The sequence below is a fragment of the Gopherus evgoodei genome, chromosome 4 (assembly GCF_007399415.2).
Source record: "Gopherus evgoodei ecotype Sinaloan lineage chromosome 4, rGopEvg1_v1.p, whole genome shotgun sequence".
NCBI classification, from domain to species: domain Eukaryota; kingdom Metazoa; phylum Chordata; order Testudines; family Testudinidae; genus Gopherus; species Gopherus evgoodei.
In genome coordinates, this window is record NC_044325.1 from 122,899,979 (window position 1) to 122,970,565 (window position 70,587).

A 70,587-nucleotide genomic window follows, 5' to 3' on the forward strand; every position below is an offset into this window, starting at 1 on the left:
ATATTTATACACAGAAGTAAACAAAGTGATTAACAAAAGATAATGGTCATGCATAATCAATCAAGATTTTACAGGAAAAGCAAGTTTAACAAGTAAATGCATAGAGATAAAGGCTAATGGCTACTTGAGAAAGGGGGTGTCATGAGTAGTTTGCAGGTCAGTGCTTTGTTCGATAAAGGGTTCAGAAAGGATTATGCAGAGACGGCCAGTCTGGGTGTGTTTTGGCTCCCCAAAGTTCACCAAAAGTTTAGACCCAACAATAGAATAAACTGCAGGTTCAAATCAAGTCTCTGGAGTGCATCCCCAGCTGGGATGAGTCATTCAGTCCTTTGTACAGAGCTTCAGTTTATAGCAAAATCCCTCCAGAGGTATGAAGCAGGATTGAAGACAAGATGAAGGTGAGGCATCAGCCTTTTATAGTCTCTTGCCATCTGGTCTTTGCTTTCTTTGTCCCAAGGACACTCTCTCCAGCACATGGCATATAAAAACCTTAGAGTTCTGTCCATAGGCAGGTCGCTGTGTACCTTGCTGAGTCACAAGGTGTATCTGCCTTCTCTTAATGGATCGATTGTATAGCTGACGGTCCTTAATGGGCCATCAAGCAGGCTAGGCAGAGCTGACACCACCTTGTCTGGGGTGTTCTCTGGAAGCATAGCACAAGTTTGAAATACAGACAGTGTAGAGCCAATATTCATCAACTACAAAAATGATTCACATATACAGATAGCATAATTATAATCAGCCAATCATAACCTGTCCATAGACCTCTTACATAACAACCTTTATACAATATTGGCTGTAAATATAGAACAGTGGTTGCAACAGTGATCTATACAGTTACAAAATCGGAGGGCCCAGATAATCTTCATCCAAGAATATTAAAGGAACTGGCTCATGAAATTGCAAGCCCATTAGCAAGAATTTTTAATGAATCGGTAAACTCGGGGGTTGTACCATACGACTGGAGAATTGCTAACGTAGTTCCTATCTTTAAGAAAGGGAAAAAATGTGATCCGAGTAACTATAGGCCTGTTAGTTTGACATCTGTAGTATGTAAGGTCTTGGAAAAAATTTTGAAGGAGAAAGTAGTTAAGGACATTGAGGTCAATGGTAATTGGGACAAGTTACAACATGGTTTTACTAAAGGTAGATGATGCCAAACCAACCTGATCTCCTTCTTTGAGAAGGTGACAGATTATTTAGACAAAGGAAATGCAGTAGATCTAATTTACCTCAATTTCAGTAAGGCATTTGACACGGTTCCACATGGGGAATTATTAGTTAAATTGGAAAGGATTGGGATCAATATGAAAATTGAAAGGTGGATAAGGAACTGGTTAAAGGGGAGACTCCAACGGGTTGTACTGAAGGGTGAACTGTCAGGCTGGAAGGAGGTTACTAGTGGAGTTCCTCAAGGATCAGTTTTGGGACCAATCTTATTTAACCTTTTTATTACTGACCTTGGCACAAAAAGCGGGGTGGTGCTAATAAAGTGCTAATAAAGTTTGCGGATGACACAAAGCTGGGGGGTATTGCTAACACAGAGAAGGACTGGGATATCATACAGGAAGATCTGGATGACCTTGTAAACTGGAGTAATAGTAATAGGATGAAATTTAATAGTGAAAAGTGCAAGGTCATGCACTTAGGGATTAATGGTAAAAATTTTAGATATACATTGGGGACACATCAGTTGGAAGCAACAGAGGAGGAGAAGGACCTTGGAGTATTGATTGATCACAGTATGACTATGAGCCACCAATGTGATATGGCCGTTAAAAAAGCTAATACAGTTTTAGGATGCATCAGTCAAGGTATTTCCAGCAAAGATAAGGAGGTGTTAGTACCATTATATAAGGCACTGGTGAGACCTCCTCTGGAATACTGTGTGCAGTTCTGGTCTCCCATGTTTAAGAAGGATGAATTCAAACTGGAACACTGTTCAGAGACGGGCTACTAGGATGATCCGAGGAATGGAAAACCTGCCTTATGAAAGGAGACTCAAAGAGGTTGGCTTGTTTAGCCTAGCCAAAAGAAGGCTGCGGGGGGGGATATGCTTGCTCTTTACAAATATATCAGAGAGATTAATATTAGGGAGGGAGAGGAATTATTTAAGCTTAGTACCAATGTAGACACAAGAACAAATGGGTATAAATTGGACACTAGGAAGTTTAGACTTGAAATTAGACAAAGGTTTCTAACCATTAGAGGAGTGAAGTTCTGGAACAGCCTTCCAATGGGTGTAGTGGGGGCAAAAGACATATCTGGCTTTAAGACTAAGCTTGATAAGTTTATGGAAGGGATGGTATGATGGGATAGCTTAATTTTGGCAATTGATCTTTGATTATCAGCAGATAAGTATGCCCAGTGGTCTGTGATGGGATGTTGGATGGGATGGGATCTGAGTTACTGCAGAGAATTCTTTCCTGAGTGCTGGCTGGTGAGTCTTGCCCACCTGCTCAGGGTTTAGCTGATCGCCATATTTGGGCTCGGGAAGGAATTTTCCTCCGGGGCAGATTGGCAGAGGCCCTGGAGGTTTTTCGCCTTCCTCTGCAGCGTGGGGCATGGGTCACTTGCTGGTGGATTCTCTGCAACTTGAGGTCTTCAAACCAAAATTTGAAGACTTCAGTAACTCGGACATAGGTTAGGGGTTTGTTATAGAAGTGGATGGATAGGGTGCATGGCCTGCTTTATGCAGGAGGTCAGACTAGATGATCATATTGGTCCCTTCTGACCCTAAAGTCTATGAGTCTAACGTCACAGGAGGTGACATGGCATCAGTGAGACTGATACTGGAATACTGCATCCAGTTTTGGTGTCCTCATTTGAAAAAGATGTTGTGAAACTGGAGCTGGGACAGCAAAGAGCCACCAAATAAATGTTCTGAGGGCTGGAGAAAAATGCCTTCTAGTTACCTATTGAAAGAGCTCAACCTGTTTAGCTTATCAAAAGAAGATTGAAAGGTGACTTCACTGAAGTGTTGAAGTGCCTTAATGAAGAGAAAATATTGGGTATTAAAAGGCTCTTTAATCTAGCAGAGAAAGGCATAACAAGAGCCGGTGTCTGGAAGGTGAAAAGAGACAAATTCATATTACAAATAAATCACAAATATTCAACAACGAGGATGTTTCACCACAAGAACAAGCTACCAAGGAAAGTGGTGGATTCTCCATCTCCTGATGTCATTTAATGAAGAAAAGATGCCTTTCTGGAATGTGTTTGCCCAAAAAGAAGCTATTGTGTCATACTGGGGACCTATGATATGCAGGGGGTCAGATTAGATGCTCTAATGGTCTCTTCTGGCCATAAAGTTGACTAATTTCTGAAAAACTGAGTGTAGCATTGAGAGCAGCATCTGATGTTTTACTGTCTAGCTGGTTTGCTTCCTAGAATGAACACTCCTTGAGTGGGGTGATCCACAGGGAGTAGCTCAAACCTCCAAAGAGCCTGGCCAGCAGCAAGACTTTAGCATAGCAAGGGAGGGGTGTGACAGTGACATCACAAAGGCCTTTTGCAGGACCTCAGACTATTGGTCAAAGGTCTTGGGGAGATGGTGACCTCACAGAGACATGCTGACATCAGCTGGGCAGGACAGGGGAGACGGGCTAGGGAAACCTCAGAGACCCCTGTGGCTTTGCTTCAGCAAGTCTCCTTCTCGAAGTCTTTCTTTGAGGACTGTGAGAGTATTCGGGTTCACGTATGTGAACGCGAGGAGTAACCTCTTTCCAGTTTTCTCCTTTCCGTTTACTGATTTTACTAGAAAACAGGCATCCCTGTTTAGAAGGTAAGAGCGTCCTTGAGGTTTGAAACCTGTTCAGTCTGATCCATCTGATGACAGTTGAATTCCAGGTGTGGAAAACACGAGCTTAAGGAGGCAGAATTTTATTCCGCACCTAGAATTTTGTCCTTAGAATCACTGGAGACATTAGTGTTTGTCCTTTTTGTTTCACCTTTTCCTCCATCCCTTCCTCCTTTCTCTTATTCTCTTGCTTCTTTTGTCCTTTCTCCTGTTCCCCTCCCAACACCAGGAGAGATGTGTGTGTGTGTGTGTGTGTGTGTTTGTGTGTGTGTGTTATGGGGGAATGCTCTGCAGCTCCCATTGTGGGAGGTCCACCCAAAAATGTGAGGCTGAAATAGTGCTCAGGCAGTGATCCCCACCAGTGACCTGGGCCATCCTTTGGGCTCTCTGGTGAGAACCCTCAGCCTCCCATCTTCAGAGTCTACCTTGATTGGCTAAGCAGGGAGTTATTGACAGGGAGGAGACTCAGGTCCCTATTGTTCTCTTTTAAGGCCAAGTAAATAAGTCATAACCAGTCATATGTTTGACAAATTTTGCTGCTTCTCTGCATTAATGGTCTCTGAGCAGTTCATGATTCTCTCTAACATTCCAGTTCTCCTAAAATACTTGCTGAATAATTACTGTGCACTGTTATTCATCTGGAGCTCATTTGAGAGCACTTTATTTAGGTCATTCAATGTATGATATTCAAGATCCAATTGTTAGTTTGAAAATCAGGGCTCTTGGGTCCTCTTCCCAACTCTGCCACTGACTGGCTGTGTGACCTAAGACAAGTCAATTCTCCTTTCTCAGCCTTAGCTTCTCCCTCTTTCAAGTAGGGATAATAATGATCTGCTCCTACCTACCTCACAGTGGGTGGAGGATGGGGATCCATTGGAGAGTGTCACTAGGAGTAGTGCATAATATGAGGTGTCCTATCATGTTTACTTGGATCAAATTATGACATAATAGAATAGCTGAAATATTCTATTTTATTTGTATATTTTAATTTTGAAATTGTTAAGAGCAGCAACTACTTAGCTCAGACTGATCTTCGAGAGCTAAGTTTCTCCTCTTTGTGTGTGATGAGACAATTTAACACACTGTGACAAACAGGCGATGCTTTTGTTTTGCAACAAAATAGATTTTCCAAGAACTTTCATCCCACTTGTCATGAGTTCAATAAACAAACTGGTTTAGTCTGAATGGGATTTTTTGACAGAAACAGTTTCAATGAAATTTCCCCACCATCTCGATTCCTGGGCTCTATCCCTACCTCTGGGGGGGTTTGTTGTCTGTTAGAACAGGAGTCAGAACTGGTGGCTTCTCTTTCTAGCTCTGCCACCGCCTTGCTGTGTAGGCCCTTGGGTAGGTCACTTCCCTTCTCTGTACCTCAGGCTCCTCCCCATCTGTCCAATGGGAACAAGGACAATTCTCAAACTCTGGGCAGTCGTGGGTCTGAGTGAGATAAGGGGTGTTAAAGCCCTCTGTGAAGGAGAAAGGGGAGTTTCACTGTGTTTAGCACCAAGGAATTCTAAAGTTTGCTAAAATGTCTAGTCTGCGGAAACAAGAAATGGTCAGGGCCAAATTTTTTAACCATTGCCTTTTTAAAAGCCCATTCAGGGATGTGAGTCCCTGTCTTTTAGGTACCTGGGGTTCTTTGCCAGCAGGAGAGAAGAGGTTCCTGCCTCCATTTTTGTAGCCTTAACAAATCAGGTCCTGTGCCCCAGTTCTTGTCTGAGATCCCTGAAAAAGAACATCTTCCCATCCATTAACAAGACATGGCCTATCTTTAAAAGGGGAACAAAGAGAACCCTGGGACTTGCAGACTAGCTAGCCACACTTCCATAGCTGGAAAGATACTGGAATACGTTATTAAACAATCAGTTTTTCAGCACCTACCGGATAATTTGGTTCTTAGGAGTAGTGAGCATGGATTTGTCAAGAACAAATCATTCCAAAGCAATCCTATTTTCTTCTTTGGCAGGGTTGTGCCGGGCCTAGTAGTAAACAGTAGATGTGATCTATCTTGGTGTAGCTAAGGCTTTTGACACAGTCCCATAGGACATTCTCACAAGCAAACTAAGGAAATGTGGTCTAGATGCAATTAGTGTAATTTGGGTGCAGAGCTGATTGAAAGCCCGTACTCCAAGAGCCCTTATACATGTTTGGCTGCCCAATAGAGAAGGTGTTCAGCAGGGATCAGTCTGGGGTCCGGTACTATTCAATATTTTCATTAATGATTTGGAAAATGGTGTGGAGAGTATGCTTCTAAAATTTGCAGATGACACCAAGCACTTTGGAGCACAGGATTGGAATTCAAAACGCCTTTAACAAATTGGAGAATTGGTCTTCTTGAGCCAAACTCCATGGCTGGACCCCTCTCTATAGACTGGGCTGAAGTGAAACCCCAGAGCCAAACACTCCTCGTCTTGGGCAGTGTGCTCCGACCTTTAATGGTCAGATGCTGCTTAGCACTGTCAGAGCAGCTTTTGCTGGGGGATTCTCCCAGCACTTTCCAATAGTGGGAAAGTATTAAATCCCCATTTGACTGCTGGGGACAGAGCCACAGAGGAGGGAGCAACTTGCCCAAAGTCCCACAGGAAAAGGAAAATAACCAGCAATGGAACCCTTAGGAAACCCAGCAATGGAACTCAGGAATCCTGACTCCCAATCTCCTGGTCCAGTCATTGCAGTGGAGCACACTCCCTCTCAAAGGCAGGAGGAGCGGTTGTAATTGCCAGCTGTGGGAGGGAGTATGCACCAGTGGTTAGCAAAGGGGCCTGGAAAGAAGGACTGCTGGGTCCCATCCATAGCTCTGACACTTGATGTGATCCTAAGCCAGTAACTTCCCCTCTCCAGGCCTGTTTCTCATCAGTAGGGTTGCAGCCCAGAGTGGTTGGGAGGCTCCAGGAAGGTGTGTAAAGTGCTGGGATATCAGGATCTGGAGGCGCTGTCACCCCCGCATTAGGGCAGTGTCCTGCACCCCCTGCTGCTGGCCGAGTTTCTCCATCCCATGGCAATGAGACAGATACTTGTTTTCACAGCCAGTTGATCGCCCAGTGTCATCACCCTGCCTGCTGGCTGGGCATAGTAACTCCTCAGGTCACCACCCTCTGCAGCCTGCCTTCGGTTTGGAGAGTGAGGAGAAGGGCGAGGGACGACACTGAACATCCTCCATCCATCGCTCCATCTCCAGAGCAAGTGAGTGGTATTAGGGTTCCTCTGTGGCATTCCCTGTCTGTCTGGGGAGAGGCAGAAAGAGGGGGAGAGAATCTTTCCCAAAGGAGATTGGATTTGCAAATAGCCCCCAGGAGCCCCTCACTCTCACACCAGGGAGGGGCTTCTTCAGAGCCGTCTCCAGTGTGTTTGGAAAGCAATGGGGCTCCCAGCCCTTCCCTTGTGGGAAACTGTTCCCCAGGCTGAGAGTCTCTGAGCTGGGCCAGACCCTGTGAGCTGCTGAGCATGGAAATCAATGGGAAACGAGGGGGCCCTGGCCTTGCTATGCCTAGGGACTTTGAAGTGGAGAATGGTTTCTCAGGAGAAGTCTGGACTCCTGGGTTCTGTTCCTTCTCTAGCCTCTGTGTGTGTGTGTGGGGTGGGGGGGGCTGAGGTAGCAGGAGGAAGCTGCTTGTCCAAAGCGACCGATGGTCTTTGTGACCGACCCCAGTACTCGAAAAGGATGAGACTCCCCGGTTATTGCAGCACCAGGGATGATAAGGGGGAACGTTGAGGGAGAGTAGATCATGCAATGAACTCCTGCCAGTGTGTGTAGCTTGCACTCCCTGTACTCCTGTGGGGGTCCTTGTTACTCCATTGGGCGGGGGGTAGGGGAGGGAGGCACCTCCCAGGGAGTCCAGGGCAGTGCGCAGGGTCTCTTTGCTATGGGCTCCTGAAGGAGTTAGGGGCTGAAGGCATCACTAAGAGAGGGGAGTGTGGGGCCCGATCTGCCCTAGGTCCCGGAGGTAAAAAGAGGGCACATTGCCCCACCATGCCTCTGTCCTTCTCCCGAGTGGCAGCAGGAGTCACCCTGTCCCCTTCTCTACCTGTTGCAGGGACCTCCAGGGACTCAGAGGACGAGGAGGAGGAATGGGTGGATGTGGTCACAGAGGCGGCTGCTCTCAAAAACATCCGAGAGCAGCTCCAGGGCCAAGAAAAGGTACAAATGTTCCCCAGCTGTTCTGGAACCGAGATTGTCCTGCCCCTTTCCAGCACCCTGACCCCCAGCAAAGGGTCTTGGCCCTCATGAACCACTACCCCTAATGGGGACCTTTCTCCTCCATGATCTGGGACCCCCAAGATGGGGGTGTTTGTCACACATCAGCCAGGTTCTTCTCCTCCCACAGGCACTGTCCCAGTTCCTGACCCTGCTTGTGTATGAGTCGTGCGTGATTGGGACAATGGGCAGGTCCCCACTATCCCTCATTCAGGCCTAAGTCCTGCAGCTGGTGTGGCTGGGCAGGGAGGTCCCTGGCTAACTGGCTCTCTCTCTCCTAACCCCACTCCTTGTGGGTGCAGGATGAGGCCCAGCAGCTCATGTTCCTGCAGGCCATCCACCCCGCATGTCTTGCTGCACAGCAGAGAGGGCAGGACACATTGGAGCCACACTGCTGCAAGGTGGCTGTTGTGGAGAGGATTGTGGTGAGCGAGACACGGCGTCCGGCAGCTGGAGGGTGGACAGAGACATAGGAGGGGCAGAGATCTCCACGGGCTGATGGCTGGGGGTTGGCTGGTGCTGGAGGGGCAGCTAAGGGCAGGGATTGTTGGGGCTGAAAACTGGGGAGAAGAGATGGGAGAAATAGTGGGCAGGAATCGGAGGAGCGAGAGGCAGGTGCGGGGATCCTGCTGGCTGTATGGGGTGCTGGCTGTGTAATCTCCTCATTGGAAAGTGTCAGTGAGGCCCAAATCTCACATACTCCTTTGTCTCCTTTTGGCTCTCACAGGAGCTCATTGAGGAGCTTCCTGATGACTCTCCATCCGGCGCCATCCTGACCAACTACCTGATTGCTGTGGCCAACCTCAAGTACCGAGACCCTCTTGCCCAGTTCCCCTAACCTCGGTACTGCTCAGGCCCATGTCTGGGAGTCACTTCCCCTCCCACTCCCAGGTCACCTACCAAGGGTGGCTCTTCTGGCAGAGGTGGCAGGAAGGTTCACTCCCTCTCCTGGCTGCTCTGTTCTTTTCACTCCAGTAACATTGCAATGGCTTTGAGGAGAGGCTGACTCCCAGGATCAGATATAGGAGGGTCATCAGGGTCCAGGGAACAGGTGCCATTCCTGCCCTGCCACTGTCTGTCTGGAAAACCTTGGCCTTGTCATTCCCTGGCTTGGTGCCTCAGTTTCCATTCTCACCAGCCTCTGCCTATTTCCTTGCAGTTTCACATCCGTGTTGGCGCCAGTCCCACCCCTGCACTGCACAATCTAATACCAGCTCCTCTCTCTTGCCAGTACCATGACACCTGCCTTTGAGCCAGAGCTGGAGACCCACCTCTTTCGTGCTGCCCTGCATGCAGTCTTCACCCTGGGCACAGAGATGAACACCACCCAAGTCCAGGTAGTTCATGCTAAATCATGGAATGAAGAGCCAGCTGTCATCCTGCCACAAATCCTTGCTAATTGCCTGCAGTGGGATGTGAATAAGAGAGGCCAGGATATGTGTTTGGGAGTCTCACAGTGCTTCCCAGAGACCCCCTCTTCCCATCCTGTGGCAAGTGTAGCCCCAGTTTCCCTAACTCTGACCCGTGACTCTCCCTTGCTTTGCAGGATATGCATAGAGTCTTGCCAGACATCCTGGATGCCGTACTGGGGAACCTGCTGGCAGAGTCCCCAGACGCCAACAGGCTCCACTACATCTTGGAGGTGAGCTTGATGAGAAGTGTGGGGGCAATTTTACCTTAACACTTAATCCATTTTCCAGTCTATCCTCCTACCCAGGCCCCCAGTGGGCCATCGTTGGTCAGGGCAGTCAGTGCAATGCAGTGTCAGGCCCTTCCTCCTTGAAGGACAGAGGAAGGAGCTGGGACTTCAAGCTAGAGTTGTGCCTGGTTCTGTTGAGCACTAATCATGGGGCCCCTGGCTGGCTTTGGGAGTGAGAGTCTGAACCCCTCCTGTGAGATCCAAAAGATGGTCCTCAGAGAACAGTCACAGGCTCATTCCTAGAGAAATAGGAGGACCCCGAGAATCAGCCCTTGTCTCTGATGGGCTCCAAGATTCCTGGGGGGATTGTGCTCAGACTCAGTCCCTCCACCCAACCAAGGACTTGAGATCCAGTGAGGGGTGAGGGGTCTGTCTCCTTCCTGGTGAGCTGTTCAGGAATCAGGAGTTCAGGGAGGATGGGACCAGCCCCCACACCGAGCATTGTCCCAATCTAGAGAGACAATGACAAGTTGTGACCTGCATGATACAAACATCGTTTTGGGGGCAACAATCCTCTTCTAAAGCTCTGCGACCAATGAATCAGATATTCCACCTCACATACAATGTCTTGGCCGCCTGGGGATGGGGAGGGGCTCATTAGCACAACACACGACCCTGCCCATTGATTCTGAGCTGCCTCCTTTCCCCACAGCACATTAACTACTGGATCATGTCCAGGGTGTTGCAAAAGAGAGCCAGGGCCATTAGGAGCAGCACGGCCCTGCTCAGATCCACCATCACTCTCCCTGAGTTCGACATAACTGGCCTCTGATTCCAGCGTCCTGACTCCAGGCGTAGGTGGGCTGGCTCCAACAGGCTGTTGGATCTGCTGCTGCAGGGACTGTGGGTTAGGAGTGTTCCTCTTGGAGAGGCAGAGTCAGAGCAGAGAATGAGCCTGGCTTGAGTCAAATTCTTTTTGTCCTGGTTAAATGGCAACTCTCACTTTTAAGGGGACCATGCTCCAGCCTCCAGGTTCATGCCTTCCTGTCACCCTGGAGCAGCTGGGGAAGCAAATCCTCATGGAGGGCCCTGCCTGCATCCCTGTGCTCCAGGCTCCCTTGGGGGCAGAGAAAATTAAGGATCAAGCTCTAGCTCCTATCCTCTAGCATCTCCTGCAGAGGGGCTGAGGGGAAAGAGAGTCCTGGCCCAGGCAGGGACTGGGAGTTGACAGGAAAATGCTTATGGATTCCCCTCTCCCCCTCCTTTCCATTAGAACTCAGCTGAATTCCCCAGGATGGGTCACCATGTGGCACAGCTGGCTCTGTTCATTGGTGACCCAGCCAAGGACCTCAGCCAGCAGGCCAGGGAGGGGGTTTACTGGCTCTACCAGCTGCTGCTGCACCACAGGGGTAAGGAACCCAGCTGGGAAATGGCACCTGATAGACAAGTGAGACTGGGACCCCAGCCAATTTCTCTCAGACTGACCCTGGCTGGAGGATGAGTCTCTCTCTATCTCTTTCTGTGTTCTACACCCCTCCCCTGCAATTCTGTTGGGTCAGGCACACAGCGAGGACTCTGCCCACTGTGCAACCACCAATGGGTGGGAAGGACACAAGCACTGCAACCAGAATGACAAATGTGTGTGTGTCTCTCTTTCCCAGGCCTGACCATCCATGAGGCCGAAGACCTGTGGTGCCTGGACTGGCACCAGGACAGCAGGCTCTTGAGTTACAAGAACACAGCCAGAGTGGGGGAGGTAAGGACACTCTGCCAGGGCATGACACAGCTCTGGCAGTGCGGGTGGCTGCCTCCTGGAGTCATTAGACGGTGTTGCTGTTCTAGTCCAGAATTTGAAGCCTGGTTCTGGGCAATCTGCTGAAGCATCACATCTGGTTGGTTTTAGGTCTTCAGAAAGTTCTTCTTGGAGGGACAGAGAAGATTCTTCCTCTGGACAGCAGTGCTGGCCATCCACAACCCCCTGCTGCGTCAGGCGAGGTATTTCCAGCAAGGATAAGGAGGTGTTAGTACCGTTATATAAGGCGCTGGTGAGACCCCATCTGGAATATTGTGTGCAGTTCTGGTGTCCCATGTTCAAGAAGGATGAATTCAAACTGGAACAGGTCCAGAGACGGGCTACTAGGATGATCCGAGGAATGGAAAACCTGCCTTATGAAAGGAGACTCAAAGAGCTTGGCTTGTTTAGCCTGGCCAAAAGAAGGCTGCGGGGGGATATGCTTGCTCTATATAAATATATCAGGGGGGTTAACGTTAGGGAGGGAGAGGAATTATTTAAGTTTAGTACTAATGTAGGCACGAGGACGAATGGGTACAAACTGGATATAAGGAAGTTTAGACTTGAAATTAGACGAAGGTTTTTAACCATTAGGGGAGTGAATTTCTGGAACAGCCTTCCGAGGGAAGTAGTAGGGGCAAAAGACTTTTCTGGCTTTAAGACTAAGCTTGATAAGTATATGGAGGGGATGTTATGATAGGATAGTTTAATTTGGGCAATTGATCTTGGATTATCACCAGATAAGTCTGCTCAATGGTCTGCAGGGAGATGTTGGATGGGATGGGAACTGAGTTACTGCAGAGAATTCCTTCTTGGGTGCTGGCTAGTGAGTCTTGCCCACATGCTCAGGGTTTAGCTGATCGCCATATTTGGGGTCGGGAAGGAATTTTCCTCCAGGGCGGATTGGCAGGGGCCCTGGAGGTTTTTCGCTTTCCCCTGCTGCGTGGGGCATGGGTCACTTGCTGGTGGATTCTCTGCAGCTTGAGGTCTTCAAACCAATTTTGAGGATTTCAATAACTCAGTCCTGGGTTAGGGGTTGTTATAAAGGTGGATGGGTAGGGTTCTGTGGCCTGCCTTGTGCAGGAGGTCAGACTAGATGATCATATTGGTCCCTTCTGACCTATGAGTCTATGAGTCAGCCAGGCTGGACTGCTCCTCACCTACTCCCTCCTGGGGGAAGCCCAGCAGCTGATGGGGGACACGATAGGCAGCTGCATTAGACTCAGGAGGTTGGGGCGGGGACCAGGCCTCATTCCCATCCTATGGCCATTCACTGGCCTGGCAGCAAAGTGACTGGTGGGGAAGGAGAGTGAGAGCAGGTGCTACTGGGAAGGGAGAAAGATTCACCACCATGAGCAGGAGGGAGCCAGCTTCTCCCGAGAGCAGCTCCAACCCAGCTCTTTAGCAAGGCTAATTAATGACAAGCATTGCCTCATCACAGATTTACGTTCTTGGGAAGGGCAGCAGAGTCCTCTAAGTGCCCTCCGTGAGCTTCTCCTGTCACCCGAGCCACCACCCAGAGTTGCTCCCATCACTGGCAGCCTGGGAGGCCAAGAACTGATGTGTGATGGCGACTGTCCAGGCAGTTCTGAGGCACATGGGCAGGGGAAGCTTGTCCTGCTGCTGGCAGGGTTGGACTCACTCTAGAAAGAACTAGAGGATTCATTTACGAGGCCTGCAGCTTCAGCATTAGTGGCTGGGATGACTTGGGGAGAGGTCTCAATCTCTCCACATCCCCCTTCACTCCTGCCAGAATCCCTCCTGCCCCACCTGCTAGAGCCCCCTCTCTGCCCAACCTGGGTGGGGGTGGAAGAGAGGGATCTGAGAACTTGAGCTGTGGATTGCAGGTAGAACAGCTGTCAGGGGCACTGAGGGGAAGGTGGCAGGAGCTCACCCTACAAGGAGAGAGGTTGGCACTGGAGGTCACTAGAAAAGACAAGAAGACTTCATTCTGGGGATCAGGAGCGGGAATCCATCCCTCACAGGTGGGCAGGTGCTGGGTGGAAATTCTGCTGGTTCCAGGTGCCTTTAATCCCCCTGATTCCGCAGGGGCATCTGAGTTTCTGACAGTCCTCATTCCCTTGCAGCAGGAGGAAGTCACGGCCAATGTGATGCGCCAGCTCCATATCAACCAGCACTTGTGCCAGGTACCCGAGGTGCTGCAAGGGCTTTGCCTCTGAGGCCACCAGCAACTCCTGCTCCCTGCTGCAGGTACTGCTCTGGCTCCCTGTAAATGGGAAGCTAGTGGAAGGGGAAATGGAGCCCCCGGCACTCACAGAAACTCTCTCCCCTCTATGTGGAGCAGGGTCCTTCCCTCTGCCCCCCAAATTCCTTCAACTGGGGCAGGAGCTCTTTCTTTCACACCCATTCCCTTGCCCCCTTTCCTAGGTCTACCCCCTCCCATTCCCCCTGCACCCAGGCAGAGCTCTCCCTGCCCCATATGGTGCAGAAGGGCCATTGTGTCAGGGCACAACTCCAGCCCCACTGAAGCTCAGAAAGCTCCACTTTTGAGTAGATGGGGGTGGGACAGAGGCTCAGGACTAGCTTCACCTCCTCCCTTTATTCTCCCCTTGGGCCTTCTATAGGGTCTCTGGATGTGAAAGGAGTAGGAGACTCCTTCCCAGCTGTCTTCCAGGCCCTAGGATCTGGCACAGCCTCCCAGGCAGGTTTATCGTGTAGCTGAGTCACATCAGGGAGCAGTGGGGACAGGTTACCTCGTCCCATCAAAGCAAGCAACGCTGGCTCTCAAAGAGGCTTAGATGGAAGACCCCACTCCCTCATGGAGGTAAGAGCCATTTACTCCTTGGGGCGTGTGGGACTCTTGGGGGAGAAATGGCATCCCCTATGCATAGCCTGGCTGGGAGCTTCCCCAGTCCCTGGCTCCCAGCTCTGGGACAGAGATGTCTCCATCATGGTATCACCCTGGTTTTGTTCCTAGGAAGGGGCTTCCCAGAGGCGTCCTCGAACCTGGACTCCTGAGAGCATTTCCGGCAGGAGGCTCCATCCCCACAGGCATGCAGAAAACATCAGGTAGTCTCATTCACATGGCATCTCCAGTCTCCAGCTCCACTTCCCGCAGCAGGGCAAATGAAGCCATCAGCTCCCAGAATCCCAACTCTTTGACTTCCTTCCGCTCAGCAGTGAGGTTTCTCCAGCCCCCTTACCACACCTGTCAGCCTCTGAGTGATGAAGGGCCTGAATATCAGAGTCACCAGAATGAGCAAACTCCAGTTCCAGGCAGTGGGGCATGTGTGTACTCAGCCCCTCTGGAAATCAGGTCTGAAATGGGGAGCAAGGACCCCCTTCCAGTAACAGTAGGAGTGGGCAGAGCAGGCCTGTAACAGGGTGCTTTCCCCTGGGCTGCACAGCTTGGGGCCTAGCCAAGCTGATTACAGAATGAGCCCTAACTGAGAGGCACCATGACCCTCCCCCTGAAGAGCCAAACTTCAGTGGTGACACAGGCCAGCTGGGGTATCAACAGAAATGAGAACGAGGTAGTTCAGAGCAGCAAGGAAACTTGAGAAGAGAGGTAGGAAGTGCCCAGGGAAATCTGCAGGAAAGAGAAAGGAGCAGACCTAGCTGTTGGCTGCTACTGATGTCAGGGTGGGACTGGGTTCCCCTACTGGGGGGAGTACGCACACCTGGACAGAGTTACCAAGCCCAGAAAGGGGGCTGCAGGCTGAGCAAGAGCCCCAGCAATGGCAGAAGGACTTCTTTCTGTGGAAAGATCTCTTTGGACTTCTAGCATGAGACAAGCTGGGCCCCAGAAGGGTGGACTAAAGGTGATGACCTGGCCGCAGGGCTGAGTTACCAGGCAGAAAAACTGCCATGATGCTGGAGCGACCATGGATGGGGGACGCTAGCCCAGCGAGAGGGCTATGATGCCATACCTGGCCATCAGGGGGGCATGTAAAGATGAGTAGATTTGTTTATGATTGGCCTAGTCAGGAGGATTGAATTCTGCCTGTGATCCATGAGGACTGATGGAAGTCTTGGTTGCTGAAGGAAGGTCTGTCCTCCCATGCAGGTGTATCGAGGGACCAAGCCAGTCACTGGATTTCCCATTTCAGTTCCAGGGACTGGTTAAGCAGCCAAAGCAGGTCTAGGGGTTTCACCAGAAGCTCCTAGAAACCCAACAGAAGCAGAAGAAAGCGCAAGCGGAGCTAGAGATGCAGCAGCAGCAGCAATATCTGTGAGAGATCTTGCAAAGGGAATGCCCACGGATAAAAAGAGCAGACACAGAGAGCATGCCTGGGCTGTGTTGATAAGGTTAGCCCAGGAGAGCAGGGCATGAGAAAGTGTACAAGCATAACCTAATGCCAAGATGGGGATAAAAGTTCTTTGTTTTGGGTGCAGAGAAGCAGGCCACATCAGAAGACACAGCCTGCTTAGTAAATTGCTGAGTGGCAAAAGGAGGGGCCAGGGCCTCAAGAAGTTACAAAGAAAGGAAAAGGTGTCCTCTGACACAAACCCACATGAGGCAGGCAAAGTGGAGGTGGCAGGGATGGCCGTGGACTTTGCAGACCCTTGACCAACACACCCTGTCGGGTGCTGCAGGGAGGTGAAGGACTAAATGGTTGGCCCAGAGATGAAGCAGACTGAAGTAGGGACAAACACAAAGGTGGAGCAGTCCATGGTGGGCTCTCCGACCCTGATGGAAAAGGTTTTGGCGGATGCAGCAGCAGTAGCAAAAAGGCTACAGAAAAAGCTAAAGGCTTCAGAACAGGCTGCGCAAGCAGCTGTTAATGAGAATGAGTGGCTGCAGGAAGAGCATGGGGATACTGCAGAAGAGGAGGATGGCCTCTGAGTTCTGGTGAGCGAGCTGGCAGTGGAGCTGGAGACACTGTGGGTACAGGTTGTACAAGTGCTCAGCCGGTGACAGCAATGAGATAAAGTTTGGACAAGAATAGAACTTGCCCCTCATGTGGGCCAGTTTCTAAGGAGGGGTGTATATGACAGGGAGGCTTGGCCTGTTGGCAATAAAGCCTGAAGTTAGGCCAAATGGATTACAGAGTGAGCTCCACCTGAGGGGAAAGCCAGGGGAAACTGCAGCAAAGGTACAGGAGCAGGACTAGCTGTTCAGTACAGGCCTGCTGGTTCTCCCGTGGTCTCTAAGGAAGGGGACGTACAAGGCCATAGAAAGGGCTATCAAGTCCAGCAAGGGAAGGCCGAGCCAAAGTCAGGCTGAGGAAAAGCCCCCAAGGGATGGAGGACCTTGTTTTGGTTAAAGACATTTTTGGACTTTTCGTTTGGGATGAGCATGACCCAGGAAGGAGTGGACTAAAAGACGATTACTTGGCTGAAGGGCTGAGTTCCCAGGCCAAAAACTGCCAGAGTTCCCTAGCAACTCTCAGTGGGGGTGCTAGCCCAGCAAGAAAGCTGTGAGCCCAGGCCTTGCCAGGAAGGGGCACCTATCGGTGAGTGAACTCTGTTACAAGCCTGCTTCCATTATGGAAACAGCCTGGTATTGGAGAGTGATGGGGATGGCTTATAGGAGAGGATGGCTGGAGTGGTCCTACAGAAGGAGCAGCAGGGTCCAGTAATGAGAGCAAGTGAAATGAGTGAGAGAATGAGGGTGGGGGAAAGCGAGCAACGTAGGGAAGGGGGATGGAGTGAGTAGGGGTGGGGCCTCGGAGAAGGGGTGGGACAGAGCTGTGGGGCAGGGGGCGGAGCTGTGGAGCAGGGCAGGGGAAGGGGAAAGGGTGTTCAGTTTTCTGCAGTTAGAAAGTTGGGAATCCTACTGCTCTCCCAAGGTAGGGAGTGGGATGGGGAGGTCTCTATTTTAGCAGAGAAAAGAGAGCTGTGCTTCTCCCCTGAGCCTTACTGCCCCTTGCTCCAGTCCCCATCTGAACCTTTCCTTGAGTTTACATTCATGGGAGTTCACACAGTCTTCCACCCTCTCCTAATCCCCCAGGAGTTTTGCTTTCAGTTTCAGTTCCCAGAAGGGTGCGAGAGAGGAAGGATGGTCTTGTGGGTGAGGCACTGGATAGTGAATCAGGAAATCAGAGTTCTGTCTCAGACACAGACTCCATATTTGACCCAGGGCAAGTCACTTAATCTCTTTGTGCCTCAGTTCCCAATCTGTAAAATGGGGATAATAATCCTTCATAGATTCTAAGGCCAAATGGAACCATCACATCATCTAGTCTGACTTCTTGTGTAACACAGGCCATTAAATTTCACCCAGTTACCTCTGCAGTGAGCCCAATAACTAGTGTCGAGGTGCCAGAGTAAGCTGTACTTTTGACCTCTTTCCATGGGCAACATTCCAAGTGGCAGACCCAGCAGCTGCAGGTCTCTCAGAGTGGAATCCTGTTATTTGCCCCACTTTTAGACTGGGTTTCCCAGTTACAGCACCCCTGTTTACCAGCTGGGTTTCTTTAGCAGGCCCAGCTGGGTTTGGCCCTGCTTTTAACTACCCTACAGGAGCTGGGAACAGTATGGAAATACTGTGACTCCCAGCAGCTTGTTCAAGACACAGTATTATTAATGTATCCATGGGAACATCATAATCAGAGAGAAAAAGATTTAAAACAACACAGCACCTGCACACAGGTTGTCTTACTTAGAACTGAGCATTGGGCACTGCTTTGGAGGACAGGGTCATAATTCAAAATGATCTGGACAAATTGGAGAAATGGTCTGAGGTAAACCGGATGAAATTTAATAAGACAAATGCAAAGTGCTCCACTTAGGAAGGAACAATCAGTTTCACACATACAGAATGGGAAGAGACTATCTAGGAAGGAGTATGGCAGAAAGGGATCTAGGGGTTATAGTGGACCACAAGCTAAATATAAGTCAACAGTGTGATGCTGTTGCAAAAAAAGCAAACGTGATTCTGGGATGCATTAACAGGTGTGTTGTGAGGAAGACATGAGAAGTCATTCTTCCTCTCTACTCTGCGCTGGTCAGGCCTCAGCTGGAGTATTATGTCCAGTTCTGGGCACCACATTTCAAGAAAGATGTGGAGAAATTGGAGAGGGTCCAGAGAAGAGCAACAAGAATGATTAAAGGTCTTGAGAACATGACCTATGAAGGAAGGCTGAAAGAATTGTGTCTGTTTAGTTTGGAAAAGAGAAGACTGAGAGGGGACATGACAGCAGTTTTCAGATATCTAAAAGGGTGTCATCAGGAGGAGAGAGAAAACTTGTTCACCTTAGCCTTTAAGGATAGAACAAGAAGCAATGGGCTTAAACTGCAGCAAGGGAGGTTTAGGTTGGACATTAGGAAACGGTTCCTAACTGTCAGGGTGGTTAAACACTGGAATAAATTGCCTAGGGAGGTTGTGGAATCTCCATCTCTGGAGATATTTAAGAGTAGGTTAGATAAATGTCTATCAGGGATGGTCTAGACAGTATTTGGTCCTGCCATGAGGGCAGGGGACTGGACTCAATGACCTCTCGAGGTCCCTTCCAGTCCTAGAGTCTATGAATCTATGAATTTCTCTCAAGCCTTAGGTAGGTCCCACTTGTCCCAGGTACTGTCCTGCTTGTGGGCACTGGGTTACAGTCTGCTCCTCTGCAGACCCTGCCTCCCCCCTCCCAGCTTCAGGCTGAAGCTAACTGTCCCCAAGTTCTTTGCTGTAAGGGCTCCCTGCTTGGATTCCCCCCTAGAGTTACTAGCCAGCCTGTTGATCAGAGTTTGGTGGGGAGACCTTCAAAGCAATTGATACTTGTATAGACTGGGGTTATCCAAAGCCACTGTCTGCCTTCCTGCAGATCTGCAGTGTTGAATATCCTTCAGATATGTAAATCCACCCAGGACTGAGTGAACTCCTGGCACCCCTGTAGCAGACAGCATGATAGTAATCAAACAGATACAGATACACACCACCTTCATAAAAAACTACAGAATGATACCTCTTGTGTTCTTCACATCTTGTGTTGGGCTAAGGGATATCTTCCAGAAAGGCTCCAGGTTTGATCTAAAGACATGTACCAACTCAGAGTAAGAAATCCACCTTTGTGCCAGAAGTTTGCAGTCCAAAAAGCCTGACAAACAAAGGAATCATTATTATTCCCTTTTACAGATGGGGCACTGAGGCAAAGAGAGACTAAGGCCTGGTCTACACTAGAAATTCACATCGGTATAGCTGTGACAAATCTACCCACCTGAAAGTTGTAGTTATACCGACCTAACCCCTGGTGTTGACAGTGCTAGGTCAATGGACAAATTCTTCTGTCAACCTATGCCTGGTCTACACTAGGAAATGAGGTTGGTATAACTGCGTCACTCAGGGGTGTGAAAAATCAACACCCTTGTGTGATGCAGTTAAACCAACCTAAGCCCTGGTGTAGACAGCAGTAGGTTGATGGGAGAATTTTTCCATTGATCTTGCTACCGCCTCTCGGGAGGTGAAGTATCTACGCCAGTACCAATGGGAGAACTCCTCCATTCAGTGTAGGTAGCATCTACTTTACACTGTAGTGCTACAGTGGCACAGCTGAGGGCCAGATTTGTAAAGGTATTTACAAAGGGGCACCTGACTCCCATTTAAATAAACAGGAATTAGATGCCTGCATACCATTACAAATCTGGACCAAAGCAACTAGCCCATCGGTCTGTGGCAGAGCTGGAAAACGTACCCAAATCTCATACCTCCCAGTTCAGTTCCTTACTGTAAATCCAACCCTCCCCTCTTCCACTTTTGTCTGAACCTAATATGGAAGGAAAGGTTCAGACAAGGATTATGTTAAGTGTGTGTGTGGGGGGGGGCAGGGGGACAGTGCAGCTCTCTCTCCTTCACTCCTCCTCTCCCCGGTTTGCGTAAGCAGTGCTTCCTCCCCGCTCCCCCTCCTCTTTCAAGCTGCTTTAACTCCTGGGCTCAGATTAATCCCTGCAAAAACATCCACATGGCTCTGTGAACAAGATCCCAGTTCCCTCTCTGGAGCCTCTGAGCTGGCAGGAAGCACCAGCGCATTGGTAGGTCTCTCTTCAGAGCCAAGACAAGGCAGTTTCTGGCCAGCATCCACATTAACAATGTGGCACTGGTGTCACAACTGCACCAGTCCCCTTCTCTTCCTGCAGCTTCATTTGGGACTTTTGCTCTTGAACTGTGTCTCTCATCCCAGATTGGCTCTTTCATCCTGACGCCATGGAGGGGGTGCAGTTGTTTTGTAGTGAGAGTAGATTCCTTTTTGCTGACCTCCCCTAGCTGGTTCCTCTGAAATCTGAGATCCCGATCCAGGGATCCCAAGGGGATTCTCACAAAAAACAGTCCAGCCAGTTGTGCAAACATTCCACACAGCTGGCTGAGGCGGGGAGGGAGGGAGTGGGCGGCAGGAGCCTGGATTTCCAGGCCCTTGTTTTCATTCTCTTATTTTCAAGGCAATAACATCCTGTCTGGGTTTGTTGGTTCTGGGCTGCCTCTAGTTCCCAGTCTGGGACCCTCAGCCCCTTTACTAGGAGCCTCTTTACTAGGATTTCTGGCCCCTGGGTCTCTCCTGGCCTGATCTGGAAAGGTGAAGCTGAGTCAGCGATAACAGGGTCAGTTCTGACAACCACGCTCTTACTTCCCAGAACTGGGCTGCATTGGATCTCAGTGCCTTGGAAGTGGAGGGTCTGGCTGGTGTGCTGGTCAGCATGTCCTGGCTCAAACAGCAACTATTGTTACCAAAGACAGAGTTGCACCTTGATTATAGCAAACTTTGGATTCCTGGACATATATACCTAGCTTATAGGCAGAGGGGTGTGTGCGTGTGTGTGCTGTGTGTACAGGAGAGCAGAGCATTGGAATGGAGGAAGATGCAGAACCATAGATTGGGGACCAAGGGAGATACTGCCTGGCTCTACTCGGCACTGGTGAGGTCTCAGGTGGAGTACTGTGTCCAATTCTGGGCACACACTTTAGGAAAGATGTGGATAAATTAGTGAGAGTCCAAGAGAGAGCAATAAAAACGATAAAAGGTTAAGAAAACCTGAGCTATGAGGAAAAGTTAAAAAAAGTGGGCATGTTTAGTTTTGAGAAAAGAAGAGGACCCAATTGTGTTAAGGGCTGTTATAAAGAGGATGATGATCAATTGTTCTCCATGTCCACTGAAGGCAGGACAAGAAGTAATGGACGTAATCTGCAGATTTAGGTTAGATAGTAGGAAAACTTTCTAACTATACAGGTAGTTAAGCTCTCGAATTGGCTTCCAAAGGTGGTTGTGGAATCCCCATCCTTGGAAGTTTTTAAAATCACTTTGGAAAAACATCCATCAGAGATGGTCTAGGCTTATTTGATTCTGTCTGAGTGCAGGAGGCTGGACTTGATGACCTCTTGAGGTCCCTTTTAGCCCTACATTTCTGTGATTCTATGATAATGGTTTAGGGACTGAAATCTAGGACACAAGAAACTGAACTAAAAAGGGGATGAAAGCCTTTGCTTTTGATATGCAATTTCTGCTAGTCTCATGGTGTATGTGTGTCAAGTTACCACACAGTCTGTGCTGTGGTGAAGTCACCTGATGACGGTATGGGGGTCACTGCAATGCTCAGGCCCCTATGTGCTGTCAGCAGATTGTGACTAAGGCTAGGTAGCCTGGGTGTGGCACACACGTCCGGTGATGCCCTCATTAAACGCAGAAACAGTGTTGCGACCTGCTCCTATGACGGGTTATAGGTGTAGGGTAGTTGGGGTGGAGCTAGACACTTACCACAGTCATAGAGGCTGTGGGGGAGGGGAGAAAGAACGAGATGGCTTCAGGGCATGAAGCAGAAAGGTGGATTTGAGTGTTTTGGTGGAGAAATAATTGGAAGCATCAAGGCAGGGCCGCAGTGAACTGGACAAACGAGATGCTGTGCAATGTTAGCGGAAGGATAAAATCCAAAACTAGGGCCCGATTCCCCAGCTGCTGCAGATAGGCCATAGGCTTAGTGGGAGCTGCTCCTGGGTAGTGCCTGAAGAAGTAGGACCAGATTTTCAAAGGTATTTAAGAGTCTAAAGATCCAGAAAGGCAGGCACCTCATGGCATTCTCAGTAGTGCCTAGTGCCTACTCAGGGTCAGTGCCCAGTTCCCACTGATCTCAGTGGAACTTGGGCATCTAACCTGCTTAGGCGAAAATCCCATTAGGCACCCGACTGCCTATCTGCATCTTTAGACTCCTACATACTTTTGAAAATCTAGCCCTTGGGCTCAAAAAAAGCAGCAATAATGTTAGTGAGTTGGGCACCTGTTGGGCCCCTTCTGGGATACTGTGTGTAGCTGGGCACATGGGACAAGCACACATTGTGGGGGCTACAGTGGTATAGCTATGGAGTCGCAGCAATGCCAGCATAACCGTAAAGCAGAGCCACATCCTACAGTGACAGAAGGGGTTTTTCCACTGCTGCCTCCCCCAAGTGATGGTAGCTAGGTTGAAGGCAGGGGCGGCTCCAGGCACCAACACACTAAGCATGCGCCTGGGGTGGCAAGCCGTGGGGGGTGGCCTGCCGGTCTCCGTGAGGATGGCAATCAGGCTGCCTTTGGCGGCATGCCTGTGGGACGTTTGCCAGTCCCACGGCTTCGGCGGCAGTTTGGTGGCAGGTACGCTGAAGGCACAGGACCGGTGGACCTCCCGCAGGCAGGCTGCAGAAGCCGCATTACCAGTAGACCTCCAGCAAGCATGCCGCCGAAAACCACCTGACTGCCATGCTTGGGGCGGCAAAATACATAGAGCCGCCGCTGGTCGAGGGAAGCATTGTTCCATCGACCTAGCTGTGTTTACCCCGAGGGTTAGATCAGCGTAGCTATGGCACTCAGAGGGTTGGTCCACACTAGGGGAGGGAAATCGATCTTAGATACACAACTTCAGCTACGTGAATAACGTAGCTGACGTCGAATATCTAAGATTGGATTACTCACCCGTCCACACCGTGCGGGATCGATGTTCGCGGCTCTCCCTGTCGATTCCGGAACTCCGTTGGGGTTGATGGAGTTCCGGAATCGATATAAGCGCGCTCGGGGATCGATATATCGCGTCTAGATTAGACGCGATATATCGATCCCCGAGCAATCGATTTTAACCCGCCGATACGGCGGGTAGTCTGGATGTGGCCAGAGACGTGGATTTTTCATGCCCCTGAGCACTGTAGCTGGGCAAACTACATTTTAAGTGTAGACCAGGCCTCAGATCCTCTAGTGACGGGTGCATTAGAAATACAGAGGTTGATAGAGGGAGATGATTAAATGCAGCAGATGGCAGCAAGGGTGTTAATGAGTTTAAGAAATCAAAAGAAAAAGACTAGAGATTTGGGTTTCATCCCATTGAGAAAGAGGAACAGGACGCAGGGGTGTTCGATGGAGGCTTTCAGCATTCTGGGAAGAATCAATGTTGCTGGAAAGATGGCTCTGAGTGGTGAGAGGAGACAAAGGGACTTGCAGAACTCTCTCCCACTAAGAGGAATGAGCCTATGGAATAAGTTACTGAGAGAGGCAGGCAGCGCTGGGAGCCAAGAGTAACTGAGATCAGCAGAGACCTGGGGTTGATTGGAGAGGAGGAGGAGTGTGTATGTGTGGGTGGGTGGGTGGGGGGTAAGTAGGAAGGTGGGGGATGAAGATAAGATGGTTGGGTGGGAGTGTGAGATACTAGAATGGGGCCCTCTGAGGGGGGATAGTATTGAACACTTGTTTTTTAATGAACGTCTTTCCATGTTGGCAACTTTTCTTGTGTACCTAGAAGCTGCCCAGAAATGTTCTGTACAAGTTATTTTTCATTGAAGAATGAGGCGGAGGAGAGGAAAATGTACCTCACCTGTGGTTTGAAACCCAGGAGTGTCTGCATGAGCCCTGTTGATCTTTGCTCTCTGCTGTACATTCCTTGCTGTTCCCCCACCCTCATACTCCAGCTTAGGGCTCCAGTGTTTGTCCTATTGCTCTCTCCTGAGCTGCCCATCCTAGGAAGCTGGGGGACACAGTGACAGCACCAGCGGCTGTGTGGAGGCAGAACACCCAGTGAGGTGTTCCCAAACCAGTTCTGTTCTAATGCTCCTTCCCCCCTCAAGTGTCTTTCTTCTTGTCTTTGCCAGTCTTCTAGAAGCATTTTCCCTTCCAAGTCCCAGGATCCTTCATTCCGACAGTCAGCCCCTGGGAGTTAATTATTACATGGAGTTGTAAGTTTAAGGGCTGCCTGGCTGAGCTGAAGACACTTTCCCCTCCTCCTAGCTGCTTCTTGGAGGTAGCAAAGGTTAGAACCACTGTGGCCCACACTGTTGCTGCTAGGCGGGGGAGACAGGCAGAGCTCTGGGGCTTCCGGGCCATTGTTGACAATGCCCGTAGTGATGCCCTGATATCTGTTCACAGACCTTGGCCTGAATGGATCCTGAACACGCAGCGGCACGGGGCAGCCCACTGAGCAACACCCTCTCCCCTCCCGTGTGGGTGACATGGACTCCTGTGAGGGACTTCGCCATGTGATCGCCCCCCTCACCCACCGCACGCCATCACCAGCTGCAGTTGGCGATGGATGCAGGGACCACTGTGTACAGTCCGTCTGCCTTCGGCTACCCATCCAGAAGTGAGACAGGGGCCGGAGCTGCTGAGACCTGGAGAACTGCTGCCCTCCCATCCGAATGCCCCGCACGTGAGCCGTGGGGCCAAGAGGAGCCCACGGTGGTGGAGAGGTAGGCAGCAACGTAAGGGGAGAAGAGGCTGGTAATGAGTCAACTCTGAGGGGGTTCAGCAGCTCTGAGGGAAGGGGTGGAGCTGACAGTGGCTAGGTGCCTTGCCTGAGGGCAGGCTGAAAGGGCATTCGAGGGGGGCTGATGGTGGGTATAGGCTATGGGGGGCGGGGGCAGAGTATGGGGGAGATAGCAAAGGATAGTCCATGCATTAATAGTCTGCCTCTTTTCACCTGTAGTATTTTCCCATAGGCCAGTTGATCCAGATCCCATTGTCCCTCCTCTATTACACCATACACAAGTTTGGGGAGGTCTTCAGCTCACATCCTAATGTGGGGCGTGCTGGGGGATACTTCATACTCTTCTTCTTTGCTGTTCTAGAGGCCTCCTAAAGGAATGGGCTGGGCTGGGCTACCCTTGGTGATATTCTACGGGGCTGGTCTGACCATCTTGCTATCCCATCACACCTTTGGAGCCAGAGTTTCTCCCCTGATCCATGTGTAACTCCCTGGAGACCCACTTCTAGTACTCAGCTAATTTACTAGAACTGCTGTTAGACTCATCTTTTATTTTAATTTGGTGAATTGCAGGCCACATTCTAGATTAGTCCTCAGCAAAGACCATAGCTTTTCCTTAGCTGCTGGACTGTGGGGCTGATTCTCCTATGGTCCTTTTCTGCTGTTTTGTGCGTGGAAAGTCTGGGAGAAACAGCCCCTAGGGAGTATCCCCTGTGTAAGGGGACTCTTCTATTGGTGCAGAACTGTGAGGGGTCCCAACGGCATGCTGGGGTGAGATAGGACAGGAACTAAGAGTAGGTAAAACAGTGGGAGGGAAGAGGTGTCCAAAATGCGCTATGCTTGGGAAGGGAAGGGGAGGTCTGAACACATCGTTGTCTAGCTGTTCTCTGTTTCCTGTGGCCTATAGGGGACCATGGGAGACAGAATGTAAATTAGAGCAGCCTTGTGGCTGCTCTGATTGACACCAGGGGCTGCACCGGTCCCGCAGGGAGCACAAAGGTACTTTCACCTCTACCTTCCTTGTTAATGTACTGAGCACAATGATGGACTACCTGATAACTGGGGCCATGTTCTCCAGCAGAGGCCCAAGTTCATCAACAGCACTGCATTCCATTGGAGCTCTCATGAAGTAGTTGTGCATTTGGGACTCTCCGTCTCCTAGGGAGATCTGTCCTCAGGGCTGCCCAGAGAAGCAGGGGGCAAGTGGGGCAATTTGCCCCAGGCCCCACAGGGGCCCTGCGAGCCTTGGCCTTGCGGCGGTCTGGGTCTTCGGCAGCATTTCGGCGGCAGGGGGCCCTTCAGTGCTGCCAAAGATACGGAGCGACTGAAGGGCTCTCTGCCACCAAAATGCCCCACGAGCCCTGGCCCACTGGAGGTCTGGGTCTTCGGCAGCATTTCAGCAGCGGGGGGCGCTTCAGTGCTGCCGAATATGCGGAGCGAGTGAAGGGCTCCCACTGCTGAAATGCTGCCGAAGACGCAGACCGCCGCAGGGTGAGTACAAGCGCCACAACTCCCCTGCTTTGCCCCAGGCCCCCTGAATCCTCTGGGCAGCCCTGCCTGTCTTTGAAATATGAATACAAGCATCGCATTTTCTGCACCACTTTTCCACCTCTTACCGGCATCATGCTCAATAACAATTCATACTTAGCTCAGCAAAGGTTTTTGTAACCCCAGAATGTTCAGAGGTTTTAAAGTTATGGCATAATTTTATCAGTGTTTCTGACTCATCCAGTTGATACTGGTACCCAGCTGTCACTGACTGTTTTTCTCCATTCCCTGTACATTCTTGCATCTTTAAATTCCACACTTCCCACTGTGATCAGAAAGCTGTTTCAGCAGGAGGTGGAGGGGATACCAGCTGGAGTGATGTGTTTGTGTGGCGGGGCGAAGGGTTGAGGTTGCAGTTGCTGGTGCCAATTTAAATTCCCAGCCATATGCTATTTGAATCTCTAGGCCCCTTCAGCAGCAGTGGGATCCAGTCTTGCAAAACTGCTTCCATGGCAGAACAGGAATTATCGGAACTTATGCAGATCTTGACTATAGGAGAAGGCACTGTTCTTTCATTAGTCCCAGTAATGGCAACCCCAAACACTCAGACATCACAAGCCAGGATCACCAAAATCAGGACCCTGGTTTAAAAACATTCTTTTAAAAAAAATAAACTGGAGGGGGGGTCCTACTTGTCTTCTGATCCTTTACAGTGCACTCACTTTTCCCTTTCAAGATTTTTTTCTGTATCAGGGCTAGGAGCTTACTCATTATATAAATGAGAGCCAAGAGTCTCATGCAAATCTCTTGATTCCAGCAGCTGGAGCTTTAGGAAAAACACCAAATATTGCAAGACTCATGAGAAAATTGCAGGAGTTGGCAACATTGCACTTCTTCCCCATGGCAGTCAATGCCCTGTTCCCCAGCTTAGGACAGATCTGTTTCTCTAGAGCTAACTAACCTATCTTGGGTGTTTGAGTGAGGATGGAGTTGTGGTTGAGGCATTATACTGGGACTCGGGAGATCTGGATTAAGTGACTGGCTCTGCCACAGACCCTGTGTGACCTCGGACAAATCACTTACTCTGGCTGTACCTCAGTTTTCCATCTGTAAAATGAGGATGATAGCTCTCCCTGTGTGTCTTGTCTATTCAAATTGCAAGATTTTTGTAGTAGGGCTTGCCTTTTGCTATGTGTCTGCACAGTGCATAGCACAAGAAGGCCCTGAAGTTGGTTGTAATACACATAATAATGTGTATATATACAGTAATGATGCTTGTAGTACCTAGGCAATAACATAATTTAAACAAAAATTAACTCATCTTCCAGACTTTAAATACAAATACTGGCTTCACAGGCTTTTTGAGCCGAACCACTTATAGTGGCATGAACATAAACCCTGATTCCCTCTTCACCTTGCCATGTCATGGGTTACATGGTAATTCTGCCTAAGTGAGGACTGCAGGAACAGGCCTTCAGGCAAGCAGAAGTGTTTCAGGGCTTGGCTACCCTCGAAACTCCTAAGCGCTGCTGCGGGAGCGCTCCCGTAGCAGTGCTTTGAAGCGCAAGTGTGATTGCGACGACTGCAGGTACTCCACTTCCTCATGGGGATTAGCTTGCAGCGCTGGGAGCGGGCACTGTTTACACTGGCGCTTTGCAGCGCTGTAACTTGCTGCGCTCAGGGGGGTGTTTTTTCACACCCCTGAGTGAGAAAGTTGCTGTGCTGTAAAGCGCCAGTGTAGCCAAGGCCTTAGTCCTTGCTGGGGTGGGAGGGTAGCACTCAATGCAACAATAGTAGGAAATTTGATCAAGGACATGAATCAGCTACCTACTGCTTACAACAGTGCCAGTATCACCTACTGATCTGTGTGTTACACCTCCCTCCCTCCCTGCGTGATCTACAGAACATAACCACCAGCCACTGGGAGGAAGGATGACCTAATGGTTGGAGCATTATCCTGGGCTGAGAGAGCTGGAATCAATTCCTGCTCCGCCACAGCCATCCTGTATGAGGTTGGGCAAGTCACATAGTCCTTCTGGGGATCTCTATGTGGCACAACCCCTCCCCCCAAAAAAGCCACAACCCCCCCAAACCTGTGGCAGTGTGTCTCAGAGCCTGGGTCTGCAGACTTGAGCTCACAAAGCTGGTACAAGGATGCTAAAAACAGCCATGTAGAGCAGGGGTGGCCAGCCTGTGGCTCCGGAGCCACATGTGGCTTTTCAGAAGTTAATATGCGGCTCCTTGTATATGCACCGACTCCGGGGCTGGAGCTACAGGTGCCAACTTTCCAATATGCTGAGGGTTGCTCACTGCTCAACCCCTGGCTCTGCCACAGGCCCTGCCCCCACTCCACCTCTTCCTGTGGCCTGCCGTGCCCTCGCTCCTTCCCCCCCCACCCTCCTGCACCCCATGAAACAGCTGATCGTGAGGGGAGGCACTGATCGGTGGGGCTGCAGGTGGGTGGGAGGCGCTGGGAGCTGATGGAGGGCTGCTGACATATTACTGTGGCTCTTTGGCAATGTACATTGGTAAATTCTGGCTCCTTCTCACGATCAGGTTGGCCACCCTGGTGTAGACGCTTTGGGTTTAGACTCTGAGGCCCAGGTGGGGAGAGGTGGGTTTCAGAGCCTGAGTTCTAGCCCAAGCTGAAACAGCCACACAGCTGTTTTTAGCTCCATAATGTGAGCCCAAGTCTGTAGACCTGGGCTCTGAGAGTCTCAACTGCTGTTTTGTTTTGCCTTGTAGTCATACCCGCTGTACTTCAGTTCCCCATCTGTACGATGGTGATAATAACATAACACTGCACTAGCTCACAGCAGTGTTGTGAGGATAAATACATTAATGACAGTGAGGGTGAGATGCTCATTTGCCACGGTGATGGGGGGTCATATAAATACCACAGGCAGACAGAGAGTCCGCCCATTTGCTGGCTAATAGTCCTTTTGCTCAAGCATTCCTTCATGCTTTTAGTGCTGAAGGACCCTCAGTTCAGTCTGCTGTTGGCCTGTAAGGGAAATCAGCTACAGCACAGGGCTTTGACTGTCCATCCAGAGCAGATAAGCTCTTGGTTTTTAAAGTTTCCTCTTAAAGACACTAAACTCCATGGAATTCAGCTCAGGGAGGAGGAGCTGGGCTATGTCTCTAGGTCTGGAAGGTGTAGATGGTGTAGACTAGATTCTTGGCCCACTAAACTGTCCAATTGGGCCCTTGCAATGGGTGTGGAGAAACCTGATATATTAAGAAATATAGTAACACTATAATGTAAATATCAGCATGCAGTTATGGGCCTGACTTGGCAGATTCTTTCCTTGCATAATACACGGAGGTCAGTGACGGTGTCACACACGGATTAGCCACAGAATTGAGCCCTAAACTGGGGGTGGAGAGGAGGGAAAGACCCACACAATTCTGCTTTAATGCCTGCCATTTGCATTTACCACTGTCTCCCAACAGGGACCTCTGAACAAGGCATTGGCACTAGTCAGTCTCATGGTTTATCCCAGAGCACACGGATGAAGCCAGGGGTGCTGGAGCAATTTGTATAGTGGGGGTGCTGAGAGCCACTGAACCAAACTTGTAAATATGAGCCAGCACCCCCAGCACCTCTGGATGAAGTCAAAAATGCCCAGGCTGCTGTCAGCCAGGCCTCCCCATCGATCTTCCTCATTAGCATCCTTCTCTCCAGCGAACCCACCCCGAGGAAACAATCTGCGCTGTCAGCGTTTGTGCTGGGTGCAAGGCAGGGAGAGCGGAAACCCTGCCTGCTGAATTTTCAAGCCAGCCCATACAATTGGGGAACAGGGATCTTTCTCCTCCACGGGCAGATCTCAGTCAGCAGGCACGACCGTTGCAGTGATTTTTTTAGTCTGAGGGGTCTCTGCGATGGAGGGGGCGGGGAGGCTGCGCTCCACGCACCGCCCGTGTCTGTGCAGGGGAGTTGCAGGATGCCCGGCGTGTGGATGCGCAGGGGAGTTGCAGGATGCCCGGCGCGTGGATGCCCAGCGACGCTGGGGAGAGCTCCGGGCTCGGTGCTGAATTAGCAGTCACATGAGACTCGGGGAGGGGGACGTGCATGCTGCAAGTGGAGCCGCCCAGAGGTCATGTGACCTCCACCCCCCCCCCCCATCTCCCCCAGGCGGCGGAGCGAGGCTGGAGCGGCGGCGCGCGGCGGGCCGGGGATCCCGGGATTGCCGCAGCGCTCGGCTGCAGCGCGGGGCCGGGGAGGCGCCGCTGGCCCCCAGCCCGGCATGGGAATGGCTGCAGCAGCGCGCCCGGCGTGAGGGGCCGCGGGCAGCGCGGGGTGGGGGCCGGAGACAGCATGTGGAGCGGGTAGGTCTGGAACTGGCTTCTTCCCTCCCTGCCTTAAAAAACTTCCTTGCGCCCTGGCTCCCTCTTTCTCGGGAGGGGAGCGGGGGACCGGCTTGTCCCCTGTAGCCGCAATGGGACCCGCACCGGGGGTGCCTCTCCCTGAACCTGTGCTGGCCGCCTGCTCCCCCTCCTTCAGCCGGTCTCCCTGGGGCGTGCACCCCTGGGTGCTCCTGGTCCCTGCTCATCGGTGCTGGATCTAGGGGTGCTGGAGGTGCTGCTGCACCCCCTAGCTGGAAGTGGTTTCTATCACATGCCGGGTTTACAGTTTGTTCAATGGCTTTCAGCACCCCCACTACACAAATTGTTCCAGTGTGTCAGCCCTGGGCGCTCTGCCGTGGGGACCCCAGGCTATGGGTAGGGTGACTAGATGTCCCAATTTTATAGGGACAGTCCCAATATTCAGGGCTTTTTCTTCCATAGATGCTTATTACCCCCCACCCTCGTCCTGATTTTTCACATTTGCTATCTGGTCACCCTAGCTGGGGTTGTGGAGCACTCAGCAGTCACTTTTCCTTCCTAGCGGGTGGAAAGGAGTGAAACTTGCAGACGGTCTGAAAAGGAGGAGCGGAAAGCCTCTGAGGAAGGAGCCAATGGCCCCAGGCAGGTGCTGGGGGAGATATACCCTGATAGGGTTGTTGGGTACCTGGCTCTGGGTCATTAGCGCTGGTCCTTTGGCTCTGGGTTCGGATGTTGATGCTGAGAATGCTCAGGGTCTGTTCTGGAGCAGCTGGTTATGGCTCCATTAGTGCTTGAATGGGAACTCTGTGGGGTTGTGTGATCCTTTTGGGAAGGAAGGAGGCTTCTTACTCCCCCAGGGATCCGCTTCCTGTGTTATCTATCCTATCCCCTGTCTTTGTGCCTGTGCAAAGAGAGATGGATGGATGGCAGAGACCTTTGATTGTGTGGGAAGGGAGTCTATTTTCCCTGGAGTCTGTAAAGGTTTAGATCTGCTCAGACCCAAAGTAGGGAGCATGTTAGAACAGCAGAGGTGGGAGCAGGGAGTGACCTGACCTTAGTTTCTGCAGCATTCATAAAGTTTCTAGAACCTCAGATCCAGGAGGCTGCATTCTCCTGAGGTCACTGATACCGTCGACTGTGCCCACGGCCCCAAGGAGCAGCCAGCGTGTCAAAATGAGGTGTACAGGCAGCATGACGAGAGAGATGCCATCTGTAGTTTCTTCTTCTTCCACGTGGAAACCGTGTTTATTTGCTAGAGATTATTTTCTCCCTCAGAAACTGCTCTTCAGCTGCACAGTGATGTGGCTGTGTGAAGGGCTGGGAAAGGGGTAAGGCAGAATCCATGAAGCAAAGGAAAGCTGCCAGCGTGAACAGAAGAACATGAGGGAGAAGAGAGATGAGAAACTGATGGGCTGCAGGAATAAAGAGAAACGTGGGGGAGAGAGTGCTAAAGGGCAGAGAGACGGGGTTAATGCTGAACGGCTCAGAGAGAGTTAATGGTGAAGAGAAAAGGAGATGAGTTGATGGGGAGAAAAGTCATCACTGGAATTTTGGGTCCAATTCTGGATCCTGCTGAAGTCACTGTCAGCATTTCCGATGACTCCCATGGGAACAGGATTGGGCACCTAACAAGGAACTAGTTTCCTAATATGAAAACTGCCCCTGGTTTTGTTTTGTTTTTGTATTTTAAAGTGTGATCTATAGGCATTGCATTGTTCATCTCATGGCCTCTGGGCAAGTGTGTGTGTGTGTGTGTGGTACACTTGCCCCGGAAAGAGTAAAATATGGGGGAATTTACAGCTTCCAAGCAACTAAAATTGCACCATCACTAATAGTGGCATCTGCAGGAACAGCTCTAGTTCAGGTTGCCTGGGCATTTCCAATCTAACCGCTGGTTTTGACTTTCTAATAACTGTCACCATGTGGGCTGGATTTTTCAAGGTCTGATCTCTTCTAAAGTGTGTGGGGGGGTGGGGGGGTATGATACAGAATCTGAATAAGGCATGAACCACAATAACGTGCCAATAGAGTATATTTATGTGTAGCATCTTGCATAGAAAAATACTGGATGCTACTTAATTAACAGCATATACAAGAACACCCCAGCCTGTTTCCTGGCTGTTTGCTACCTGTAAAGCAAATATGAGACAGATGAACAGCCTGCTACAGTATAGTAGGCCGGTAGCATCTATTGTGGCAGGACATAAACCTTTCAGAGGTAGGTTAGTGAGTGCCTGTGCAAGTCAGGTGAGGCCGCTGTGTGTCTGAGGATGTACATGGAGACTGGTTGGCTGCGCAATGCTAAATCAGTATGGACAACACTCTGTTTTTCGAATCTGTGCAGTGAATCCTGCCTCCTGCTGTCTCTGCATATGTGGATTTCAGGCTGATCTGTGGCAGGAGATCAGAATAGAAGAGCCAGGATCCCCTTGTGAACTCAAATGCAGAGTTTAGCCAGAGAGACGCGCAGGCAGTTTGTACAGGAAATAACTGTCAGATCAACTCCACAGGAAACGAGTGGGGCCTGCTGAAAAAAGTGTGGATCCTGCACATTTTTCTCTTTTTTTTTTTTCTACAGAATCCAACTAAAAAAAAGTTTCTAGCTAGTATTTCCTATTGTGAAGAGCCTTCGAAATACCCCTCATCATCCTGCAGAGCACAGGCTCCAGCCAGTCTGGCAATAGCAACAGCAAAAGGAGTGAACCTCCATCACCCTCTCAGTCTCAGTGAAATGTTGGTTTCAGAGCCCCATCAGGGCAATCTAGATAAAGGCTTGACTGCCTAGTCGCCTGGGTACTTCACGATCCTGTCTACAGTGTAGCCATGGCTGTGCTGGGGGACTGGTTACCTCAGCATAGTCCCACGACATGGGGAGCGTACTGAACTTTCTTGCAGTGGAGCTAGGATCAAACTGAGTTAGAGGACTGCAGAGTTCCTCAGCAATGTAGTTATAGTGTAGGCAGGACTAAAAATGTCCATCATAATGCTGGTTTGTTCATTCCCTGCTTTGCCGGCTAGGCAGGGAAGGGGTCTCCCAATCCCTACTCATCGTTGGCCCATGGGCAATGTGGCACCTGTTCTTAGAGGAGAGACTCATGTTTCCTTCATTTAACACCTGTCCAGCTTGCTTGTAGGGAAGCTGGGGTTCTGACTGGTCACAAGGTTTGCCCCTATTCCTGGATAATCAGCCCTGTGCTGTCCAGACTAACAGGCCTGGGGCCGGATGCTAGAGCCTAGAGCTCTGCACCCTGGCATTGCATCACTGGAATTGTTGCTTGGGAGTCGTGTGGAGGTGTAAAGTGCAAGGGAGACAGCGTAGTTTAGCAGTCAGAGCTCAGGATTGGGAATCACAAGACCTGGGTTCTTACCCTCCTGTGATACCCTCTGACACAAAGCATGACATGGCCGCTAGATGTGGTAATGCAGAGGCCGCCTGGTAGTTAACAAACGGTCTCTGGTACTCTGGGTGCCTTGTGTCCTAGTCCTCGCTGAGTCACTGTGTGACTTGGAGGAAGCCCATTACCCTCTCTGTGCCTCAGTCTCCCTGTCTACACAATGGGGGCTATAATGCTTGCCCCTCAGCGTTGGTGTGAGGGTCATTTAGTTAAGGTTGGTAAGAAACTCTGAGACCCCTGGTGAAACATAGCACCACAGGGCTTGCTGTTCCTGGGCTGGAACCTAGTTCCCTAACATGGTTTGAAAGTGTGGTATCCTGTCCATAGAACAATGCCAGACAGCTCTTCTTGTACCATTAGCTGCAGTGTATCTGGATGCACCTGTAGTCTAGTAGTAGGTTACTAAAAAAAATACCCAGGTTGACTGCACACCTCTAAACTATGGTGTTCCTCATATAGCTGTCACTGGGAACACATTAAGTGAGTCTCCTTTAGGTCCACTGTTTTTACTTGCTTCTTCCTTGCTTCCCCTGTAATTCTTCCCTCGCCTGATTTGTCTCTGAATTTGCTTTTCCTCCATCCTATAAAAAAGGAGAAACAATGAAAAGCAAAGGAGGAGGTGGCTTACATGAAAAGACAGATTAGGTCCCCTCTAGTCTGTTTCTCAGTTGGGGAAGGATTGTTCTGGCAATATATTCTTCGGGACTCTATCCAATCTCATTTTAAATTTTTGAATTCCATCCCATCACTTACCGGCCTGTTAACTGCCGAATAGACCTCCCTCTCTCCCTTTCCTGCTTTGCGCTATATTTATCCTTGGTGAAGCTCCATTGATTTCTACAGCGGTATGCTGGGGTGGGTTTGTCTCATACAGTTTAAATGTTCCTTTGATTAACTTCATCCCTTTCCTCCTAGTCATACCCTGTTAGATCACCCTGACTAATTCTTCTCCTTCCGTGGTGTTTATACCCTTCAAAGACTCTTAATCCAATTTTCCTTGTCATTGTTTAGACAAATTATACATATTTATGTTTGCTAATCTTCTCTCATATATTAATGCAGCCAGCCCATTAATTATTTCTCTTGTTCTCATCTGAATACTCTCTGATTTGCCAACCCTGGATTTGAGCAGCCCAGAGCTGCATATAATATAGACTTGGTGTGGTCTCGCCAGCACGATGTAGGGAGAACCAGCACCTTGCTGGTTGGTCATATAATATTTCTCTGTGTGCACTCCCATACTGTAGTTGCCTATTTTTGCTTGCATTGCATTGTGAGCTTCTCTCTAGGTTGGAGTTTGCTATGGGTTCGCAATGGAAAGAGTCTTGTTGACTTCAATGAGCTTTGGAGAAGGGCCCCAAGGTGTGTTGCTGCTTCCCTAGTGCCTCTGACCTGTTGAATATCTCTGTATGGATTACTTTTTCTCTGTGATATTAGCTTTCATTTTTTCTGGCAGAAGCTCATTTAATTTCTTGCCCATTCTTTCCCCACACACCTTTTCACTTGCTGCCGTTTTCAGCACTTCCCAATTTAGTATAATCTGCACGTTAAATTAGTGGCAGCTTCCCCCCCTTTCCAGATTGTTAATGAGGTTGTTCAATAAAATCATGCCTAACTTGCCAATCTCTGTAATGTTCCTCTGGGCACCAATCCCTTTTGCAAAGCTGCCATTTATCATTCGCTACACCTTGAGCCACTTTTCATTCAACCCATGTGACAGCACTCTGCTGTTCAAGCCAACTGGAATGAGATCTGCCTTGTAACATTTTGTGTGACACTCTCATCAAATGCTTTGCTAAAGCCCAGCTGTACATTCTGCCTTCCTCCTGGTTTTGTAATTCAATTAAAATTGCCATTCAGTTTGCTTAGAATGATTTGTTCTTAATAACCCATTCCCATTATCCTCTAGATGCGTAAAGACTTCTTTGTCTGCGTATTTTTTGTGTTATTTTGTGTGGCACATGGCCTGGATTTATCAGATAGCAATTGCTGGGATCGCACTTTCTTACTTTTTAGAAGATTGGTACCACATTTGCTTCCCCATCCAATCCTGTGGTATCTCTCCCAGTTCTCCCATGATTTATCAAATATAATATCCAGTTGTTACCTAGTTCTGTTAGCACCCTGGGATTCATGTCATCCATACAAACTGTTTTTATACATTTTGCCCCTCTTCACTGTCACCCCCTGCCCCCGCCTCCCAATTATTTATCTGCTTCTTATCAACAGTTGAGAGCAGGGATCTTGTCTTCAAACCTGCATGTGAAGAACCTAGCTCACTTGGGCCTGGATCCAGTGCCTACTGAAGTCACTGAGAGTCTTTCTGTGCGCTTTAGGAAGCTCTGGATCAGCCCTTGGTGCTATATAAACAATAATCACCATACAATCTTCATTACAGCCTAATTGGCCTAACCTCCTTCTCCTGGTTTTCTTCCTTAATGCAGACTTTTAAAGAGGAATTTGGCTTCTCAGCCTTTTGGTTTTAATCATTCATTTTAGCCCCCTTCTCATTTATTAATGCCCTTCCCTTTCTTCCCAGTAAAGAAGCTTCTGTGGGCCCAATCCTGCTCCTTTAGAAGTCAATGGCGCAGGCCCTGTGCAATACACCTTTAACCCCCAGCAGCACTCATTCCCTGTGCTTTCGGATTAGTTGCTGCTCTTATCTTTTCCTCCCACTCTCTACGCCCTGTTTCCCTGCACCGCACCTTTCCTCTTTTAACCAGGCTCTCTGAATTGCATTGGCCGCTGCTTGTTCTTCGCTGTCTTCTATCCTAGAGCAATTGTGATCTGCTGGGACTCATCTCATCTGACCTTTTCCCTTCTCTCTGCCTCTCTCCTTTTCTGTCTTCTCCTTATTCTCTCTTCTGATTTTGCTTTGCCTTTTTCCTTTCCTTTTGGCTCTTGCATTTGGATCCTGCTCCAAATCCACCAGCTGTGCTACTCCACCTTCCCATTACCCTCACCTCTGTTGTCCCCTTCCATGATGAACAGCCTGAGGAGTGGCACAGCAGAACACAGACCAAATGCGAGGTTGATATTCTCACCCACGTCCAGCTTGGAGGAGGACAAAGCCTCCACAAGGAGCTATTGACAACAATTATTGATTGACACCAGGGTTGGCTGTGTCAGTGCACCTGGAAGGCATATTGACCTCCGATGGCACATTGTATCTGTGGCCATATTATCTGACAGCAGTGGTGGGTTGCAGCTTTCCCTGCTGGAGATCCCTGACAGGTTCCCCTTCAGAGCTGTGCGCCTTCCCCAGCTCCCCAAGGACTCTCACCACACACTAACGTCTCCCGACAGCTGGGTACTGACCCAGCTGGAGCATTTCCCTCACCCCCCAGGCAATACTGAAGTCACCCCCATCCAACCCCTTGGGAATCCCCAACTCTGCACGTCCCCTGGATGAAGTGGGAGCCAATGTCCTAACTTTAGGCCCACTGTGTGTTTGCTTGTATCCCACACAGACCTCTTGGTGTCTCACTGTTTTTTTATCGTAAATTACGTCCATCAGAAATCCTGGATCAGAGGCAGAGGCCACTTCACAAACATTGGGGCTCCCTGAAGTCACAGGACTGAGTCTTGCTGTGATCAGCTTTGTTCTTTGTCCCTTAGAGTGAGGTAAGGGGAGCTCTGTACAGTTCATTCCACATGAGGGTCTTGCAGGTGAGACCTTAAAAATTGAGGCCAAGGCTTTGAAAAGAGACCCCAACTCTCTCTTGTGCAGTCTTATTTCATGTAAAAATTTATCAGGGACTGTAACTTTGAACTTATACATAGTCAGTGTTTTCAAAGTGCTGTACAGACATGAATGAGTTAATTATCTTTGCAACACCCCTGTCAGCTAGAGGTGTAAATTACCTGCACTGTAAAGATGGGGAAACTGAGGCATAAAGAGATGAAGTTACTTGCCCAAAGCCACTCAGTAAATCAGGGGTGGGGCTGGGATTAGATCCTAGGACTCCCAGGACCATCCTTCCCCTTGTAAGGACGCATTGCTCATGTCATTTTAAAGCAACCTGCATTGTGTCTCAGTTGGGATCTTTGCCTCAGTGTCTCTCACCCTTGGGCCCTGGTGATGGAGGTCTTGCTAGCACACACAGCTTCTCTTTCCAATCTCCGTTCCCCCAAGGACTCAGCTGGGCTGTGTCTAGGTTTGGAGAATTCCCTTGCTGCGAATAACGGATACTTTTATTCACAGGTGCCATTTCAGATTTGGGGGAGGGGGGGGTCAACTTTAAACAGGATTCCAGGGTCTACTTAGGCACCTGAAGACTGTAGTTGTTTTGCAGATAATAACTTAGAAATATCTTACAGGAGCATTATGTCTAATTCCTATATAAAGAAAGAAAAATAAATATTAGACCCACTCAGCTCTCATAATAACATGTTCTGACATCTTGTGCCAAGTCACTTAAGGGACACTGGTTAGGTTTAAAAATTTAATGTATATTCTTACTTTGTTACTAACTCTTGAATGAAACAATTGTAGAAAAGTCTAGATTATTTTCTATCACTTTTTTGCAGTTTACCAAACTTGGAATAACTTTTGGAAACATCCTACTAGGGCAGGGGTAGGCAACCTATGCATGGGTGCCGAAGGCGGCACGCGAGCTGATTTTCAGTGGCACTCACACTGCCCAGGTCCTGGCCACTGGTCCGGGGGGCTCTGCATTTTAACTTAATGTTAAATGAAACTTTTTAAATATTTTAAAAAACCTTATTTACTTTGCATACAACAATAGTTTAATTATATATTATAGACTTGTAGAAAGACATTTTAGCATTTTTAGAAGGTATGACTGGCACGCAAAACCTTAAATCAGAGTGAATAAATGAAGACTTGGCACACTACTTCGGAAAGGTTGCCGACCCCTGTACTAGGGCAAGCCTCCCTGACTGGGGCTCTAGGCGTGTTTCCCTACTACAAGTAATAGACTAGAAACTGACTTTAAACAGGAATTAAACTGACACTTTCAAGTCACTTTCACAGTATTGCCAACCACAAACATTCAAAAATGAATCAGGCTCACCAAAAATCATGAGATTGGCTTTAAACTCACGAGATTATGTAAAAATAATAGATTTGGTGTTCTTTTTATTTGCCTTCTGCTTTTCAAGCTTTTAGGGTGCACTGGGGTCCACAGCCATGAGGGCTAGAAACTTTTTTTTTTTTTTTTAAGAATGAAGGCTGAAATCATCACATATTCACTTGACTCCAGCATCTGGGGCTTTAAGGAAAACAATAATTATCATGAGACTTATGATAAAATCATGAGAGTTGGCAACACTGATTTCTGTTTATAGGCTAGTTACTTTCCAGAAGGCTCTTAAACACAACACTACAGTGATTGAGTTGCAATTTTCACAGAAGAATATTTAAAACCAAACACCAAGAAAATGCCACCTTTTAAAGTTGAGAAAAAAATTGAGACTTCTGAGGCCTGTCAGGGCCACTGCAGGCAGGAAAGGAAAATAAACAGACACAGGAGCTCTGGGCAGCTCTTCCTCTTGAAAGAAAGTTGGAGGGTCAAATCTTCTAGTCCTTAATCAAGAAAAACTTCTATTGCCATCAGCACCTTCACTTATAGATATTAACATGTGCTCAGTAACTATACACTTCATACTTAAATATCTGAGCCATCTTATCCAGGGCTACACATTTTATACACATTGGCTCCGGGACTGCATTTCCTGGCATATTCTGCTGAGCACACAGATGGTGCCCAATGAATAATGTAAATCATGACAATAATCATCGACTTTATGGACTCTTTGGATGCAGTTTCTGATCTTTGTTCTGGAATTGGCCTGGGTACAGCTGAAACCCTAAGAATTTGAGGCATAAACACATCTGATACTCATATGACGTTTTCTCATTCCTTCCTTTTCCCAAACTCAGAACAAAAAATGACAAAACAAAATGATTTTTGGTTAAAATGTAAAATTTCACAGCAGCCATTGCTCTACAACCTAGCCTTGGCAGAACCTGCCACCCCTTGGAGGTTAAGTGATCTCCTCTCATCTGACTTTTCTTTTCTTTCTTCTCTGCTGCTTTTCATGCTGTCCACCATGACATCCTTCCCAATTGTCTCGGCCGTTTGCTGAAGTCTCAGAGAATTGGCCTTCTTGATTTTGCTCCCATCTATCGGAGTCTATTTTTTTTGCAGCATATAGCAGAGAGAGAGGCTGGTCCAGTGGATAAGGAGCTAGCCCTGAGAGACCTGGGCTCTACTTCCCCCATGGACTTCCTGTATGCCTTAGGGACAGAATTTCAAAGGTTTGTAGGCATCCAAAGAGGCAGCTAGGCATCTAGTGGGGTTTACAAAGCACTTAACCTTCTAGTTTGAAAATCTGGCCTTTAGTCTGTTTGTGCCTCAGTGTCCCATCTGTACAATGGTAATAACAGCACGGCTTTACCTCGCTGAGGGACTGTGAGGAGAAATAGGTTAGACATTGTGAGGCGCTCAGATACTATGGTATGGGAGCACACAAGTAGCACAGGGAGAGTGGGAACTTCTCTATACCACTGCTGCTATCCTTTCTCTGAGTTTTGGCCACTTCTTTTCACCTCTACCCCCAAGCCTCCCACTTTTCTGAATGTAACCTTGGCTCAGAAGGCTTGGCTGTATTTCTTCTGCATTCCCTGAAACACCCTCCACCCCCAGCAGAGGAATTCCTGTTTTACAGGCTCATCTAATGACTTCCAGATCCTTAATTTAATTATCAGCCCTTTCTTATCTTAATCACCCTGCCTCTGTTTGTAAACAAAATACTGACTCCCTGCTCCAGGGCCACAAGCTGGGAGCAGCAGGTCTCCTTTGCAGAACTCACATTCCACACTCAGGCTGTGCTGCCCTTAAGAGCTCTGCCAAGGGAGCTCATCTCCTGTACAAAACTTGGGGTGCGGGAGGGAGCCCCTCCCCCCATGGCACCTCTGCTTTTATTCCTCCCAAGGAGCTGTGATCTCTCCATGGGCTGTTCAGTTCTCGCTGGCTGGGTGCCTTCTTGGGGCAGTGTGACAGCACAGATACGGGGGTGTGTGTGAGTGGCCTCTCTGCCATCCCTTTGGTTTTATTAACTCTAATCTCCCTTTGACAATAACCTGGTCCTCGTAATGGGCTCCTGGGCCCAGTGTGTCCCCTGGTGATTCTGTCTCGGTCCTTGTTCAAAGAGCTGAATGGAAGGAAGTGGCTTGTTTAGGGTTTTCCCTTCCTAGAAGGCCGTCCACCAAGGGAGAACGAACCCAGAGCTGCCACCCACAGCGCACAAGCAGCTCCTCTGAGCTAATCCTGCCTGATGCCCCTTGCGTCGCCCCCCTCCACTCTTTAGAGAGACTCTGGCACTGAGATAGTCTGTGCTGCTTCCCCAAAAGCCAGGGCGGCTGGGATTGGGATGGTGAGAGATGAAGCCTGTGAGTTGCCTCCCCTTCCTAATCTTACCTCTAGAGAGGTGGATTCAGTTTCTGAATTGGGGGGATTAGCCCGTGAACTGCAGGTCCCTTAAGCATGGAGCCCCAGCAGTCCCTTGGTTGTTTTGGGATGAGGCTGGCCCTGAGTGCCATTAACGCCCTCTCAGCTCTTCGACCTGTGTGCAATTAACATCTTGCTTGGCTGTCCTGTACCCGTAGGGCAGTGGGTTGGATGTGTGCGCTGCCCTGCTCTGTCCAGCGCTGTGGGGACTCCTTTGTGGATCACCAAGCCAGGGGAAGCACCATGCAGCACATGCGCGCAGTGGGGTGAGACACCAGCATGACACGATCCAGCCAGCCTGCAAATGCTGTTGGAGACCCCTCGGGACTGCTTTGATGTTATCACCTGAGCTGTGGATTAGCCTGCCCTGTGTTCTAGTCTCAAGTGGGACATCAGCCCCATGTCGCCCCCTTGCCCTTCCACACCCCCTAGAGCTATACACACTTCCTGCAGCATTATCATCCCCTGGGTATCGTGATCCCTCTCCGTGCTGGCCATTAGCCGAAGGCTCATTTCCACTGGGAGGAGAGCTTTCTACCGTGAACCCCTTAAATGACGAGATCTGGGTGGGGCCATAAGCTGCTTGGATCCTGGCGCTGTCCACACCCTGGATCTCTGACCCTTCGCTCATGTTTCACACGCTTGTGTCCCCCAGCCAGGCCCCGTTCAAGGAAGACAGCCAGCAGCTCCAGAAGCAGCCAGCGGTGGGACAGTGGAAGCCTCTGGCATCATCCAGCAGTGGGAAGGAGCAGCCACAGCTGGATCCTCACTGCAGGGAGGCAGGTGGGGGAGACGACGACCAATCCACAGCGCAGCGCAATGTCTCCCGCCTGCGCAGCTCCTCGGTGGAGATCCGTGAGAAGGGATCAGAGTTCCTGAAGGAGGAGCTCCACAGAGCACAGAAGGTAAAGGCTTGGGCATGAGGGGGTGTGTGTTGCGGGGGCACAGACCGGGAACTGAAGGGTGAAAAGGGTAGATGGGGTGGGAGTTTTATGGGCTGGAAGGTGGGAACATGCGCTGTTAGGGTACTAACAATGAGTGCAGCGTGAGCGCCTGCAGTGATTGGGGGAGAGTGGGGAAGGTGGGGCTGGAATCCGCACAGATGTGGGGCTGGGGGAGGAGCAGTGTCAGTGCGTGCAGAGTGGGAGGGGGCAGCAGGACGCAGTGGGAGAGACTGAGGCACATGGAAGAGGGTGGTGCTGTCTGCAGAGTGTACTGGGGCCTGGTATGTGCTTCTGCCCAGTGTGCCAAAGTCCCCGGCTGTTCTCTCTGCAGGAGCTGAAGCTGAAGGATGAGGAGTGTGAGAGGCTGTCAAAGGTCAGAGAGCAGCTGGAGCAGGAGCTGGAGGAGCTGACAGCCAGTCTGTTTGAGGTACCACTTCCCTCTCACTTCCCCAGTTACTCCCTAAACGGAGGTCACTCACTGTCCCCCTTGGGACAGACTCTCTCCTCACTTTGCCCATGCTTCGGGGTTTCCTGCATCCATGGCCAGCCCCTCCCAGTCTGAACAGTAGAGCTGACCGATTGCATATGCAGGATGGCAGAGCATGGCGCAGGCTGGCAGCTGTGCTAATGGGGAGGGGCAGCATGCAGGGCACTGGTATGGTGAACAGGAGTTCTCCCTTCCCCCACTCATCCTCCAGTCACCCCAGCCGCTCTGACAGGAAACATAAAATGAAGCAGCGCATGTATTCATTACACGGGTTTTCAGCCAGTGGTATCTGAAATGGGACCCGATCTAGGAGAGTCTGGGTGTTTGTGTCCTGCTTCCCCTCAAAGCAGCTGGTCCACATCATGGGTCCACATCACAAGTTTATTCGACTATTGCTGCTGCTGAAGCTTGACAGTTTAGTCCTTTCGCTGGTGTACTAGCCGTGCTCCAGGCTTGCTGCAGCTGTTCTCATGTGGCCCTTTCTCCAGGCTGCTTGCTGCTCCTCAGCCCTCTCCCAGATGCCAGCAACCAGTCCTTGCCTGGAGAGAGGCACCACAATGCCCTCAGTGCACTGCACCCCTGGGAGCTGCTTTCCTGCATTCTGCTGGAGAGGGTGAATATTGAAAGGACCCATGTTCTTGTGCCATGGCTCATGATGAGCTCACAGGCCAGTAAAATCCTGTCTTCCAGCAGCCCAGGACACTCAAACACCTAGCACTGGACAGGTCCTTATTGTGCCAGTCGGAGACAGGCCTGCGCCGAGTGCACTGCCCCAGGGGAGTTGGGAGGGGTATTGTGCTCTGAGCTCCCCACTGTCCTTGGGAAGGCTGCCATACTTGCTAGGGACCTTTGAGTACTCTGCCCCCCAGGAGAACTGCTGAGCTGCATGGGTGCAGGGTAGATTGTGTCGCTTGGCTTTGTGGGGTTGCTCATTGCAAGGGCTGTGTGTAGCTGGGACTCTGGCTGTGACAAGCAGGTGGTAACACGTTCTCTGTCCACTGTAGGAAGCGCACAAGATGGTAAGAGACGCGAACACTAAGCAGGCGGCCTCAGAGAAGCAGCTGAGGGAGGCGCGAGGAAAGGTGAGGACTGTCCGATCCCACCCCCCTGCTGTACAGACATGGGGCTGCCTATCGGTAGGGGGATAGCAACGTAGCTGAGGGTCACATCCCATCCAGTGTCTTCCCAGTGGCACCTCCTGAGCTACTGGCTTCTAGACATTCAGCAGGTCTCTCAGCTCACCACACAGCAGCTACTGAATGTGAGGAAACGTGCCACTGAAACCAGCAGCAGATCCAACTCTCCTATGAAAAACGGCCCAGAATTTTCACCTGGGCTCCCACAAGCACAGAACTGACCAGCAGCTTCACCTAGCTGCAGTTTGTCACGTAGCAAACGTGAGGACAAGCTGCTGCTTAGAGGCACCACTGATAAGGCAGTCTGGGGAGATGGGAGTTAGGGACAGGATTCCCATATCAGGATGTACCACGGGGGCATGGAGCTGCATCTGCTGCTGACTCCTCATCAGGGAAGGTGTATCTGGATATAAGACTTATATATGCCCTGCGTGCATAGCCTGGGCCATTGTGGGTGATGTGGACTGGCAAGGGGCAGGGAAGGCTCTGCAAGTTGTTTCTGATCTGTACAGACCCTGCTCCCTGGTTTGAGATTCTGGGACAGGGGCAGGAGGTGGAAGAGCTGGGCAGATGCTGTGGATGGATCAGGAGATGTCTCCTGGGCTGAGTGTGTAGCTGGGTGGTGATGCCCCTGGATCCTGAGCGTGCATTTCCTGCGCGGTGCACGGGACTCTGCTGGGTGGAGGTGGTGATGTTGCTGACTCTTCTTGTCTCTCAGATCGACATGCTGCAAGCAGAGGTGACTGCTTTGAAGACTCTGGTGATCACTTCCACACCTTCCTCTCCAAACCGAGAGCTGCACCCCCAGCTCCAAAGCCCCTCCAAAGCCGTCTTCAGGAAAGGGCACGGGCGGAACAAGAGCGCCAGCAGCACAGTAGTCACAGCCACTAGCCAGAGCCTGCCCTTGGAGCCAGTTAGCAATGAGTGCAAAGAGGTGGGTGAATCCATTCACCCATAGGCACTGGTACCCATCAGCAGCTCCCAGCCCCCCACTCCAGCTCACCTCTGCCTTCTCCCCTGAGCATGCCATGTGCTCGCGCTGTGAAACAGCTGTTTTGCGCAGCAAGTGCTGGGAGGGAGGGGAACGTGGCGCGCTTGGGGAAGAGGCGGGGTTGGGACAGAGATTTGGGGAAGGAGTCCAATAGGGAGTGGACTTGGGGTGGGAACTTTGGGGAAAGGGTTGGAATAGGGGCGGGGAAAGGGGCACAAGCAGCCATTGGTGCTGGGGAAAGTTGCCACCTGTGCATTCACCCCATCAGCTCTTGGCCCTGCTTGGGCATGAGCTCACATGCTGGGGAGGGATCTTCTCAGAGATTTCCCTTGAGGTCTGCAGACCCCACAGCCTTTCCCTTGCTCCATGGTTTGAGTGTTAGGTGTATCTCCGTATATTATTATTATTATCCCATCTCATACAACTGGAAGGGACCCCGAAAGGTCATCGAGTCCTGCCCCCTGCCTTCACTAGCAGGACCAAGTACTGATTTTGCCCAGGTGCCTAAGTGGCTCCTTCAAGGATTGAACTCACAACCCTGGGTTTAGCAGACCAATGCTGCCTGTGATGTTCACAGTAATGCCATTCGTGGATTAAGAGTCTTCAGAGTCTTGCCGTGCTGGGAGTTGGGGGTTTCTTTGCAAAATCCCAGACTATGGGGACTTCCCCTTACAGGACTCACTCCAGTCTGGGTTCAGGAGAGAACTTCTGGAAACAGCCTGCGTGTCTTTGCAGGACTTTTCTGGCTGTATGGATACGGCTTTTAGCAGCGCTGTAAGCACCTACTGAGAACTGCCTTTCCTGATCTGCCTCTGCAGTCTAACGGCTACTCTGGCTAATGCTGTTTGCTTTGATTTCCCATCTGTCTAGTGTGGACTAATGGTTAGAGCGCAGCACTGGGAGTCGGAATTTCTGCTTTCTGTTCCCTGGCTCTTCCACTACCTCACTATGTGACCTTGGGCAAGTCACCTTTCCTCCCTGGGTCTCAGTTTCTCTATCTGCAAAGCAGGTTTTGCCTGCCTCCTGAATAGGGCCAGGCAAATAAATACAAACAGCTTTTGTGGATATTCTTTCAGCTAAAATCCTGTTAATTTCCTTCACTGAGTTTTGTGGCCCCATTTTTTACTGTCCCTAAACACTGATGTGAGTACAACGTGGGTCTGCCAGAATTTATCTTTCTGCACACAGTGTTGTGACTAGTTGTGTGAACACACCTTTGCATGAGTGTTTGCACGGCCATCTGGAAAACTCCTTGTGGGTGTCAGAGCTGGAGGGGTGATGAAACAAGTTTTGGTATTTGAGCAGGGAGAACAAACGTGGTTGCAGTGGTGGGTGCACGTGCTTTGCCTCCACTGCCAGGAGCACTGGTGTCTGCAGCATGGAAGCATTTCAAGAGCAGGGAGGCACTTGGCCCATCTGGCTTGTACCTATAATGCAGCCAGGAAGTCAGACAGCTAATCAGACCAGGAAGCGGTGACCAAAAAGGACTGGGCTGACCTCTCGGATGACTATTTGTCTGACAGTGACTTCAGTGAATGGCAATGGGGATGGGTGAATTCAATCAGTGTGCTTCAGCAGCTGCTAATATCACTGTATATGGGATTAGAATTACACACACGGAGTCTGGGTGTGAACACGAGGAGAGAATCAAAGGAAGGGTCTGTTAAATAGCCGTGAAGTCTTGCTTCATTGGTTTACGTTTACCTCTCTTGATCGGGTAGGAAAGAACCCAGATACGTTGAAATTTGAAGTCCAACTATGTAGCCAAATAGAAGGATCCTTCTTGTGGCAATAAGGAAAGAGGCTCCTCTCCCTGCATGAATCAAAACTCCTGTGAGCTGCTAAACCATGTGATCCAATCAAGGTCCAGAAGCATTAGCCCCTGACTCAGATGTCCAGTCAGGCAGCTGCACTGTTGACTCACTGATACCAAACAGCTGAAAGGCTAGCGAAGCCAGTGCCACGCATTAGCTGAACAATTGTGACATGGGGACAAACTTGTAAAAGCCCTGCTCTGTTTGCATGCAATTCATAAACTACAAAGGGCTGTGTTTGCTGATTCTGTCAATTGCTTGTTCTAATCATGAGGGTCAGTCACCGAAGGTCTGTAATCAATGGGAAATTCTTGGAGGAAGGTGCTTGTAGAATGCCAAAGATGGTAATTATTTCCCCTTTCTTGCTCACTAAGTGCACAACCCTAGCAAGGTCTCTACTGCGCCCTTGCTCTCGTGTAAACTGTGTCTACACAAGGGATTTCCATTGGTGCAGCTAACCAGCTGCCTAAAATCCGGGGCCTACATTTTCAAAAATGTGACTAGTGAATTTGAATGCCTCTGTTTTTAGGTGCCCGCCTTGAAACATACTTATGGAGCCTCAGTGTTGCGCAACACGTTGGGGAAAGTCAGGTTTCTTTAAGGCAGCTCAAGCTGGGCACCCAAAAACTGAGCAACCCCAAATCACTGGCCGCTTCTGAAAACGTAGGCCAAGGGAATGCTGAAGAACCTACGAGCTTTTGAGAGGCACTCGGTGCGCTGACAGACAGAACTCGTATTTTCTGTATCTTCTGTCTCGCGTTTTTGCCTTTCTTTCTCTGCCTGCCCCTCTGAACTGTTTCCTTGTCTCTCTCTCTTCTCTCCACTCGTCCTTCAAAGTTTGGCGTGCCCACTCTCCTCTCTCTGCTTCTCTGTATTGTCCCGGGGAAGGCCATCCACATCACCTACGAGCCAGGCTGGCAGGCCCTGGTGGCAGATCCTTCCTCGTCATCCTCCTTGCGGCAGGTAACCTCTGGAGCTAGAATAGATGTGGCACAGAGGACAGGTTTGGGGGAGGGTGGGAATCATCAGCGTCTCACAGCTCCAGCCTTTCAGCTCTCCCTTTCTTTTGACATTAACTTCCATTTTTTAATTTTTTTGTTTCTCTAATTGATTTCCATATTGTGGCGCTGGAGTTGTCTCCCGGCACCAGGTGAGCAATCTCCATACCATAGAGCTAGTGCACTGTCAGGACAGGCTGGGGACTGAGCTGCTTTGTTCACTTATGTTCTTTTCATGCTCCCCTCCCTCCCTTTAACAAACTGTAACAGGGTCTGCTGGTCCTGTCACTGCTGCAGCCTAGAGCCAAGGCCTGCTGGGATTTGGCATTGGACTGATGGGAATTGTAGGGCATGCTGGGAGCGGGCAAGGAAGCAGGATATAAAATGAGAGTGACTAGGGAAGAGTCAGGATCTGCTGTGGGTCCCTCACAGCTGTGAATTTGATCTGCAAAGGGGAATAGGTGCAGCAGCTCCCTTGCCCTGGGAAGCTGCTCCCTCTCTGCAGATAACCCATAACAAATGTAACCATTCAGTGCTCTGAAGGAAGATTGCTTCTTATTCCTAGGGTGACCAGATAGAAAGTGTGAAAAATTAGGACGGTGATGGGGGGTAATAGGAGCCTATTTAAGAAAAAGCCCCAAATACCAGGACTGTTCCTATAAAATCGGGACATCTGGTCACCTTACTTATACACTACTTTCCCTTCTATGCATGACCCACTGGCTATAATCCCCATCACTTTTGGGAACAACAACTCCCAGAATGCCTCAGTTTGGGCTGCAGCAGCTTCAAGGCTGCTGGGTTTGGACCTATCTTTAAAGGGCCAGCACAACTGCTACACAAATGGATAGAAATGGTGATGGCTATTCACTGAAAGCTTTTCCCTGACACTCTCCTTTGCTGAATTGACCTCTTTCTCTGAGGGGATTCTGCCTTTATGTCCTGACCTTCGTTGCCATCGTGGGCTAGCCCTGCCTGTCCTTTCCTGGGATGAGAGAGGAATATACTCTGTTCACTTGCTCTCTGGCTGCCTCCCCCAGTGGGGACTCTGTCTTGCCTTTGGGGAACTCGGGCATTTCACAGGCCTCAGACTGAGCTACCCTCACTTGGCATGTTAATCTGTCACAGAGATGGTGATGTGGGTGGCAGACAAGGCAGATGCAGAGGTTCCCCTGGTGGCGATCCTGCTTTTCTCTGCAGTTCCTGTTGAGTTTCCAAGGCAGCTTTGTAGTTGGGGAACTGGTGTGTTAACTCTTGTGGTGTCTTTCTCCCTCTCCCCAACCCCCGACTTTCTCTCTTCCTGTGTCTCCCCTGAACTCACTGCAGGTCGACTCCATCCTGTTCGCTGAGTTCCAGGCCTGGAAGGAATCCCCAACTTTGGAAAAATCCTGCTCCTTTCTGGAGAGGATTTTCCGGGAAGATGTGGGGCCCTGCCTGGACTTCACCAAACAGGAGGTGAGTGCTGGAGCAGAAGCAAGGATTTGGGGGTCGCTCTGCTCAGACATTCAGGCTGTACTGATGCTGAGGGGGGCGCAGTCACCACCTCACACGACATGAGCTTTGCTGATCTGAATTTTGATCTGTGTTTCTTGCTGTAGCTATCAGAGCTGGTGCGGGAGGCCGTGGAGCAGAACACGCTCACCATAGAGCCCGTGGCTATCCAGGCACTGCCCGTGGTGAAGGTGTCGGCGATGGAATGTGGCGGACCAAAGTAAGGAACCTCCCAGGTGCTCCCTCAGCCATCACTGACGCTCACATCCAGCCTCCTCCCACGCCACGGCAGCTTCCATCCCACAAATCTGCTCAGCCTTCTGCTGTGTCTCCAGAGTGCTGTCTCAGATCTCTCTAGGGGTCCCATCAGCGTAGCTGGGGGGAGCAGGGCAGCAGCCACTCTTCCACTGAGCACAAGTGACACCTTTTCAATTTCTTGGCGCCTTTTTAATTTTTAGTCACCCGGCGGCACTCCAGGTCTTCGGCAGCACTTCGGCAGCGAGTCCTTCACTCGCTCCGGGTGAGTTCAGTGGCACTGAAGGACCTGTCGCCAAAGTGCCACCGAAGACCCAGAATGCCGCCCCATCAGTAAAAGCACCGCCGGGTAAGTAAAACCGCTGTAGCAGGTGGTGCCTTTTTTGGTGATCGCTTCCCCTGTTCATTCCACCTGGCTACACCATTGGGTCCCATCACCTGAGCATCTAAGCAATACTGGGTAGTAGCTGAGTAGTCTGGTGTAGAAACACCTCTTTAACTAATATTTCACAGTGTGTTTTCCCATCCCAAACCAAAGGCAGCAGCTGGCCTGGATCCAGGCACTCACCGCTAGGGGCTGGTTGAGCCACATGGAGTTTGAGGCTTTGGAGTCTTCTTGAATTATTTTGGGGGGATGGAAAAACTATTTGGAGTTCACAAACTTACCGAACATTTTCTTCCTCTAACTTAAACTCGGGGCCGGGGGAGTCACCCAAGGGTGAGTCGTTTGAAAACATTATCTCTCAGGGGCAGAATTTGCTATGTACTGGGGCTAGGAGAACCCCCAGAAGCTGAGCCAGCAGAACTGGGTGACCCACAGATGGTGTTTTTTATTCCCCTCCTCTTGCAATTTCTCCTATGCATGTGTCCCGTAGTGTCCAAGTTCACATCACATTTTTGAACCCATGATGCTCTAGGTGGGTTTGAAATGGGGCAAAATGAGCTCACCTATCTTTCACCCAGCCCCTCCTGAGAGTTGCATTGACTGTTTTCAGAGTCACTACTGTGACAGCTTGGGAATCACTTGTCTGTCTGTGCTCCTGATGTTACAAAGCCTCAGTTCCCCCAGGAAGGGCAGTGGCAGGAAATGGTTCAATCCACTATCACTGCAAACAGAGAAGGGTCAGACTCCTGAGCTTTACCTTTCTTGACCAAGAGAGAGGATTTCACTTAGCTGTTGTGTTTAGGTCAGCTTGGGTTTTTTCTTGCTGCTAGTAGCAGCTTCTTCCAAGCCAAAGGTCATCGGTCATGTCACGAGGCAGTGACCTGAATGACACATAGACTGCAGGGCAAGCTGTTCCACATTTTCTTTCTTCTCAAAACAAATCACTCTGTGAGTGTTAGTCCCATGCCAAAACCAAGCCATCCTGTGTGTATGCTGACTGGTTGCCTTCTTTTGTCTCTTCTCACAGCGGGTTCCGGTCACAAATTGTAACGTAAGTGATTTTTAGCTAATGATTAAAGATCTGTGATCCATTAACAAGTTACTAACTCACCTGGTTACTAATGGCTTTGAGGCTGGAGTTTAGCCAGTAACTTTTTTATCCTGTTAATGCTGGAAGGTGAATTGAAGGTCCCACTTACAACACTCTTTGGGACAAACGGCCTAAAAGGGACTAGTGATTTTGGGCCCAACTTATAGAGAGGCCTGGTTTCCGGAGGGTGAGTGCTCAACGCTCTCTGAAAATCCTCTCCCTTTAATATGTCTCAAACATTAGGTGGCCCAAATTGCTCCTCAGTTCAGTAGGTCAGGCTTCTGCTTTCATTGTTTAGCCCATGTTTGTCTGTTTAAATCCCCTGCTAGTGGGGGAGAGAAGATAATGAAACAGGCGCACATGCCCACCAGAACATTTGATGTCACATTTCCAATCTCACTGATTCTTCCTGCCTGATTTGTGGCCATGCTAGCTACTTTCACAGCTAAGGAGTGATGCTAGCGTCCAGCCCAGAGGTGCAGGGACGGAGAAGGATATAACGATGGTTAAATGCTGAGAAATACCAGGAAATCCCTATTGGGCGGCAAGGAATGATGCTGGAAATGTTCCTGGAATTTTTCAGCAAATGCTGGAAACTAGAGTTCTCTTTACAGACAAAAGCAGCAAAGAATCCTGTGACACCTTATAGACTAACAGACGTTTTGGAGCATGAGCTTTCGTGGGTGAATACATGCATCTGATGAAGTGGGTATTCACCCACGAAAGCTCATGCTCCAAAACGTCTGTTAGTCTATAAGGTGCCACAGGATTCTTTGCTGCTTTTATAGATCCAGACTAACATGGCTACCCCTCTGATTCTTTACAGACAGTAGAAAAGAATCAGAGAAGATCAGGAGACCCAAACATCTCCTGGCCTTTGATCTGGAAAGCCTCCCAGCAGTTTCAGTGGGCTTTGGCTTAGGCCCCATCTGATTAAAAGGGACTCTGAAGGGGGTTAGATACCAACTGCAAGCGAGATGCTCAGTGGAGCATAATCATTGGGTATAATCAGCGATGACCCTCAGTGTATAGTCCATGTGGTCATTCAATGAAGATGCCAGACCACATGGGCATTCTGCCCTTGTTGCAGATGGGATTTAATTTATAAACCTTTTCTTGTTTAAGTTTGCGTTTGAAGTTAAAAGTTAATGTTTGAACTTGGCCTCTGTGTGACATCGGCACAGATTAGAACTAACCAACTCTGTGCTGTGGGTTCCAGCAGAATAAGCTTCCCAGAAAAACACACGTTAAAGGACAATGAAAAAATGATACACTGGTTGGAAGAGAAGACATGCATAAGGGGAGGTTGAAGGAGCTATGTAGTAGCATGCTGCCAGAGAGTATTGCATATCCCCTTTGTGGCTGGACCGTAGAAGAGGTTATCAGCCTTCAGCCGTCTCCAGATAATGGAGTTAGTCCTTTTTAGCTGAAATGCTAGAGGCCTGTGTTTTGAAACTGGCTTCAATTCCCAGTGAGTGGTTGTGTGAACAGAGACAGATGATGAGGAACTTTGGTAAAACTCCCATTGGCTCCAGTGAAAACTCTGCTTGAGTAAGGGCTCCAGGCTTTGGCTCTGAACTGGACATGAGCCAAGGGAAGAGCAGCATTATTCTGGACTTACACCAGCGTGACTGAGCTCAGGATCTGGCCTTTGACTTATAAATACCTTCAGCGTAACAATAGTATAAACTAAGAAAGGGGAACATTCCCAGGCACAGAAGATGGTAGAACAAAGAGCAATGACTTTAAAGATAAGTAAAAAGACGGTCTAGGAGGGATGCTCAGAGCAACGGAGCAGTGAAGGGGATGGTCAAGGCACTGTTGCTACAGAGTTGGTAGCAAGAGAAGGTTGGAGACTAGGTTAATGAGAATAAAATAGTGAGAGACCCTGCAAAATGCAGGGATCAGACTGGATGGTCCAAGTGGCTCTGGTCCATCAGGGAATCTGGTCCATCAGGGAATTATGGAGGGAATATATCCTCCCACTGTGATAATAGTAGAATGGAACAACTTAAATATCTGAGTAGTGGAGTATGGAGTGCATGAGCCATGTTTCTGCATGGAGAAACTGAACTGCAACCAGCTTGTCCACAAACCTGATGTGCACTAGGCCTGGTCTCGGGGTGGTCCGGAGAGCTGCTGTATGGCACTCTGACCAAACAGATCCAGCCCTGAGCAGTGATGGAGGAACAGCCCCCTCCCCTCACAGAACATTGAGACCCTTTTCCTAAGGCCAAGTAACTCCCAGTGCATGTATGATAGAGAGGGTGCAGAGAACAGACAGAACTCTTTACACTCATTACATTGCTTCATCCTAATGTCTAACAGCTTTTCTCCTGACCTGTCTCCAGCACTGCATGTCCTTCTGGTTTCAGACCATACAGGGGAAGCCGTGGCATGCAGGGCCCTGTATCAGTTTACCTGGGGATTGTGTAGCTCCTGGTGCCTCCTGTGCAAATGTAGGATGAGAATTCTCCTGTACTTGCCCCTTCCTGCAGCTTTTATTGAATTGTTCCTGGCAGCAGAGAACTCAAATCCCACCTTCCTCTTTCCTCTCCTGGGCTCTGACTGACTCAGACCTAGCTGCTGGGGTTTGGCTTGAGGAAGCTGCCAGCTGCCATGCTCTGCTCCTCAGGAGCTCTCTTTCACTGAAGCACTCTTTTCCTTTCTCCCTGCAGGAAGTGCGCTCTGAGTGGCCTATCCCGAGCCTGCAAACACCGCATCAAACTGGGGGATTCTGGGAACTATTATTACATCTCACCATCCTGCAGGGCCAGGGTGAGTCCTTCAGCATCCCAGAGGCCATCTCTTCTCCCCTGAGCCTCCCAAGAACTGAAACAGATTAATCCCTGGGGTAGCTCCACGGAAGACAGTAGGGGTGAATTGAGCTGATAGAGTTGGGTTGGCTCTCAGTCAGTCTGCACTGATCGCTGCTACCCAGCCCTGTTTCTCAGGGTACGATACTGTGCAGTGCTCTAGGTTGTGTCACTCATTTAAAGCAACAGTAACTTTCAAAATATGTCTTTACGTCTCTCTTCTCCGTGATTTGATTCTCTGTGAAGCTTTGATTTCCTTTGTCAAACATTGTAATTCATTGTTCCTTGAATGCTGGGTTTTGTTACTGTGCAGTGCAGAGCAGTTACTGAGGCTGTTCTGGAAGCAGACTCTCCTTTTACTCTGGAGAGCACTGAAAAGGTAAATTATTCAGTATTATTATGGCCCTGATTCAGCAAAGTACTTAAACAAATGGTTATGCTCAGCTCTCTTCAGCAAAGTTATCAAACATTTGCCTAAAAGGTAACCCATGTGTTTAAATGCTTTGCTGACTTGGGGCCCAAAGGAGCAAACCATTCCCTACAGGAGTCCCTGGCTGGGGTAGGGCTAGGGGGGATATTGGTAATAGACCTCAAACTTTGTCACTTTAACAAAAACAGTCCAATTTAGCACAACTCCTCCTTGCACAAACAGTGTAGTTTTGCACTAGGGCTTTTTCAAACAAAAGAAATTCCTGTGTTTTAAAACTTCTTTCAGCAGAGCTCAGTTGTTCCTTTCAAGTCTGAATGTTCACAAAATGCAAGTGTTTAGGTCATGTAATTCTGGCCCAGGATGTTTCAGTTACAAATATTGTAGTGAAACTGGCTGGCTCCTGCTCATCTTCACACAGCCCTGATTTCTGGTACTGAATACACATAAGTGTCTGCCTCTCTCCTAACTCTCATCCCTGGCTGAAAATACATAGGACTTAGAAAGCTCTTTTCATCCATAATTCTCAAAGTACTGCAGTATTGCTGCAGATGAGGAAATAGGGCCCCAGAGAGATGAAGTGACTTCCTCAAGGTCACACAGTGCCTCAGTGGCAGAGCAGAAATTAGTTCCACAGCCCTTTACTCCCGGTCTAGCCCCGTATCTGCACTTCCCCAGCCTATCCCACTTTACTCTCCTCCTCCTGCCAGGGAGAGTCCCATGGGTTTGCACCAGGATTTCCAAAGTGACAGTAGTGCTGAGCACCCATTGCTCCCATTGACTCCAGCTGGAGTTGCGAGTAATCTGTACTTGTGAAAATCAGCCCTGTGAGCATAGAGGGTGATGCCAAAGCACTGAGATGGGTGGTGGCGATGCCAAACCCTGCAACCTTAAGGTAGAGGGGTCCTCTGGCCAGCATATCTGCCTTTGCTTTGGCCAGCCCCTGCTGTGCTATTGTTATTATTGGTAAAGCTGTTTTACAGAAGTGTCTCTCTCTCCTAGATCACAGCCGTATGCAATTTCTTCACCTACATTCGCTACATCCAGCAGGGCTTGGTGAGACAGGATGGTAAGAGGCAGCCGTCGGCCCACAGCAGAGGGTTGGGGATCAGTGGGAGCTATTGAAAGAGCTGCTCCCTGTTGCGGAAAAGGACTGGGCTCCTAATGTTCAGTGAAGGGAGGCAAGAGGGCAGGAGGGACTTTCCCTTAGCCCACTGAATGCTCTGGAGGGGTGGGAGGGCCCCAGTCTAGCTGAATGGGAGGGAGATGTGGAGAGCTCTAGATGGGTTGAGGGAGAGAGGTCAGTAAAGGGGCAGGGAAGCAAGGGAGGGGGACAAGAGGCCTGAGGTGAGATGGGCAGGAGAGGGGTGGAGAAGGAAAGAAGATGCCCACACTCTGTGCTTTGGGGGGCTGTGCCCCATGCTGCACGGCTGACTGAGCAGGTTAGTCCTACCCCTGTGGCTCACTCCAGTCCATGCATACTCTCTGTGTGGACCGATGTCCCACTTATAGGGGAGAGGGTGAGCCAGGTGGCTTGTGCGGCTTCTGGCGTGGGGCTGGCTAATCCTCCTGCTCCTTTGCTTTGCAGTGGAGCTGATGTACTGGGAAATCATGCGGCTCAGGAGGGAAATGTCCATGGCCAAGCTGGGCTTCTACCCCAGCGCGATGTAGGCTGGGCCTCGCCGTCTGAAGGGAGCTGCCCCAGCACGAACGTCACATACTCCCAACAGACAGACAGACTGAGGCAGTGCGTCTACGCCAACGGGCTTCCCTCCTTCTCCCGGCCTGACATGAACCACAGAGGGGAGGAGCAGAGTTCCCCCATCCAAAGGCCTCCTTGCTGCCATTCTCACAGTGACTATGAGATGCAGACACCCCCACCTGCCCCCAGAGATGGGCTGGTCCTTTGAGCTCTGGGGGGTGGCCAGCACTAAGGGTGGCCAGTGCTAAGTTCTGTCTGTAGTGGACCCTTTTCTCTATGCTGCCTATAGCCAGTTTTTTTAATTTTATACACAATCTTGCTTCTGCAGATTCTCCGAGACTTGCTGTGCACAAGGCGGGTCCTGGGCTCCTCTGTTTGGCAGAGGGTCCTTCGGCACCGAACTGCAGCTGGGCCTTCCCATATCCACCCCTCTGCCTGAGCAAGGCGGGGTGCAGTATTGCTGTGCTGTGCCCCCAGCCCTCACTGGTGCCCCTTGCAAATGCCAGCCCCGCACAGTAACCTCACTGAGAGCCATGCAAAGCATATTTTCCAAGTGCTTCCCTGCTCCTCCGGCAGTCGCCTATAGGAGTCACTTTCCATTCGCTCAGTCACAAAGAGGGGTTTGGTTTTGTAACCCAGCTGAGAGCTGCTGCTGGGAGAACTACAGCATAGGCCAAAGCTCCGTGCCTGGGGCCTCGGTTACAGTGCAAATGGAAATTGCAGAACAGAAAGCTGGCCACAGCTATGCTGAGGCTGGCTGTACTAGGCTGCAGACAGTGTCTCTTCAGGTCCTTGTGAGGCAGTGGTGCCCGGCTGTGGTCACTGCAGGAATGAGCAGCTCTCTTGCTCTTCTATAAACGCCAGCCAAGGACAGATGCCTCCTAGCCACTCCTTTTCTTAGACTGCGGCCTCAGGCATTCACCTCCCCCAACATAAACTCCAGCCTGGGGCTGTCTCCTCTCTGGCTCTCCTTATAGCCCCCAACTCAGGCAGTCACTACCCAGTGGCTAGTTGTAGGCTCTGGCCCTGGGCATTCACTTCTGTGCTGCTTCATTATAGATTAAGGCCAGAAGGATCCATTAGATCATCTAGTCTGACCTCCTGTATAACAGAGGCTGTAGAATTTCACCCAGCGAGTCCTGTATTGGACCCAAGCCTTGCCAGTGCTTCAGGGGTGAAAGTAACTTAAGGGACTTACCGGTGCGCAGGGCGGCTGGGGTCCTGAGCAAGGTTGGAGGAGCGGGGCTGGGGCCAGACTTCCCCAGCCAACCCTTCAGCGTGGCCTTGTGGCAATTTGAAGGGACCAGGGCTCCCAGCCACCACCGTCAACACTACCCCAGGGTTCCAACAGTGATTTAAAGGGCCTGGGGCTTCGGCTGCGGTAGCAGTGTCTGGGAGTCCCTGGCCCTTTAAATCACTGCCAGAGCCCCATGGTAGCAGCAGCAGTGCCTTGGAGCCCTGGGGCTCTGGTGGCAATTTAAAGGGCCAGGGGCTTCATCCACTGTTGGGAGCCCCGGGCCCTTTTAAATTACTGGGCCCCAGGGAAGCTGCCCCCTGCAGTACAGTCGGCTATGTACCAGCTCTTACCGGTACGTCGGACCGGACCAGCTTACTTTCACCTCTGCAGTGCTTCCTTAATGGTCTCCCAGCTCCCCAGCAGGGAGCCCTGAGACACCACTGCATGTGGGTGACAGCGCCTGGGACAACCATCTTCTGGGCCCCCCTGCAGCTCACATCTCCCCTCCCACTGTCATTAATATAGGAGTATATGCAGTAGTGCTGGAGGGCCTGATCCAATCCTTGGACTCCCTTGGACTTGAAATCCTTGGACTCCCAGTGTCTTGGGCTCAGACCTTAAATATAGATGGTGCTTTGCAGAACCTTCAAAGCCATGATCCTTGCCTTGGAGTGTTTTTATAATTGAATAATTAACCTCATCTATCATGTCATCGTCTTGGCTGCCATCCTGTGCTGTTGCATCATCTCGCTTGGTGCTGCGGGGCCGCATTTCTCTGTGATGTAATTCCACTGCCATCAGCAGAGCCACAATTCGGCCCGTTGGCACTCAGACTCAGGTCATCTGTGATGTCACAGCCTCTCCCCGGAAGCTGCTACACAAGTAACCTGATCACATGCAAAGGAAAACACTGTGCCTGAGTCGCCTTCTGTTCTGCTTTTCGTTTGGGGTGGGGGGTGGGGGCAAATGGCAATAGAACCTCTGGGCTGTTTGCAGGTCAGCAGATGTCTCATTGCATAAGAGCCTCTTGAGCGTGGGTCAGCAATCCTGGGAGAGGCTCTCCTTTTATTACGCAAATGCTGGCTGCACTCTGCTGCTCTGCGGGATGCTCTGCCTGGTGGCCCTTCGTGCCACCCCGATGACATACCATGGCACTTGCAAGCAAAGGGTTGGTCAGTAAGTGAAACACAAGTCCTGCTCCCCAGGGAGATAGCTGGGAGGAGGATGCTGGAAATGCTCCCACAGTACCTGCCTCTTCCTGCTTAGAACAGGGCTGGTCTGAAACACCAGCACCCAGTTGTGGCCCCACTGCTTGGCTCTGCTTCAACAGCCACGAGCAGTGGTGGGACTGCAAGGTCTAATTCCTCTTCAGCAACTGGGTGCCCTGGAAATCCTCGCTCTGATCCTGGCTGAAAAAATATTAGCTGTTTTCTGCAGGGGAAGGTGATTTACACTGAATTACAGGCCTGGAGAGAGAGCATTTAGGGACAAGCTAGGCTGGGTGCCAGCGTTTGAGCTAGTGTGAATCAGCATCTCTCTGAGTCCAGAGGAGCTATTCTGATTTACACCAGCTTTGAGGAGGAAAAGCTGAGACTGTCCTCCTGAGAGTCAGATTTCAGGTCTTCCCTTGCAGTTCCACCTGGATCTATTTTTCCATGGTTCCTGCTCTAAATTGCTACGTAATGTTGCTGTGTGCTGTTAACTAGCTGTGGTGTTCCAGCCTGGAGGTCAATGCAGGTCAGCAGTGGGTGAGATGATCCTTCTGTGTAGATTTTCCTATCAGTTTGTAAAGTGCTGTGGGATGAAAGGAGCTAGAGAACTGCAAGCTGTTATTGGTCTAGACACTTTGTTTTAAATGTAAGACAAAAACAATGCATAAATTACTCTGAAATTGCTCAATTTAAACAGCAAGATGGCTGCACTCTGCTCTTTATAAAGCAAAATAAACTTTTGTCTAGAGGAAGAATCATAATTCCAGACTCGGTATTTGGCTTGGCCACACCAAGGAGGCAGGGAAGCAGTTTAGTGGCCAAAACAGGGATCCAAATAGCTCTGTGGTCAGGACCGGCTCAACAGTTTTCGCCACCCCAAGCTGCGCACCAAATTGCCGCCCCGGACGGTAGGGGCAGTCTGTGGGCCCTTAGGACGGCAGGTGCGTTTCCTCGGCAGCAGCTTCTATGTTTTGCTAACAGTGGACAGCTAAATATAGAAGCTGCTGCCGAATTGCCGCCACCACGGAAACGCACGTGCCGCCCTAAGGGCACACAGACTGCCCCCGTCCTCCGCGGCAGCAATTCGGCGCGCTGCTAGGGGCAAAACCACAGGGACTGCCGCCCCTTGCAGAATGCCGCCCCAAGCACCAGGTTGGAATGTTGGTGCCTGGAGCTGGCCCTGTCTATGGTGATATGCTGGTCTAAGGCTCCTCAGGATGAGCTTACGTAGGGGCTCGTGGATCGGTGTGGAATTGCTGCCCTTGGTTCACCACCCTGGGTTCCTGCACCGCTAAAGACTAGGAGATGCCCTGGTCCCACTGTAGCAGGGGTAGGCAAACTTTTTGGCCCGAGGGCCACAGCTAGGTGGGGAAATTGCATGCAGGGCCATGAATGCAGGGCTGGGGCAAGGGGTTGGGGTGCGGGAGGGAGTGTGTGTGGGGAGTGCGGGGTGCAGGAGGGGGCTCAGGGCAGGGGGTCAGGGTGCAGGATGTGGCACAGGGCTCGGCAGGGTTTTGGGGGCTCAGGGCAGGGAGTTGGGGTGCAGGAGAGGTTCGGGGTGCGGGCTCCAGCCCAGTGCTGCTTACCTCAAGCATGGCAGCGGCGTGCAGCGGGGATAAGGCAGGCTCCCTGCCTGCCCTGGCCCCGCACTACTCCTGGAAGTGGCCAGCATGTCCAGCAGTGGCTCCTGAGGCTGGGGCAAGTGGCTCCGCCACATGCTGCCCTTGCTTGTGTGCACCACCCTGGCTGCGGTTCCACATTCCCAGCCAATGGGAGCTGCGGAGGCAGTGCCTGCAGATGAGGGCAGCGCACAGAGCCCTCTGCCCCCCCCCCCATCCCCAGGGGCCGCAGAGACGTTCTGGCTGCTTCTGGGAGTGGCATGGGGCCAGGGCAGGCAGGGAGCCTGCCTTAGCCCCACTGCGCCACAGGGCTGGCAATCCTGTGGGCCAGGCCGGGCCAGATCTGTCCCACAGGCCGTCGTGTGCCCTCCCCTGCACTATAGAACTGGCAAATCAGAGCTACTGGAACTGCACTATTGCAATAGGAACAGGGGATACCATGGTACTGTTACATAAAGAATGGATTGGCAGTGACCGTGTAACCAGTTTAGGAGAACGTGGGTCTTTGTCTCCCTCTAGTGGCATAGGATGCTTATGTGTCTGCTACCCCCTCTGACCAGGAGAGTTAACTCTTTAGCTCAGGGGTTGGCAACCTTTCAGAAGTGGTGTGCTGCGTCTTCAGTTACTCACCCCAATTTAAGGTTTCGCGTGCCGGTAATACATTTTAATGTTTTTAAAAGATCTCTTTCTATAAGTATAATATATAACGAAACTATTGTTGTATGTAAAGTAAATAAGGTTTTAAAAATGTTTAAGAAGCTTCATTTAAAATTAAATTAAAATGCAGAGCCCCCCAGACTGGTGGCCAGGACCTGGGCAGTGTGAGTGCCCCTGAAAATCAGCTTGTGTACCGCCTTCGGCACCCATGCCATAGATTGCCTACCCCTGCTTTAGCTCAAGGAATAGATGCTGGAGCTGAAGATTGTTGGGTTCAAACCCTACTGTTGTCTGATGGGGGTAGATTGGTTATAATTGTTTTACTGGTAGGGCAAATGCTGAGTTTTAAGGGGGTTTGCAGCACTACACCTTCACTTCTGCCACTTGGGACCTGGTGACTGGGAAAGAAACTCAGCAAATCAAAGGTGAACAAGGTGCAGGGTAAGATCAGAGCAGAAAAGTGTCCAGAAATGTGCTATGTTAGAGTCTAAATCAGGGGTAGGCAACCTATGGCACGTGTGCTGAAGGCGGCACCCGAGCTGATTTTCAGTGGCACTCACACTACCTGGGTCCTGGCCGCTAGTCAAGGGGGGCTCTGCATTTTAATTTGAATTTTAAATGAAGCTTCTTAAACATTTAAAAAACCTTATTTACTTTACATGCAACAACAGTTTAGTTATATATTATAGACTTATAGAAAGAGACCTTCTAAAAAGGTTAAAATGTATGACTGGCACGCGGAACCTTAAATTAGAGTGAATAAATGAAGACTCGGCACACCACTTCTCAAAGGTTGCCGACCCCTGGTCTAAATCATCTGCAGCATCAGGGTCACCTGAGCCTCCAGTGGGGACTAGCTGCAAGAGGTCACCTCGGATGAGCTTACACAGGAGCCAAATGCCATTCCCCATCACCACTGGGGCTGAAAATGCCTTGGAGGTCAGTTCTCACCTAAATATAAAAGGATCCTGGGAAGTTTTCAGTTCTGCACCTGAGTTGCCACTACACGTGTCCTAAGGCCGTGGTTTTATACCAACTCATTCACTTCAACAGACCTGGAGCCTGCTCCTGTAGAGTCAACAGCCAAACTCCCATTGACTTCAGTAGGGGCAGGGGAGGCCAATACCAGCCCATTCTCTTTCATTTGTGCATGGCCGGCATGGGACTGAGGTGTGGAACAGCAGGGCCTCCACTGCTGGTTAGAGCAGGCACAGCTGAATGAGAGCTCATTCACATGCAGAATTAGTGCGGGTAACAAAGGAGTGGCTGGGAGCCAGAGTCATTTGTGAGGATCTGGACGGTCAAGTCTCTCTGTGTATTCCACTGAATGAAGAGTCTCTCCTGCTCTGTGACCTGGCCTGTTTCTCTTTGCTCTGACAGGAACCAAGCAAGGGACACTTCCTGCTCTTAAAGCCTGACAGCGGATATTGCTCTTCATTTTGTGGAGGCAGCATAACCCCCAGCAACGCCTCTCCTATGGGACTGCTGCCTTATAACACCTATTTGTAGGATCCCCACCTACAGGGCTCCACAGGATGGACTGTCTGTTCCAGAAACCCACCTATTCAATGATGCTCTTTTCCCAATGACACCATTTTCCCCAGCAGGACCAATGCTCCTAGCATTTTACCTTCAGTAGGTAGGTGTGGGACCAGCATTGGGGCCTGGGCATATCAGTGATTACCTTTGAAAATGGGCCCCCAATGATGGGGAGTGGGGGTTTCCCAGCATTTAGCCTCCTTTCTCCTGTGTCATTACAGCATGTTAGACTCTCCTGTACTAAAGCAGTGGGCGATCCCAGCCCATGACTTTGGGATCCAGTGGGATTCTAGGAAATCATTCTGGCAGGGCATGTTTTGTCTTTCAGCAGCCCACTGGAAGGAGTAGATGTGACTGTTCTCCTGAGTGCATCATTATCTCCTTACTGGTATTGTCCTATTTAAACATTCTCTCTTCCTGAGAGCAGGGTGGCTTTTCTCGTCTCAGCACTGTTTTACTCCTCCTAAGCCTGTCTCCCCTCCAGCTGCAAAAGAAACATTACCTTTTCCACGCGGAGCTTCTATGGGTTGCCTTCCCCATGCGAGAGGATTAGCCCTAATGGGGAGGCAAGTTAGCTTCCTACAGGCCTGGGGGAAGTGCCAAGAGTGAACTAGCCTGCTGAGTGCATCTAGATCCCTGCTGGGGTCAGACTTATCCAGCAGCTTGATTTGATTAATGAGGGTAATTATCTGGAGGAAGAGACCACACACACTCAGGCTGGGAACATAGGGGCAGACTCCACCCCATGCCAGCACAGGAACAAAGGGAAATCATTCAGAGACTGTGAGTGATGGGTCAGCCTCCAGCACAGCTCTCAGGCCTGCCTTAAATTGCCCCAGCACCTGGCTGCTGTGAGCCATTGCAGAGGGCAAAGCAGATCTACCATGGCCTGTCCCTTGTCCAGCCTGCCTGTGCCCTGCCTCGCCATGCCCTCTGTGCCTGGTGCTCATGCAGTGGCAGGGTAAAGGGGCACAGCTGGAGTATGGACCTTCTCTGACAGGTTTAGTCCGTTGGAGGGGAAGCAATCTCAGGGTGACCCTATGGCCTTTTTGTGCCAGCTGGGCTAGTGCAAAGGGGCCCTGCACAAGGATGAATGAAGCCCTTTATCTCACCAAGAGGGGACTGAGGCTGAGCTTCGAGAGGTTTCCAGTTGACAGACACTAGCCAGAAACAGATGGGCTGTGCCTGTTCTTTCCGTCCCAAAGTATCCCTCTGCGTTCAACTGAAGCTTGACTGAAAGATGCTGCTTTTCTCCAGAGCAGAAATGAAATTGGATGCAGCCCCCGGGTCCACTTTCATGATGGTTCCTCCTAAAAGAGCGAGGAACATTGGCTGGTGCGGCCATTGGCCTCCCCTCAGAGCGCCTGCATGTTCCTGGAGAGAGTATGGCAGCTGCCTGCCAGTGGGTGCCGATCTCACACTGGACACACTGCCTACTGTAATGCCAATAAGGTACCATGTGTGCCGCTGCAGAGCCTGGCTGGAAAAGCAGGTGTAAGTCACAGCTAGCAGATGTGTTAGATTGTCCGTTCCATGTCTCTGGCCCAGTGCGTGGCTATTCCCTCTACAGCATACCACCTGGTGTTTGGTCCTAGTGTGAAACGTCCCAACCGCTGAGTCTCCATCCACTTCCCTCAGGATTCTTACAGCTTAATCTGCTATCTAAACTTGTGCATCTTCGCAGGCCTAGAGTTTCACCTGGGCTCAGATTGGTACAAAACAACCACTCTTCAGCCTTTCCTTCCTCCTCCTCTGGCACTGTCCCACAGGAAGGCTCAGGAGTGTTGCGTCCCCCTCCTCCCGTCCCCCATCTTGCTTCACATTGTGCACAGTGTTTCCATGGTAACGTTAATGGTGCACCTTAGAATGCTTTTAATCAGTCAAAATACAGATTGAACTGTCAGGATTCCCCTTTGGGAAAGGAAATAAAAACAGAGATTTAAGTAAACACTGGTTTAGAAGGGGTTTGGTGTGAAGGGTTGGAGGTTCATACTGATCCTAAAGCAGGGGTGATAGAGGGTCCAATACCCACCTTGGGCTTAACCGTTCCCACAGTCACACCCTTGGACTCCTACATCTACAGGTTTGCATAGGGCATAGGTCAGGGCAGAATTTTGGTCCTGAGCCTGTAAAGGCCCAGTTCTACCCACAAATACGTTGGTGAAGCACCCTTGTAATCCCATCGATTCCTAGCTCCCTTGCTGGGTCTCTCTGCCTGTAGTTCCCTCTCGCCTGTCTGTGGCAGTTGGTATGTTCATGGCAGACCTAAGGGGGTATGAAATGGAATCAAATTCGTGAATTTCTTCCCTATTCCAAATGGCCACCATTTCCCCTGCCTTTCCATAGGGCTGAAGAAATACGCTGCGTTTGGTCAAACTGGCTGTCATTTCCCTCCAGCTATTCGGTGTGGAGGCTGGGCTGTACTAAAGATGGCTACCAGCCAGTGCCGGTGTCTTTCAGTCATTGTCCTTTTCCCTTGTGACCTGCCTGAGTCCCTCAAGCTTTATTCGTTCTTATTGCCACCAAGGTGACTAGTAGTTACTGACTAAGAAGGGATGGTGCGGGGCAACTGGGGAGTTACTCCAGCAGGTTGGGCTGGAGGTTGTCTCTGGCAGACCTCTGCTGTTAGACAACTCTGGGGTGAGATGGTGGGTGAGCTCCCAGAGTGTATGTCACCTGGTGGTCTGTGCCACAACAGTCAGTAACATTAAAGGTGTGTGTGTGTTGGGAGGGAGGGCGCTAAAGGAAATCTGGCTTCCACTCTTGCATGGTTCTTTTGTCCAGGATGCTTTGGAAATTCTGTCCTGTGATCAGGGCTGGTACCAGTGTGGCTGCAGGGATTCCTGAGATGAGAGCTGGAGGGAATGGTTATAGTTGGCAGCACTCTGACTTCTGAGCTTGCTAGGACAATTAGTACCTTCAGACACAGCCAAGTCCTTCCATCCCTGGAGCTTTCTGGGAAGGAAATCAGAAAGAAAACTGTCTGTGGCTGTGCAGGAACAAGCAGGGCAGGGAGGGATAGCTCAGTGGTTTGAGCATTGGCCTGTTAAACCCTGGATTGTGAATTCAATCCTTGAGAGGTCATTTAGGGAACTGGGGTATAAAAAAAACAACTGAGGAGTTGTCCTGCTTTGAGCAGGGGGTTGGACTAGATGATTGCCTGAGGTCCCTTCCAACCCTGATAGTCTATGAAACAGGCAGGAAGGCTACCAGAGCTTTACTGATTCCTGTGAAGACAGCAAGGGCCTGGTTCTGATCTCACATCAGCCTTACAGCTGTATCTCTCTCTCTTAGTGGATCTACAGCAGCATAAATGGGAGGAGAATCAGCCCTTGGGACTCTTTTGCAAGCTGGCACTGAAGGTCCAAGTCCCCAGATCAGAGAACAGAAATGGTGTTAGGATGGATCAAACAGGCTTTTTATAGGCCCAGAGAGCAGGAATGCAAGGGTGTCCTCACTACGGGCCTAACAACAAGCTCAGTGAACATCTGGAGTCACTCCACTGAAGGTCATGGAGTTACTCTAGATTTACACCTCTGTGGGGGAGATCAGAACTGGGCCCTTTGGCATGTAATGTGTAGCTGAGAATCAGTCACTCATGGCCGCCAGTACAGAGGGCTGAGTCTAGAAATATCACTGCTCCCCGCCCCCTCCCCCGAGGTGATGTATCCGTGCAGGGGCAGACATGGGAGCCAGTGTTCTCTTTGGTTTTGCTTTCCTCAGGGTGCTCTCCACATGGGGTCCATCATCCCCTATGCTTTGTACTCACTCTTCAGATGAGCTATGTGAGTGGAATTCTCCTTGCAGCTTGTCATAAGCAATTGAGTGATGTGTAGCTCTTTTTCTGTGGGAGCAGAGGCCACCACACTTCCAGCCCCTGCCAGCAGGGGGCATGGGTGCTACACCAGTAATTGGACATGCCTCTGCTGCAGAGGTGGCAGCATTTCAGTGGTAAACCAGCTTACCGCCCCATTCACAGAGCATTTTGTAGAATGCTTGGAGATCCTTCAGGTGCTGTGTACATGGAAAGTGATTTATTAATCTGAATTGTGATAGATTGTAACTTCTCCTGGGCTCTGCACAGCACCTAGCACAATGGGGCCTCATAGTATAATAGTAGTAATAATCAACAAAGAGTTCTGTGGCACCTTATAGACTAACAAATGTATTGGAGCATAAGCTTTCGTGGTTGAATACCCACTTCGTTAGACACCTGATAATAGTAGTAATAATAGTTGTTATTTTCCATTCCCCCACTAGGTGGCACTATAGATGAGGCATGCACAGCTCCCACAGGCAGCTTGGTTACATGTTAAGAGTGTGATACAGAATGATCCTATAGGGATAGGTAGCTCATTATAAATTTCAGGAAGTTGCAAATTAAGTCCCTTAACTCCATTTCTTTCTCTCTGAAAATTCAGTGTCCAATGTTAGGGAACTGTGTGGTTCGGGTCCTGGCTACCCAAGAAACAGCTTCTCCTCCTGCTCTATCCTGATAACCTGCTTTACCTACTTACAGGAGTTTTTCACCCAACTCTTTAGCACAGCACAGAGAATGGTTCCTGCTGCTGGCTCTCTGGATGCCTTACCTTGGAACATGGGCAGTGGGGACTGCACTCTTTGCTGGCATGGCTGCAGAGTAGGGACAAAGGCCCCTCCGGGCTGTAGCCAGTCTGGTACTTAAAGAATACAGAGGATTTACAGGGAACAAAGTAGGCTCCTTCTGCAGTGGGGACTGGGGAGAGGGACAGAGAGACAGTGAAGGGAATTGGCCACTGACTCTATAGCAAAGAAAATTGGGTTGTAAACTGTACAGAGTATGGACAAACTCCCTGATATAGTCACTGGAATGTGCAAAATGCCCTGAAATGTGCAAAATGCCCAGGGCAGCCTGGATTTTAACCTTCCTAAGTAAAGGCAGGAGATTTCCACCACACCCTTAACTCTGACCCCCTCGTGCATCTGCATTACAAGAAGGTATTTCGTTCTATGGTCGCACAATGCACAGGCCCAATTTTCTGCTCCCCTAGCCCAGCATCAATCAGAGGTAATCACTGAAGTCTATGGTCTTACAGCTGAGTGGAGCTAACATAAGTGAAAATCTAATCAGGCTCCCAGCATGGTCACTGCCACAGGAGTGCTTTGTAAAAGAGAGAGTGGTTGTCAATAGAGAAAGTGGCAGTAGATGGTACTCAGGAATGCACCACATAGTTCTTGAGCTTTGTAGGACCAATAAAACTACATATTGGTGTAGTTTTACTTGCATCTCTAGTTAACAGTCTCTAGTTCTCGCCAGTTACCACACACTGGCACCAAAGACAGTCTGTTTTCCTAGGCCTAGAGTACAAAATAGCCTTGCTGTCTCAGACACAGTGCAACGGCCTGTATTGATAAATGTGGGCTGTCCCTAGCTAATCATGGTTTTCCAGGCACGAACGGAATGCATGGAGAATGACCAAATAAGAAAGGACACAGTGTGCGTGTGTGTGATCTGAAACTGTGCACTGAGCTGAACGCCACTAATCTCTGCAGATTTAGAAATGTAAAGGTCAACCCAGGTACACAGCTACAGTAGATGCACCTTATTTGTCACATCACTCTGCTATCACAGCCCACTGCAATATGCTTGTTGGATGAAAATTTTTGAGCGGTTGCCTTGCCTGGGGGTTTTCCATAGCCAACAACCAGATGCTCCAGGTTTTACCTGTCAGATCCTGTCTGCAGGCAGCCAGATCCACTCTGGGAATCGGGAGACTATTGCAGGGGGACAAAGTGGTCCAGGAAGTGGCTGAGAAGATGTCTGTGTGGAGCAGCAATGAACCATGGGAATGCAGAAGGTCTCAGTTCAAAGCTGATTCCGATTCCTGCCTCCCTGATTTTAATGCTGGATCTAGCCTCTCTGGCTCTTAGCTGGCCAGTGACTGCTGCCTGCCCCTGAGTGCTGGCTGCAGATGTTCACTTGGAGGATTCCCTAGATGTACACGTGTCTGTATGAATGAGTCCATCATTATGCTTGCAGATGCACATGTACTAAAACGTGGCTCCTCCAGTCTGCAGTTTGGCAAGATCTTTCATTACCTCATTCCAACAAATGTCTCTCCTAACTTCTTCTGTAGTGACCAGATGCACGTGCATGTGCGTGCATATTCACATGCCTGTGTGGACATGGGCTTAGCTATGCACAGATACCCATGCACACCGCTTGGAGATGTTACTCAAAGCCTCTTGAGTATGTGCATGTGTATATGTCCAAGGGCTCATGGCCATGCCTGTATATGCATATACATCTGGCCAAAGCACCACCATTGTAGAAATTCAGGCACAGGCTAGGGAAACCATTTGTAAGAATGAGGGACTGAGAAATCCTGCAGAATTGCATGTGGGAGGATGCAGGTGGTCTGTTCTTGCCCAGCTCCTTGTGGCTTCGAAGGTCATAACATGTCAACTCAAACCAGGTTTCTCGTGTGCCTGGCTGTTCTTAGCCCTGCTCTTGTGTATGGTGCCAAAACCTGCATCATGTATTTTAGACACCTCAAAGTTCTTGAATGATACCCTCAGCGTTGTCTCCACAAGATCTTCTGAATCAAGTGGGATGACTGATGCACCAGCATCAGTGTTCTGTCCCAAGCCAAAACCTCCAGCACTGAAGCTATGATCATCCGCCACCAACTCCATTGGGCTGGTCATGTTCTTTGAATGCCAGAAAATTGACTCCCAAAGTAGGTCATGTTCTCACAGCTGAGCCAGGGTGTTAGGATATAGATATTCAGGCCTGTCTGCAAAGGCCTATACTTTAAGAATTTAGGTGTATAAAGGCTGTGTAATGGCCTTCGTTTACTGTGACAGGCTAAGGCCTTCAGCTAAGATGTAGTTAGGCAGCCATAAGCTGGGAAGCGTATGGTCACATCCTTGCATTCCAAACTAGTCACGTTGAAATAAGGTGCTATTGGGCTATTAGGAATACAATCCTGTCCTGATATTCCTATCACCTCCAGAGAAAGGGTAAAGCCTAGAAGATGTAAAAGGAAGCTTAGTTTAATAGCATCCTGTCTGGCAAGAACTCACTTATCAATAGACACAGCTGGAAAATCCTTATGTCTGTATAGATGTAGTTGTGAAATCCTCACTTCTGTGTTGTTTTGTATGTTTATTTGCATGGTCTCTGTCTGGTTCTGTAATTGTTTCTGTCTGCTGTATCATTAATTTTGTTGGGTGTAAACCAATTAAGGTGGTGGGGTATAATTGGTTTAATAACCATGTCACAATATGTTAGTATTGGTTAGTTAAATTTCAGTAAAATGATTGGTTAAGGTATAGCTAAGCAGAACTCAAGTTTTACTATATAGTCTGCAGTCAATCAGGAAGGGGAGGGGGGAGATGGGAACAGGGACTGGGGATGGGGGAATTGGGATCATGTTTTGCTAAAGGGGGAAATGGAAACAGCGGATGGAAACAGAAACAAGGACACAGGCAAGGCTCTGAGGTGTCAGAATTGGGAAGGGGGACACTGAGGAAGGAAACTGGAATCATGCTTGCTGGAAGTTCACCCCAATAAACATCGAATTGTTTGCACCTTTGGACTTCGGGTATTGTTTCTCTCTGTTCATGCGAGAAGGACCAGGGAAGTAAGAGGGTGAAGGAATAAGCCCCTAACACAGGGCCAGTGGATGCAGGGCAGCCAAAAAAAGCACTTCAAAGACACCATCAAAGCCAACATGAAGAAGTGCGATATTGAAATAAACTCAAGGGGAAATCCAAGCCCTCAACAGACCAAAATGGAAAAGGACCTTGTGACAAGGATCCCAGTAGGTTGAGATCCAATGGAGACATGGGAAAGGAGGAAAGAATGTGCCGCAGCCTGACTCACCAGTCAGATCTTCCCTTTCCATTGGGAAATGTCTGCCCCACTTGTGACAAAATCTGTGGATCCTGGGTCAGTCTCATTAACTGCCTGTGGAACCACCAGCAATAACTGTCTGGCTAGCATTTTAAGGAAATCTTCCTCAAACTCTAAGGGATTGTCGACAATGATTCTGTGTGCATATTTTTAGAGCATATTTGTGACCAGGTATGTGGGTGG

The 70,587-nt window shown here is 50.0% G+C and overlaps 1 protein-coding gene across 5 annotated transcripts; it reads left to right on the forward strand.

Moving 5' to 3' along the window:
* Positions 1–24,834: 24,834 nt before the first annotated feature.
* Positions 24,835–59,453, forward strand: RAB3IL1 (RAB3A interacting protein like 1). Of its 5 annotated transcripts, none has more exons than XM_030560809.1 (12): positions 24,835–25,010; positions 42,364–42,613; positions 42,984–43,079; positions 44,144–44,221; positions 44,994–45,209; positions 49,405–49,533; positions 49,677–49,789; positions 51,237–51,260; positions 53,978–54,077; positions 54,429–54,494; positions 55,545–55,611; positions 56,131–59,453. In XM_030560809.1, the coding sequence occupies exons 1-12, from the start codon at positions 24,850–24,852 to the stop codon at positions 56,211–56,213; spliced, it is 1,383 nt and encodes a 460-aa protein (XP_030416669.1). In that variant the 5' UTR covers positions 24,835–24,849; the 3' UTR covers positions 56,214–59,453. The 5 variants fall into 5 exon arrangements, with proteins under 5 accessions (XP_030416669.1, XP_030416670.1, XP_030416673.1 ...); XM_030560812.1 differs by lacking the exon at positions 24,835–25,010 and adding an exon at positions 30,755–30,841; XM_030560811.1 differs by lacking the exon at positions 24,835–25,010 and adding an exon at positions 39,740–40,516.
* Positions 59,454–70,587: the final 11,134 nt, after the last annotated feature.

Coding starts and splice junctions, on each gene's coding strand:
- RAB3IL1 (XM_030560809.1), top strand. CDS start 24,850: ATGGATGCAGGGACCACTGTGTACAGTCCGTCTGCCTTCGGCTACCCA. Junction 49,534..49,676: donor TGGACTTCACCAAACAGGAG/GTGAGTGCTGGA, acceptor TTCTTGCTGTAG/CTATCAGAGCTGGTGCGGGA. Junction 49,790..51,236: donor ATGGAATGTGGCGGACCAAA/GTAAGGAACCTC, acceptor CTCTTCTCACAG/CGGGTTCCGGTCACAAATTG.